At 45.8% G+C, this 60,948-nt stretch overlaps 3 protein-coding genes and 1 gene segment (V, D, J or C); all 4 read right to left on the bottom strand.

Moving 5' to 3' along the window:
• Positions 1-9,484: 9,484 nt before the first annotated feature.
• Positions 9,485-12,115, bottom strand: LOC137356892 (immunoglobulin lambda-1 light chain-like). The gene is made up of 4 exons (XM_068022731.1): positions 12,067-12,115; positions 11,572-11,903; positions 11,001-11,094; positions 9,485-9,813 (listed from the first exon to the last, which is right to left on the bottom strand). The coding sequence occupies exons 1-4, from the start codon at positions 12,113-12,115 to the stop codon at positions 9,485-9,487; spliced, it is 804 nt and encodes a 267-aa protein (XP_067878832.1).
• A 14,081-nt stretch (positions 12,116-26,196) lies between these two features.
• On the bottom strand, positions 26,197-42,585 carry LOC137356893 (immunoglobulin lambda-1 light chain-like). Its single transcript, XM_068022732.1, has 4 exons — positions 42,515-42,585; positions 29,512-29,627; positions 28,275-28,607; positions 26,197-26,525 (listed from the first exon to the last, which is right to left on the bottom strand). Exons 1-4 carry the CDS (start codon positions 42,583-42,585, stop codon positions 26,197-26,199), a joined length of 849 nt encoding a protein of 282 aa, XP_067878833.1.
• A 114-nt stretch (positions 42,586-42,699) lies between these two features.
• Positions 42,700-56,250, bottom strand: LOC137356894 (immunoglobulin lambda-1 light chain-like). Its single transcript, XM_068022733.1, has 4 exons — positions 56,194-56,250; positions 49,174-49,294; positions 44,780-45,112; positions 42,700-43,028 (listed from the first exon to the last, which is right to left on the bottom strand). The coding sequence occupies exons 1-4, from the start codon at positions 56,248-56,250 to the stop codon at positions 42,700-42,702; spliced, it is 840 nt and encodes a 279-aa protein (XP_067878834.1).
• A 3,695-nt stretch (positions 56,251-59,945) lies between these two features.
• On the bottom strand, positions 59,946-60,617 carry LOC137356895 (immunoglobulin lambda variable 5-39-like). The segment is given in 2 exon segments: positions 59,946-60,340; positions 60,503-60,617. Coding segments are annotated over 2 exon segments (444 nt in total).
• Positions 60,618-60,948: the final 331 nt, after the last annotated feature.

The raw sequence follows: 60,948 nt of genomic DNA on the forward strand, positions 1-60,948 counted from the left end.
CGGAATTAACCTCGGTGATTCTCGGACAGACTCGGAGGGCGGAGTTAACCTCGGGGATTCTCGGACAGACTCGGAGGGCGGAGTTAACCTCGGGGATTCTCGGACAGACTCGGAGGGCGGTGTTCTCCTCGATGGGTCGAAGGGCCTGTTTCAGTGCTGTATCTCTAAATAAAAAATAAAAATAAATAAAATAATATTTATAGTAGAAATCTAGCACTGGGGACCATATCGTTTATTATAACAATTTAGTAAGGATTTAATAAGTATTTATTTTATATTAATTAACTAATTAGTGATAGAAATGTCAGTTAAAGGGGTGAAGTGCTTCACCTGTGAGATGTGGGAAGTCCGTGACACTTCCAGCATTCCGGGCGACTCCGCCTGCAGGAAGTTTACCCAGTTGCAGCTCCTCACAGACCACATGGATCGGTTGGAGCGGCAACTGGAAGCACTTGGGAGCATGCAGGTGGCAGAGAGCGTCATAGACAGGAGTTTTAGAGAAGTGGTTGCACCCAATGTGCAGGCAGATAGATGGGTGACCGCTAGAAGGAGCAGGCAGTCAGTGCAGGAATCCCCTGTGGCTATCCCCTTCTCCAACAAGTATACAGTTTTGGATACTGTTGGGGGGGATGGCCGAGCAGGGGAAAACAACAGCAGCAGCCAGAGCAGTGGCACCACGGCTATCACTGTTGTTCAGCAGGGAGGGACAAAGCGCAAAGAACAATAGTTATAGGGGACTCTATAGTCAGGGGCACAGATAGGCGCATCTGTGGACGTGAAAGAGACTCCAGGATGGTATGTTGCCTCCCTGGTGCCAGGGTGAAGGATGTCTCTGAACGGACAGGGGGCATTCTGAAGGGCGAGGGTGAACAGCCAGAGGTTGTGGTACACATCGGTACCAATGACAAAGGCAGGAAGAGTGCTGAGGGCCTGCAGGGGGAGTTTAGGTAGTCAGGTAGAAAGTTGTAATCTCTGGATTAAACCCTGTGCCACGTGCCAGAGAGGATAGAAATAGGAAGATACTGCAGCTAAACACGTGGCTGAGCAGCTGGTGTCGAAGGGAGGGTTTCAGATATCTGGACCATTGGGCTCTCTTCAGGGACAGATGGGACCTGTACAAGAAGGACGGGTTGCATCTAAACTGGAGGGGCACTAATATCCTGGCTGCAAAGTTTGCCAGCGTCACTCGGGAGGGTTTAAACTAGTGTGGCAGGGGGGTGGGAACCAGAGCAGTGGGACAGCTAGAAAAATAAATGAGGAGGACATAGTAAATAAGGCCAGTAAGACTAAGTGGAAGAGCAGGCAGGAAGATGTTGCTGAGCACAGCGGGACTGGTGCTCTGAAGTACATTTCTTTCAATGCGAGAAGTATAGCAGGTAAGGCAGATGAAATTAGAGCTTGGATTAGTACTTGGAAATATGATGTTGTTGCTATTACAGAGACTTGGTTGAGGGAAGGGCAGGATTGGCAGCTAAATGTTCCAGGCTTTAGAAGCTTCAGGTGGGATAGAGGGGGATGTAAAAGGGGTGGGGGAGTTGCATTACTGGTTAAGGAGAATATCACAGCTGTACTGCGGGAGGACACCTCAGAGGGGTCATGCAGCGAGGCAATATGGGTGGAGCTCAGGAATAGGAAGGGTGCAGTCACGAAGTTGGGGGTTTACTACAGGCCTCCCAACAGCCAGCGGGAGGTAGAGGACAAGATATGTAGACAGATTTTGGAAAGATGTAAAGGTAACAGGATTGTGGTGGTGGGTGATTTTAACTTCCCCGATATTGACTGGGACTCACTTAGTGCTAGGGGCTTGGATGGGGCAGAATTTGTGAGGAGCATCCAGGAGGGCTTCTTGAAACAGAATGTAGATAGTCCAACTAGGGATGGGGCCATTCTGGACCTGGTATTGGGGAATGAGCCCGGCCAGGTGGTCGAAGTTTCAGTGGGGGAACATTTCGGGAGCAGTGACCATAATTCCATAAGTTTTAAGGTACTTGTGGATAAGGATAAGAGTAGTCCTCGGGTGAAGGTGCGAACTTGGGGGAAGGCTAATTATAACAATATTAGGCAGGAATTGAAGAATTTAGATTGGGGGCGGCTGTTTGAGGGTAAATCAACATCTGACATGTGGGAGTCTTTCAAACGTCAGCTGATTAGAATCCAGGACCAGCATGTTCCTGTGAGGAAGAAAGACAAGTTTGGCATGTTTCGGGAAATTTGGATAACACTGGATGTTGTGAGCCTAGTCAAAAAGGAAAAGGAAGCATTTGTAAGGGCTGGAAGGTTAGGAACAGACGAAGCACTTGAGGAATATAAAGACAGTGGGAAGGAACTTAAGCAAGGAGTTAGGAGGGCTAAAAGGGGTCATAAAAAGTCATTGGCAAACAGGATTAAGGAGAATCCGAAGTCTTTTTATACATGTATAAAGAGCAAGAGGGTACCAGGGAAAGGGTTGGCCCACTCAAGGATAGAGATGGGAATCTATGTGTGGAGCCAGAGGGAATGGGCGAGGTGCTAAATGAGTACTTTGCATCAGTATTCACCAAAGAGAAGGACTTGGTGGATGATGAGCCTAGGGAAGGGAGTGCAGATAGTCTCAGTCATGTCATTATTAAAAAGGAGGAGGTGTTGGGTGTCTTGCAAAGCATTAAGGTAGATACGTCCCCAGGGCCTGATGGGATCTACCCTAGAATACTGAGGGAGGCAATGGAAGAAATTGCTGGGGCCTTGACAGAAATCTTTGCATCATCATTGGCTACAGGTGAGGCCCCAGAGGACTGGAGAACAGCCAATGTTGTTCCTTTGTTTAAGAAGGGTGGCAAGGATAATCCAGGAAATTATAGGCCGGTGAGCCTTACGTCAGTGGTTGGGAAATTATTAGAGAGGATTCTTCGGGATAGAATTTACTCCCATTTGGAAACAAACGAACTTATTAGCGAGAGACTGCATGGTTTTGTGCTGGGGAGGTCATGTCTTACTAATTTGATTGAGTTTTTTGAGGAAGTGACGAAGATGATTGATGAAGGAAGGGCAGTGGATGTTATCTAAATGGAATTTATTAAAGCCTTTGACAAGGTCCCGCATGGCAGACTGGTACAAAAGATAAAGTCACACGGGATCAGAGGTGAGCTGGCAAGATGGATACAGAACTGGCTCGGTCATAGAAGACAGAGGGTATCAGTGGATGGGTGTTTTTCTGAATGGAGGGATGTGACTAGTGGTGTTCCGCAGGGATGAGTGCTGGGACCTTTGCTGTTTGTAGTATTATAAATGATTTGGAGGAAAATGTAGCTGGTCTGATTAGTAAGTTTGCGGACGACACAAAGGTTGGTGGAGTTCCGGATAATGATGAGGATTGTCAGAGGATACAGCAGGATATAGATCGGTTGGAGACTTGGGCGGAGAAATGGCACATGGAGTTTAATCCGGACAAATGTGAGGTAATGCATTTTGGAAGGACTAATGCAGGTGGGAGGTATACAGTAAATGGCAGAACCCTTAGGAGTATAGACAGACAGAGAGATCTGGGCGTACAGGTCCACAGGTCACTGAAAGTGGCAACGCAGGTGGATAAGGTAGTCAAGAAGGCATACGGCATGCTTGCCATCATTGGTCGGGGCATAGAGTATAAAAATTGGCAAGTCATGTTGCAGCTGTACAGAACCTTAGTTAGGCCACACTTAGAATATTGCTTGCAATTCTGGTCGCCACACTACCAGAAGGACGTGGAGGCTTTGGAGAGGGTACAGAGGAGGTATACCAGGATGTTGCCTGTTCTGGAGGGCATGAGCTATGAGGAGAGGTTGGAAAAACTCGGATTGTTTTCACTGGAACGATGGAAGTGGAGGGGCGACATGATAGAGGTTTACAAAGTTATGAGCGGCATGGACAGAGTGGATAGTCAGAAGCTTTTTCCCAGGGTGGAAGAGTCAGTTACTAGGGGACATAGGTTTAAGGTGAGAGGGGCAAAGTTTAGAGGGGATGTGTGAGGCAAGTTTTTTACACAGAGGGTGGTGAGTGCCTGGAACATGCTGCCAGGGGAGGTGGTGGAAGCAGATACGATAGCGACGTTTAAGAGACATCTTGACAAATACATGAATAGGAAGGGAATAGAGGGATATGGGCCCCGGAAGTGCAGAAGGTGTTAGTTTAGGCAGGCATCAAGATCGGTGCAGGCTTGGAGGGCCGAATGGCCTGTTCCTGTGTGGTACTGTTCTTTGTTCTTGTTCTTTGTTCTCTGTCTATCTGTCCATCTCTCTGTCTATCTATCTGTCTATCTGTCTATCTGACTATCTATCTATCGATTTATCTATCTGTCCATATCTATCTATCTATGTATCTATCTATCTGTCTATCTATCCACCTGTCCATCTCTCTCGCTCTATCTATTTGTCTGTCTGTTTATCTCTATCTATCTGTCTGTCCATCTCTATCTATCTGTCTGTCCATCTCTGTCTGTCTGTCTGTCTATCCCTCAGTACTGACCCTTTGTCAGTGCGGCACTCCCTCAGTACTGACCCTTTGGGAACTGAATATTCCAGGGTATTTGACAGTTTGGAATGACAGGAAGCAAGGAAAAGGAGGTGGTGTAGTTCAGTTAATAAAGGATGAGATCAGTACAGTAGTGAGAAATGATCTTGGCTCAGAAAATCAAGATGTGGAATCAGTTTGGGTGGAGATATGAAATAGCAAAAATTCATACAGGAGCTGCACTGTGGGACAGAGTATAAATCAAGAAATAAGGGGGGGCTTGTAAGGAAAATACTGCAGTAATCCTGGGTAATTTTAATCTTCATATAAATTGGAGTAATCAAACTGGTAAAGTTAGATAGAGGATGAGTTCATGGAGTGTACTCAGGACAGTTTCTTAGAACAATACATTCTGGAACCAATCCGGGAGCAGGCTATTTTAGACCTGGTAATGTGTAAGGAGACGGAATTAATTAATGACCTCTTAGTAAAGGAAGAATAGAAAAGTAGAATATTATTTACATGGAGAGAGACCGCAGAATGCTGCAGTACAGAGGGATCTGGGTGTCCTTGTACATGAATCACAAAATGTTAACATGCAGGTACAGCAAGTAATTAGGAAGGCAAATGGAATGTTGGTATTTATTGCAATGGGAATGGAGTATAAAAGTAGGGACATCTTGCTACAACTGTCCCGGGTATTGGTGAGACCGCACCTAGAATACTGCATACAGTTTTGGTCTCCTTATTTAAGGAGGGATATACTTGCATTGGAAGCAGTTCAGAGAAGGTTCACTTGGCTGATTCCTGGGATGAAGGGATTGTCTTATTAGGAAAGGTTGAGCAGGTTGGGCCTGTTTAGAGTTTAGAAGAATGAGAGGTGATCTTATTGAAAAATATAAAGTCCTGAAGGGGCTTAATTGGGTGGATGGTGAGAGGATGTTTCCCCTCGTGGGGGAATCTAGAACTAGGGGGAACAGTTACAGAATACGGGGTCTCCCATTAAAGACGGAGATGAGGAGGAATTTCTTCTCTGAGGGTCATTAATCTTTGGAATTCTCTTCCCCAGGGAGCAGTGGAGGCTGGGTCATTGAATATATTCAAGGCTGAGTTGGAGAGTTTTTTGATCTACAAGGGAGTTGAGGGTTATGGTGGGGGGCAGACAGGAAAGTGGAGATAAGGTCACAATCAGATCATCCATGATCTTATCGAATGGCGGAACAGGCTCGAGGGGCCGAATGGCCTTCTCCTGTTCTTATTTCTTATGCTTTTATGTTGAAGATATCGTACCTGCTGTATTCAATAGCTGTCCAGGTCTTTAAAGCCCAAAGTGGCCGTAACTGTTCCTATCTGTGCAGAGAGCCCTTGGCAGTAATATAATATAATGAAAATGGCCTGGCTGAAACTCCCCGGGTCTGGATATCTCAGTACAGATCGGGGAAGGGGTGGTCGGAGTGCTGGAATCTGGGCCTTCCCAGCAAGTGTCCTGTAAGGGAACTGAATGACCTCAACGAAGGAACGAGTTCACAGAGGGAGATGAGGCTGATGTGATTGCAGTGTGTGCGAACAAGAGGAGGCCATTCAGCCCTTCGAGACTGCTGTACCATTCCATTAGATCATAGCTGGTCTGTACCTTAACCCCATATACCCTGCCTTAGCTCCATAGTCCTTGCTGCCCTTACCCAATAAAAATCTATCAACCACAATCTTTATAACTCCAATTTTTAATGAAGTGCATTTCTATAGCGTCTTTCACAACCTCAGGATGTTCCCAAAGTGCTTCGCAGCCAATGAAATACCTTGAAAAGCAATATTGGGAAATGAAGAATGGGATGTAGAGCAGGAGGAGTTCAGTTCAGTTCTCCTGAGGGGCCCAGTCCAGATAATGGGTTGTTTTGTTGTAAATGTGTGACGTGTCCAAGAATGTAACCGTTTAACGGTGTTTCTCGGATTTCCGTCCTGTTTCTGTGTGTTTCAGAGCAGGGGAACTGGGCCCAGATGCTGCTGCTCTCTGCTGCTTATCAGACAGTGAACAGGGATGTTTCGGTTCCTCCCCGAGGCTCCTCTCCCACCCCCTGCAGCGAGTGACCACACCACCTGCACCACATCACAAACAAGACAAAAACAGCATCGATTTGGGTATCAGGATCTAAAATAAGGCTTTCAGAACACCGCCCAGGTCCCCTGTGGTTGATGACGAGGGCCTGATCTGAGCTGCATTCAGTGCCATTCTCAGACCCAGTCTGGAACCTGGCTGTTCGGCCATGTGAATCATCAACATTGTAGATTTAACTGGACTGATAAACGTTTGATGGCCTTTAAGATACTCCTTAAAACCTACCTCTTTGACCGAGCTTTTGGTCACCTGCTCTAATATCTCCGAATGTGGCTCAGCATTAAACTTTGTTTGCTGACGCCCCTTGCGACGTTTTATTACATTAAAGGCGCCATATAAATGCAGATTGGTGGTTGTTTGCAGATGACAATTCGTTGAAGACCTTAATAACTAACCGACTGCAGGCCATGAAGTACATCAACTAAAGCCACAATTAAAACTCAAGGCTTCTGATGTAAGTACAATACTGAAGGAATACCGCACTGCCGGAGGGGCTATCTGTCACTTGGAATCTGCCCTCTGTTAAAGATACTGCAACCCCCATTTATAAAAGAGTTGGGGAGTTCTCCCCCACCCCCGTGTCTTGGCTGATATTTATCCTTCAATCAATATCACAAAAAAAGATCACCTGGGTCATTATCTCATTGTTATGTGTGTGGGATCATGCTGTGCACAAATTGTCTGCTGTGTTTCCTACATTGCAACAGTTGACTAGACTTCAAAAAAAATACTTGGTTGGCTGTAAAGCGCTGTGGGACATTCTGAAGCTGTGAAAGGAGGCTCACTGTCACCTTCTCAGGGGGACAAATAGTGATGGACAATAAATGGCTGGTCTTACCAGAGATGCCCACATCTCGAGAATGAAGAAGTGCAGGTTCTGTCTCTCTGGACGCTGTGATGTCCCCTTGTAAAACATACTGAAACTAAATAGTTCTAAAAACATCTGCATAAATACAGCATCCTCAGACTCGAGATGAGGATTAAACCTACATTTAATACCTCTTTAAGTGCGTGGCCCCTTTAAGGTGTGCTGAGGGACTGGGCTTTTCCAGCACTCTCTGTCCATTTACTCTTTGAGGTGATGCAACCGATACTCTCTCCACAGCCGGGGGCTCAGTTAACAGCCCTTCCCTCTTATGGCCCCTAGTTCTGCTCTCACCCGCAAGTGGAAACGTCTCGACTTATCGAGTCCTTTCATAACCTTAAAGGGCTCCATCAGGTCCTACCCTCCCCCCCTCTCAGTCTTCTCTTTTCAACCTATCCTGGCAGCCTATCTCAGTACTGGTACCATCCCAGCACATCTTTTCTTGCACCTTCTCCAGTGTCATTTTATAATATGGAGACGGGAACAGTGCACAGTAATTCCAAGTGTGGTCTAACTGAGGTTCCCTACAAGTTTGACTTAATGTATCTGCTTCTCAATTCTATCCCTCGAGAAATTAACCCCGGTGTTTGGATTGCTTTTTATATGGCCTTATTCAGCAGCATTGCTGCAGTTACTCTATAACCCTCGATCCACAACCCTATTTAGACTCTTTCTTCCCCACCTCCCCCTCCCTCCAGGACTAGGTGACCTCATTCATCCTCCCAAAAAGTAGCACCTCACACTTATCCAGACTGACCTTCATTTGCCAATTACACACCCATTCTGCATGTCCTGTCATTTGTGATGGACCTAATATTAACTGCAGCCTCCCCCAATTTGGAGTCATCAGCAAACTGATCCCGTGCCATCCTATCTCTCGGACCGGGATAGTGAGCAGTTCTCCCTGGGAGGGACGGTATTTTATTCCAAACAGAGGCTTTTCCTGTAAATCACATACAATGATGGTCTAGTATGGGAGAAACTACACTTTAGGATGGGAGGGTTGTTGAGAGGGTGCAGAGGAGGTTTACTGGAATGGTTCCAGGGATGGGGGAATTCTAGTTATAAGGTCAGCCTGGAGAAGCTGGGATTGTTTTCCTTGGAGCGAAGGAGATTGCAGGGAGATTTAATAGAGGTGGACAAGATTATGACAGATCTGGATAGAGTAGACAAGGAAAAACAGTTCCCATTAACTGATGGTACAAGGGCTAGGGGACACATATTGAACGTTTTGGGCAAGGGATACAAGGGGGGGGGGGGGGGGATGTGAGGAAGAATTTATTTATTTTTAAATGCAGTGAGTGACAATGACCTGGAACTCAGTGCCTACCAGAGTGGTGGAAGCTGGAGACAATGATTTCAGTAACAAACTGGGGTGGGGGGGGGGGGGGGGGGGGACACTTGAAGGAAATAAATTCGCAGGGGGCCACGGGGGTGCGGAGAGTGGGACTGACTGGATTGCACTACGGGGAGCTGGCACGGACCCGAGGGGCCGAATAGCCTCCTTCTGTGCCAGAAATGAAATCGAATTCGTTTAAAATAGTTAACTCTGCTTGAATATTTTTTTTTAAATCTGCCCAAAAGAAAATTCCTCTAATCGCCATTATTCGTACAGTTAACCACTGACTTGCACCAATATCCACCTCAACTCACCCCCACCCCCTCCCCACAAAAAATAACAGAGCAATTTGAATTCATGTCATCTTTATTAAAACAGCCACACACAGAGAGATACATTTTTCAATTCTAACAAATGGTACTACTGAGAGAAAGGAGAGAGGGAGCAGAACCCATCCAGCTCCAAATGGGAATGTACTCCCGGGATAGGTGGTCCTGATATTCACTGTCACCCACCTGCGCCCCCCAGTTAAAATTGGATCCAAAATTGGATCGTTAAACTGCGATTGAAGTGACTGTTTCAACATCGTTGGCCACATTTGCTACAGTGATTACATTGTAAAACAACAACAACAACATTCCACATATTGAATAATATTTCATCAGCAATAAATCAAACTCTAAACCCCAGTTGCTCCCTCTCAGTCGGAACAAGCGGTGGAGCTGATGGTTTTGAGGAGAGGTGAGCTCAGAGAGCCGTGGTCCACACTGCAGGTATAGCTGGAGCCCTTATTCCAGGCAGTGGCGGGGACTCTCAGGTAACTGCTCAGGCTGTAGGTTTGATCACTGTCCGTGGACACAGTGCCTGTGGTCACCCCGCTGTCTGTCTCTTTATCATCCACTCTCCAGAGAACCCGCACGAAACCCGGCTTAAAGCGGCTCACCAGGCAGGACAGAGTAGCCCATCCCGAGTCTATTTCTTCCGAGGAAGGAGGGAGCAGGAGAACTGATGGTTTCCGATCCTCACTACCTGTGTGTGAGAGACAGGGTGGAAGAAAGGAATCTCACTGTTAGTATCAATCATTTTTTCTAAAAGGCACATCCAGAATTAGTAACACATACTATAATTTAAAACAAACATTTAACTTGACTTCAGACTTAGGTAGAGACAGTAAATAATACAATAGCCTGAGTGTTTCCAGCACTCGATTTCAGATTTCCAGCATCTGCAGGATTTTGCTTTGATTGGATTAAAATTAAATATTTAGTCCAATCTTAACTCCCTGTCAATTGAGAGCTGGACTTGTACATGGATTCGAGACATTCAATATAAATTAATTAACTGAATATTAAATACAACAGACAATATCGAATTGTTTAAAATTCAGGGGCAGATTAAAATCAAAAGTTTAAAAATTGAGGAAGTTTCACATTTCGGATAGGCTGTACTGGAGGTCTTATGGAGGTGCTCGGAGTATGTATTGGGAGTAACTCAACCTCCCAGATCCACACTCAGAGTTCGGTGATCACCTCACCAGGAAAAATTCTTTATTTATAAAAAAAGAGTTTTAAAAGTAATAAAGTTCGGGGCGGTTTCCATTTAGAAAGTAGGTTAGACACTTCACATGAACGAACGACAGTCGGAAGGAGGGGGCTGGGAAGGGAGACGGGGGGTCGTGGGTAGAGGGACCGGGTGCGTTAGGAACAGACAAGATGGGGGCGGGGGGGGGGGGGGGCGCAGAATGAGGCCATTCGGTCCATCGAGTCCGTGCCGCAGCCTAACCCACTTCCCAACTTTGGGAGTCTTTTTTTGAGGTGGGGGAGGGGGTGCTAGTGTCAAACTCGACCCCCTTTGAGTGTGAGTAAAATTCCTGTTTGTAAATCTTCCAGCAACACCCGGGGCAGGCTCGCTATTTATACAACAGTGCAGCGAATAGACGGAGAAGTCCACACCTGCACACTGCAGACCTGGCCGAACAGACTCGAGGGGCTGAATGGCCTTTCTCCCCTTTTCATTCTGCATTTTTATTTTGCCAATGGAGTTTTTCCTCGGTTCTGAGGAAAGGTCAGAGACCCGAAACTGTTCACCGTTTCTCCCTCTCTCTCCGCAGAGGCTGCCCACATCTGCTGAGTATTTCCAGCATCTTCTGTTTTTTTTATTTCAGATTTCCAGCATCCGCAATTGTTTTGCTGCTATTTTAGTGTTTATTTTTCTACCCTCCAGAATCCAAATTCCCAGCACTGAATCAGTGGACAGAAAAATAAAAATCTGACCCAATTTTTTTTCACCGTTATCAGGGCAGATCCGATTCTGCAACAATAAATGAATAAATAATTGAAACAATATGAATGATAGGATGAAGGAATTACTTACTCCGTAAACTCAGGGCGGTCCCAGGTCCGAAGGTAAACACAGTGCAGTGTTTTAATGGGACGGGTCACCTAAAACCCAGGCTGGGAAGAAAGAGGGGAAATATTAATAATCTGTCCTTTATCACATTCCCTTTCACATTCTGCCTTTCACAGGGGCCGGAATGCTGAGAGTCTGGAGAAAGATTTTCACATATCAGTGAGGAAACCTTGAGAATATCAGTGTTTACCTACCCAGCTAATAGTCCAAATATTGGGGAAAATCCAAATAAACCCATGGAAACCCAGTGAGATTTTCCACAAGTTACATAAGGAATATTTCTGAAACTCATCACACAGTCTCAGGCAGGAATATTTCAGTAGCTGTTGGAATTCTGAGTGGTTCTGTTGATACAGTTTTTGTATTGCCCTGTCTCACTGTGTATGTAGCTGCTGAGCCATCCCCGGCAGCACAGTAATAGACGGCGGAGTCTCCCGGTTCCAAGCTGCCGATGGTCAGAATGTGACTGTTACTGGAGGTGTCTCTGGAAGGTTTAAAACGGTCCGTGAAGCCGGTGCCTCGATAGATGCTACCACTTGGATAGTGCTCTAACACCCACACCGGAGCCTCCCCGGGTCTCTGTCGGTACCAGCTCATGTAGTAACTGCCCACATTGCCGTTCTGCATCGCACACTTTAACTCGGAGGTCTCACCGGTGGAGACTGGGTCTGAAATTGGGGTCTGATTGAGGACAGGAACCGCCAGGATACCTTCAACACAAAACACAAGAGAGAGGAAAACACATTCAGTTTATTGGAGCAAAAAAAGCACACTGAGAAATAAACAGGCCGGGCAACCAAATCCCTTTGCTTCCTAATCTAATGGTTTACAAATGAATAATTGAGTAACGTTCTGTTAACATAAGTCTCTCACCTGTTAAATGGAGTAGCAGGGTCCCCAGGAGATACATTACTGCAGCCATTCCCTCCGGGGGGGAAAAAAACCCGTGAAGAATTAGAGAGCAGGGTTTTACTGTAATTCCAGAAAGTGGATCCAGTTACAGTGCCGGACAAGGTGAGACCAGTATCTATTATATGAACCTGTATGCAAATACAGGGAGGGTTGAGAGGAGCAGGGGCGGCGGGGGGGCGGGGGGGTGGGGGGAGGGGGACTGGACCAGATTTTTTAATTTGAGCCTCTATTGGTCCCCAATTAAACATTTCCATGTATTTATTTCCACCGAGTTGAGGGTTAATTCACAATAATTTCTGATTTTAACCCCCCCTTCTCATGTCAAGAGTGTGAGATTTAAAAGAACAACTGTAGAAATTGCACATTTTATCCCAGATGGGCAAAGACAAAAGCCCTTCGGAATCCAGTGCCTTAAATTCATCCAGAACAAGTTTAACCCAGCGATCGTTAGGATTTGTTTTTTTTATATTTGGGTCTGCAATGTGTACTTAAACACATATCTTTATATCCAACACGCTGGTGTTTGCAACAAAGCAGTTCATTGGAAGGATTGGAATGGAAGAGATTGACTGGACTGCTTCTCTCAGCTGCTCTTTTTTCCTATCCGCCACTGTGCAAGTGCACTGCTTGTCCTGGCGTTTGAGCCGAGTGTAGGGTCAAAACACTCGTTTCTCACTCAGGCCGACGTTCAGAAACAGCCAGAATCAACTCCAATATCCGTTTTAATTGGTAATGCAACGAGGAGTGAGATTCTGACCGGGCAAGCTGACTGCTCGGCTAGTTTCTGTGTTGTGTCCGGATCCTGTGTTAAGTCCAGTTTCAATGAAATGTGTTTTCCTGCTGCAACAGTTCCTGCCCTGACTTTTTTGTTGTTGCAACTAAACCACATGTATCGGAACCTCAGTCCCAGGCTTACATTTGTTTTAACATTCCATTTCAGATGTTTTATGTCAATCACTCGATGCCAAGGGAAAACGTTCAACAAGTTGCCCGTGAGAGGAGTTAGTTTCTTTAAAATGAATATTTTCTATCTATTTGTTTAAGTTCACTTCATGGGATATGGGCATCACTTGGCCCTGCCCGCATTTATTGTCCATCCCTCATTGCCGTTGAGATGGTGGTGGTGGAGCCGCCTTCTTGAACTGCAACAGTGCAGTGGTTTTTGTACAACAGAACGTCCATTTCTGAGGGCAGTTAAGAGTCAACCACGTCCCGTGGGTCTGGAGTCACATGTAGGCCAGACCAGGTGAGGACGGCAGATTTCCTTCCCTAAAAGGACATTTGTGAACCAGATGATTTTTTGTTAATGAACATTTAATGGTAGTTTTATGGTCACCATTACTGAGACTAGGTTTCAATTCCAATGTTTTATTGTTAATTAGTTGAATTTAAATTCCATGGTGGGATTTGAACACGTGTCTCCAGAGCGTTATCCTGGGCCTCTGGATTAGTAATATCTAGTGACATTACTACTACGCCACCTTGTGATGGATCAATATTAATTCTAGAAATGTGATAGGATTTGAGACAGTGAAAGGGAGAGTGTGGGAAGAAGAACAGCAGGGAAGGTCTGTGACACGGGTGGAGGGGAGGAGAGATTAAATGACAAAAAGTGTTTCAAGGTGCAAAGCCAAAGGGAGTGGTAATAAAAGATGTGTCTGGACGAGGTGTGAATGGCAGGTACTGAACACAAGGTAAAGGAAATAAGAGGTAAACAAGAGAGATAAAATAACAAATCAGCAAAAAAAAAGGGAAATAAAAATGAGGGCAGGGGGGTTACAAACTAAAATTGTAGAATTCAGTGTTGAGTCCGGAAGGCTGTAGAGTGCCCAGTCGAAAGATGAGGTGCTGTTCCTGGAGTTAGTCTCCTATTACTGACATGTTCAGTCAAGTCAGTGTCGACTAGCTGCCCCCTAGACAGAGAATTTGACCCCTCCAACATTAAAAATCCGTTTCTGATTGGTCTCCACAGCAGAAACAGACCCACCTCCCTCCCCTCCCACCAGGCAGTTTCTCTGGGTCATTTTCAACTAAACCTAACCTGCATTACTATAGAGACCTCAGGGTGTCCTAAAGACAGACAAATAAACACCTGTTTTGAAGTCTGGTCATTGTAACATCGTAACCCAATGCACAATGGAAATAAATATTTGGAAATGTTTACTCAGGGACAAATATATTTTTAATAAAGTGTTTTCCCCTGCTCCCCTTGACCCCCTCCCTGTATTTGCATATTGACTAATATGTAGATACTAGTCTTCTCCGGGTTCCCGGAGTCACAGTAATCTTGTTGAAGTGAAAGCACAATTGCTAAATGTGTGAGAAGCTGAACTCAGCTTTGCCCATGTAGTTGAATAGAGGGTGCACATATGTAGTTGAATAGAGTCATCCACGTATGTAGTTAAATGGAGTCATCCACGTATGTAGTTAAATGGAGTGTGCCAGTGTGTAGTAAAATGGGGTTGTGCACATGTCTAATGGAAAGCAGTTCAGCACCTCTAGGTTCATAGAATCTCTCACTTTGCACAGCAGATGTCACATGGCTGCAGCTTTGCCCAGGGAGCCTACCCGGTTCACACAGGATAGGCCAGGTGTTAAAGCAAGAGCATTTGGTGTTGCCTATTGAAGCTTGCACAGCGGTTAAAGGAAAATACAATTAAAGCTCACAAGATGGGAATCTTGTAAAGTGCCAGCCATGGCCTCGTGGGTTCAAGTCAAAATCCAGAGACTTGAGCACAAAAAACAGTCTCACATTCCCCGTGTCGTACTGAGGGAGCGCTGCACTGTCGGAGGGTCAGTACTGAGGGAGTGCGGCACTGTCGGAGGGTCAGTACTGAGGGAGCGCTGCACTGTCGGAGGGTCAGTACTGAGGGAAAGCTGTATTGTCAGAGGGTCAGTACTGAGGGAGTGCTGCACTGTCAGAGGGTCAGTACTGAGAGAGTGCTGCACTGTCGGAGGGTCAGTACTGAGGGAGTGCGGCACTGTCGGAGGTTCAGTACTGAGGGAGTGCCGCACTGTCAGAGGGTCAGTACTGAGGGAGTGCGGCACTGTCGGAGGGTCAGTACTGAGGGAGCGCTGCACTGTCGGAGGGTCAGTACTGAGGGAAAGCTGTATTGTCAGAGGGTCAGTACTGAGGGAGTGCTGCACTGTCAGAGGGTCAGTACTGAGAGAGTGCTGCACTGTCGGAGGGTCAGTACTGAGGGAGTGCGGCACTGTCGGAGGTTCAGTACTGAGGGAGTGCCGCACTGTCAGAGGGTCAGTACTGAGGGAGTGCTGCACTGTCAGAGGGTCAGTACTGAGAGAGTGCTGCACTGTCAGAGGGTCAGTACTGAGGGAGTGCTGCACTGTCTGAGGTGCTATCTTCACAAGTCCCCCTCAGGTGGACATTATCGATCCCATGACTCTATTTGAAGGAGAGCAGGTGCCCTGGACAATATATATTCCAACATTAACACCGAAAACTGTAACTGGTCATTATCACATTGCTATTTCTGGGAGCTTGCTGTGTAAATGACTGTCAGATTTCCAGCATTTCAACAGTGACTACACTTCAAAACACACTTCAAAAGTACGTCATTGGATGTAAACCACTTTGGGGCTGCCTAGGGATCAGACCTCTCTGTCTCTCCATCTGTCTATCTGTCTATGTATCTGACCACCCATCTATTTATCTATCTGTCTGTCTATCTATCTGTCCATATCTATCTCTCTATCTATCTATCCGTCCATATCTATCTCTCTATCTGTCTATTTATCTATCTATCTGTCCATATCTATCTCTCTCTCTCTCTCTCTCTATCTATCTATCTATCTATCTATCTGTCCATATCTATCTCTCTATCTATCTATCTATCTATCTATCTATCTGTCCATATCTATTTCTATCTCTCTCTCTATCTATCTATCTATCTATCTATCTGTTCATATCTATCTATCTATCTCTCCATATCAATCTATCTGTTCATCTCTATCTATCTATCTATCTCTCTATCTATCTATCGATCTATCTATCTATCTATCTATATATCTATCTGTTTATCTACCTTTCTATCTGACTATCTATCTATCTATCTACCTACCTATCTATCTATCTATCTGACCATCTATATATCTATCTATCCATCTATCTATCTCTCCATCAATCTGTCCATCTCTTGCTATCTGTCTATCTCTCTGTCTATCTATCGATCTATCTATCTGACTGACTATCTATCTATCTATCTATCTATCTATCTATCTATCTATCTGTCTCGGAGGGCGGAGTTCCAGACCGAGAAGTCTAAAAAACTTACTTCGGGGATTCTCGGACAGACTCGGAGGGCGGAATTAACCTCGGGGATTCTCGGACAGATTCGGCGGGCGGAGTTCACCTCGGGGATTCTGGGACAGACTCGGAGGGCGGAGTTAACCTCGGGGATTCTGGGACAGACTCGGAGGGCGGAGAGAACCTCGGGTATTCTCGGACAGACTCGGAGGGCGGAGTTAACCTCGGGGATTCTCGGACTGACTCGAAGGGCGCAGTTAACCTCGGGGATTCTCGGACAGACTCGGAGGGCGGAGTTAACCTCGGGGATTCTCGGACAGACTCGGAGGGCGGAGTTAACCTCGGGGATTCTGGGACAGACTCGGAGGGCGGAGAGAACCTCGGGTATTCTCGGACAGACTCGGAGGGCGGAGTTAACCTCGGGGATTCTCGGACTGACTCGAAGGGCGCAGTTAACCTCGGGGATTCTCGGACAGACTCGGAGGGCGGAGTTAACCTCGGGGATTCTCGGACTGACTCGGAGGGCGGAGTTAATCTCGGGGATTCTCGGACAGACTCGGAGGGCGGAGTTAACCTCGGGGATTCTCGGACAGACTCGGAGGGCGGAGTTGACCTCGGGGATTCTCGGACAGACTCGGAGGGCGGAGTTAATCTCGGGGATTTTCGGACAGACTCGGAGGGCGGAGTTAACCTCGGGGATTCTCGGACAGACTCGGAGGGCGGTGTTCACCTCGATGGGTCGAAGGGCCTGTTTCAGTGCTGTATCTCTAAATAAAAAATAAAAATAAATAAAATAATGTTTATAGTAGAAATCTAGCACGAGGGACCATATCGTTAATTATAACAATTTAGTAAGGATTTAATAAGTATTTATTTTATATTAATTAACTAATTAGTGATAGAAATGTCAGTTAAAGGGGTGAAGTGCTTCACCTGTGAGATGTGGGAAGTCCGTGACACTTCCAGCATTCCGGGCGACTCCGCCTGCAGGAAGTTTACCCAGTTGCAGCTCCTCACAGACCGCATGGATCGGTTGGAGCGGCAACTGGATGCACTTAGGAGCATGCAGGTGGCAGAAAGCATCACAGACAGGAGTTTTAGAGAAGTGGTTACACCCAAGGTGCAGGCAGATAGATGGGTGACCGCTAGAAGGTGCAGGCAGTCAGTGCAGGAATCCCCTGTGGCTATCCCCCTCTCTAACAAGTATACCGTTTTGGATACTGTTGGGGGGGGATGGCCTATCAGGGGAAAACAACAGCAGCAGCCAGAGCAGTGGCACCACGGCTGGCTCTGTTGTTCAGCAGGGAGGGACAAAGCGCAGAAGAGCAATAGTTATAGGGGACTCTGTCGTCAATGGCACAGTTAGGCGCTTCTGTGGACGTGAAAGCGACTCCAGGATGGTATGTTGCCTACCTGGTGCCAGGGTCAATGATGTCTCTGAACGGACAGGGGGCATTCTGAAGGGCGAGGGTGAACAGCCAGAGGTTGTGGTACACATCGGTACCAATGACATAGGCAGGAAGAGTGATGAGGTCCTGCAGGGGGAGTTTAGGGAGTTAGGTAGAAAGTTAAAAAACAGGACCTCTAGGGTTGTAATCTCCAGATTAGTCCCTGTGCCACGTGCCAGAGAGGCTAGAAATAGGAAGATACTGCAGCTAAACACGTGGCTGAGCAGCTGGTGTCGAAGGGAGGGTTTCAGATATCTGGACCATTGGGCTCTCTTCAGGGACAGATGGGACCTGTACAAGAAGGACCGGTTGCATCTAAACTGGAGGGGCACTAATATCCTGGCTGCAAAGTTTGCTAGCGTCACTCGGGAGGGTTTCAACTAGTGTGGCAGGGGGATGGGAACCAGAGCAGTGGGACAGCTAGAAAAATAAATGAGGAGGACATAGTAAATAAGGCCAGAAAGACTAAGTGGAAGAGCAGGCAGGGAGATGTTGCTGAGCACAGCGGGACTGGTGCTCTGAAGTGCATTTTTTTCAATGCGAGAAGTATAACAGGTAAGGCAGATGAACTGAGAGCTTGGATTAGTACTTGGAAATATGATGTTGTTGCTATTACAGAGACTTGATTGAGGGAAGGGCAGGATTGGCAGCTAAATGTTCCAGGCTTTAGAAGCTTCAGGCGGGATAGAGGGGGGTGTAAAAGGGATGGGGGAGTTGCATAACTGGTTCAGGAGAATATCACAGCTGTACTGCGGGAGGACACCTCAGAGAGGTCATGCAGCGAGGCAATATGGGTGGAGCTCAGGAATAGGAAGGGTGCAGTCACGATGTTGGGGGTTTACTACAGGCCTCCCAACAGCCAGCGGGAGGTAGAGGAGCAGATATGTAGACAGATTTTGGAAAGATGTAAAGGTAACAGGGTTGTGGTGGTGGGTGATTTTAACTTCCCCTATATTGACTGGGACTCACTTAGTGCTAGGGGCTTGAATGGGGCAGAATTTGTGAGGAGCATCCAGGAGGGCTTCTTGAAACAGTATGTAGATAGTCCAACTAGGGATAGGGCCATTCTGGACCTGGTATTGGGGAATGAGCCCGGCCAGGCAGTCGAAGTTTCAGTGGGGGAACATTTCGGGAGCAGCGACCATAATTCCATAAGTTTTAAGATACTTGTGGATAAGGATAAGAGTAGTCCTCGGGTGAAGGTGCTAAATTGGGGGAAGGCTAATTATAACAATATTAGGCAGGAATTGAAGAATTTAGATTGGGGGCGGCTGTTTGAGGGTAAATCAACATCTGACATGTGGGAGTCTTTCAAACGTCAGCTGATTAGAATCCAGGACCAGCATGTTCCTGTGAGGAAGAAAGACAAGTTTGGCATGTTTCGGGAAATTTGGATAACACTGGATATTGTGAGCCTAGTCGAAAAGAAAAAGGAAGCATTTGTAAGGGCTGGAAGGCTAGGAACAGACGAAGCACTTGAGGAATATAAAGACAGTGGGAAGGAACTTAAGCAAGGAGTTAGGAGGGCTAAAAGGGGTCTTAAAAAGTCATTGGCAAACAGGATTAATAAGAATCCAAAGGCTTTTTATACATATATAAAGAGCAAGAGGGTAACCAGGGAAAGGGTTGGCCCACTCAAGGATAGAGAAGGGAATCTATGTGTGGAGCCAGAGGGAATGGGCGAGGTGCTAAATGAGTACTTTGCATCAGTATTCACCAAAGAGAAGGACTTGGTGGATGATGAGCCTAGGGAAGGGAGTGCAGATAGTCTCAGTCATCTCATTATCAAAAAGGAGGAGGTGTTGGGTGTCTTGCAAAGCATTAAGGTAGATAAGTCCCCAGGGCCTGATGGGATCTACCCTAGAATACTGAGGGAGGCAAGGGAAGAAATTGCTGGGGCTTGACAGAAATCTTTGCATCATCATTGGCTGCAGGTGAGGCCCAAGAGGACTGGAGAAAAGCTAATGTTGTTCCTTTGTTTAAGAAGGGTGGCAAGGATAATCCAGGAAATTATAGGCCGGTGAGCCTTACGTCAGTGGTAGGTAAATTATTAGGGAGGATTCTTCGGGACAGAATTTACTCCCATTTGGAAACAAACGAACTTATTAGCGAGAGACAGCATGGTTTTGTGCAGGGGATGTCATGTCTTACTAATTTGATTGAGTCTTTTGAGGAAGTGACGAAGATGATTGATGAAGGAAGGGCAGTGGATGTTATCTATATGGACTTTATTAAAGCCTTTGAGAAGGTTCCGCGTGGCAGACTGGTACAAAAGGTGAAGTCACACGGGATCAGAGGTGAGCTGGCAAGATGGATACAGAACTGGCTCGGTCATAGAAGACAGAGGGTATCAGTGGAAGGGTGCTTTTCTGAATGGAGGGATGTGACTAGTGGTGTTCCGCAGGGATGAGTGCTGAGGAGTATTGACAGACAGAGAAATCTGGGCGTATAGGTCCACAGGTCACTGAAAGTGGCAACGCAGGTGGATAAGGTAGTCAAGAAGGCATACGGCATGCTTGCCATCATTGGTCGGGGCATAGAGTATAAAAATTGTCAAGTCATGTTGCAGCTGTACAGAACCTTAGTTAGGCCACACTTAGAATATTGCGTGCAATTCTGGTCGCCACACTACCAGAAGGACGTGGAGGCTTTGGAGAGGGTACAAAGGAGGTTTACGGATGCTGCCTGGTCTGGAGGGCATTAACTATGAGGAGAGGTTGGAAAAAGTCGGTTTGTTTTCACTGGAACGACGGAGGTGGAGGGGCGACATGATAGAGGTTTACAAAGTTATGAGCGGCATGGACAGAGTGGATAGTCAGAAGCTTTTTCCCAGGGTGGAAGAGTCAGTTACTAGGGGACATCGGTTTAAGGTGCGAGGGGCAAAGTTTAGAGGGGATGTGCGAGGCAAGTTTTTGACACAGAGGGTGGTGAGTGCCTGGAACTTGCTGCCAGGGGAGGTGGTGGAAGCAGATACGATAGCGACGTTTAAGAGACATCTTGACAAATACTTGAATAGGATGGGAATAGAGGGATACGGTCCCCAGAAGTGCAGAAGTTGTTAGTTTAGACAGGCATCAAGATCGGTGCAGGCTTGGAGGGTCGAATGGTCTGTTCCTGTGTGGTACTGTTCTTTGTTCTTGTTCTTTGTTCTCTCTGTCTATCTGTCCATCTCTCTGTCTATCTATCTGTCTATCTATCTATCTGACTATCTATCTATCGATTTATCTATCTGTCCATATCTATCTATCTATGTATCTATCTATCTGTCTATCTATCCACCTGTCCATCTCTCTCGCTCTATCTATTTGTCTGTCTGTTCATCTCTATCTATCTGTCTGTCCATCTCTGTCTGTCTGTCTGTCTATCCCTCAGTACTGACCCTTTGACAGTGCGGCACTCCCTCAGTACTGACCCTTTGGGAACTGAATATTCCAGGGTATTTGACAGTTTGGAATGACAGGAAGCAAGGAAAAGGAGGTGGTGTAGTTCAGTTAATAAAGGATGAGATCAGTACAGTGGTGAGAAATGATCTTGTATCAGAAAATCAAGATGTGGAATCAGTTTCGGTGGAGATATGAAATAGCAAAAATTCATACTGGAGCTGCACTCTGGAACAGAGTATAAATCAAGAAATAAGGGGGGCTTGTAAGGAAAATACTGCAGTAATCCTGGGTGATTTTAATCTTCATATAGATTGGAGTAATCAAACTGGTAAAGTTAGATAGAGGATGAGTTCATGGAGTGTACTCAGGACAGTTTCTTAGAACAATACACTCTGGAACCAATCCGGGAGCAGGATATTTTAGACCTGGTAATGAGTAAGGAGACGGAATTAATTAATGACCTCTTAGTAAAGGAAGAATAGAAAAGTAGAATATTATTTACATGGAGAGAGACTGCAGAATGCTGCAGTACAGAGGGATCTGGGTGTCCTTGTACATGGATCACAAAATGTTAACATGCAGGTTCAGCAAGTAATTAGGAAGAGAAATTGAATGTTGGTATTTATTGCAATGGGGATGGAGTATAAAAGTAGGGACATCTTGCTACAACTGTACCGGGTATTGGTGAGACCGCACATAGAGTACTGCATACAGTTTTGGTCTCCTTATTTAAGGAGGGATATACTTGCATTGGAAGCAAGGTTCACTTGGCTGATTCCTGGGATGAAGGGATTGTCTTGTGAGGAAAGGTTGAGAAGGTTGGGCCTGGACTCATTGGAGTTTAGAAGAATGAGAGGTGATCTTATTGAAAAGTGTAACGTTCTGAAGGGGTTTGACGGGGTAGATACTGAGAGGATGTTTCCCCTCGTGGGGGAATCTAGAACTAGGGGGAATAGTTACAGAATACGGGGTCTCCCATTTAAGACGGAGATGAGGAGGAATTTCTTCTCTGAGGGTCATTAATCTTTGGAATTCTCTTCCCCAGGGAGCAGTGGAGGCTGGGTCATTGAATATATTCAAGGCTGAGTTGGAGAGTTTTTTGATCTACAAGGGAGTTGAGGGTTATGGTGGGGGGCAGACAGGAAAGTGGAGATAAGGTCACAATCAGATCATCCATGATCTTATCGAATGGCGGAACAGGCTCGAGGGGCCGAATGGCCTTCTCCTGTTCTTATTTCTTATGCTTTTATGTTGAAGATATCGTACCTGCTGTATTCAATAGCTGTCCAGGTCTTTAAAGCCCAAAGTGGCCGTAACTGTTCCTATCTGTGCAGAGAGCCCTTGGCAGTAATATAATATAATGAAAATGGCCTGGCTGAAACTCCCCGGGTCTGGATATCTCAGTACAGATCGGGGAAGGGGTGGTCGGAGTGCTGGAATCTGGGCCTTCCCAGCAAGTGTCCTGTAAGGGAACTGAATGACCTCAACGAAGGAACGAGTTCACAGAGGGAGATGAGGCTGATGTGATTGCAGTGTGTGCGAACAAGAGGAGGCCATTCAGCCCTTCGAGACTGCTGTACCATTCCATTAGATCATAGCTGGTCTGTACCTTAACCCCATATACCCTGCCTTAGCTCCATAGTCCTTGCTGCCCTTACCCAATAAAAATCTATCAACCACAATCTTTATAACTCCAATTTTTAATGAAGTGCATTTCTATAGCGTCTTTCACAACCTCAGGATGTTCCCAAAGTGCTTCGCAGCCAATGAAATACCTTGAAAAGCAATATTGGGAAATGAAGAATGGGATGTAGAGCAGGAGGAGTTCAGTTCAGTTCTCCTGAGGGGCCCAGTCCAGATAATGGGTTGTTTTGTTGTAAATGTGTGACGTGTCCAAGAATGTAACCGTTTAACGGTGTTTCTCGGATTTCCGTCCTGTTTCTGTGTGTTTCAGAGCAGGGGAACTGGGCCCAGATGCTGCTGCTCTCTGCTGCTTATCAGACAGTGAACAGGGATGTTTCGGTTCCTCCCCGAGGCTCCTCTCCCACCCCCTGCAGCGAGTGACCACACCACCTGCACCACATCACAAACAAGACAAAAACAGCATCGATTTGGGTATCAGGATCTAAAATAAGGCTTTCAGAACACCGCCCAGGTCCCCTGTGGTTGATGACGAGGGCCTGATCTGAGCTGCATTCAGTGCCATTCTCAGACCCAGTCTGGAACCTGGCTGTTCGGCCATGTGAATCATCAACATTGTAGATTTAACTGGACTGATAAACGTTTGATGGCCTTTAAGATACTCCTTAAAACCTACCTCTTTGACCGAGCTTTTGGTCACCTGCTCTAATATCTCCGAATGTGGCTCAGCATTAAACTTTGTTTGCTGACGCCCCTTGCGACGTTTTATTACATTAAAGGCGCCATATAAATGCAGATTGGTGGTTGTTTGCAGATGACAATTCGTTGAAGACCTTAATAACTAACCGACTGCAGGCCATGAAGTACATCAACTAAAGCCACAATTAAAACTCAAGGCTTCTGATGTAAGTACAATACTGAAGGAATACCGCACTGCCGGAGGGGCTATCTGTCACTTGGAATCTGCCCTCTGTTAAAGATACTGCAACCCCCATTTATAAAAGAGTTGGGGAGTTCTCCCCCACCCCCGTGTCTTGGCTGATATTTATCCTTCAATCAATATCACAAAAAAAGATCACCTGGGTCATTATCTCATTGTTATGTGTGTGGGATCATGCTGTGCACAAATTGTCTGCTGTGTTTCCTACATTGCAACAGTTGACTAGACTTCAAAAAAAATACTTGGTTGGCTGTAAAGCGCTGTGGGACATTCTGAAGCTGTGAAAGGAGGCTCACTGTCACCTTCTCAGGGGGACAAATAGTGATGGACAATAAATGGCTGGTCTTACCAGAGATGCCCACATCTCGAGAATGAAGAAGTGCAGGTTCTGTCTCTCTGGACGCTGTGATGTCCCCTTGTAAAACATACTGAAACTAAATAGTTCTAAAAACATCTGCATAAATACAGCATCCTCAGACTCGAGATGAGGATTAAACCTACATTTAATACCTCTTTAAGTGCGTGGCCCCTTTAAGGTGTGCTGAGGGACTGGGCTTTTCCAGCACTCTCTGTCCATTTACTCTTTGAGGTGATGCAACCGATACTCTCTCCACAGCCGGGGGCTCAGTTAACAGCCCTTCCCTCTTATGGCCCCTAGTTCTGCTCTCACCCGCAAGTGGAAACGTCTCGCCTTATCGAGTCCTTTCATAACCTTAAAGGGCTCCATCAGGTCCTACCCTCCCCCCCTCTCAGTCTTCTCTTTTCAACCTATCCTGGTAGCCTATCTCAGTACTGGTACCATCCCAGCACATCTTTTCTTGCACCTTCTCCAGTGTCATTTTATAATATGGAGACGGGAACAGTGCACAGTAATTCCAAGTGTGGTCTAACTGAGGTTCCCTACAAGTTTGACTTAATGTATCTGCTTCTCAATTCTATCCCTCGAGAAATTAACCCCGGTGTTTGGATTGCTTTTTATATGGCCTTATTCAGCAGCATTGCTGCAGTTACTCTATAACCCTCGATCCACAACCCTATTTAGACTCTTTCTTCCCCACCTCCCCCTCCCTCCAGGACTAGGTGACCTCATTCATCCTCCCAAAAAGTAGCACCTCACACTTATCCAGACTGACCTTCATTTGCCAATTACACACCCATTCTGCATGTCCTGTCATTTGTGATGGACCTAATATTAACTGCAGCCTCCCCCAATTTGGAGTCATCAGCAAACTGATCCCGTGCCATCCTATCTCTCGGACCGGGATAGTGAGCAGTTCTCCCTGGGAGGGACGGTATTTTATTCCAAACAGAGGCTTTTCCTGTAAATCACATACAATGATGGTCTAGTATGGGAGAAACTACACTTTAGGATGGGAGGGTTGTTGAGAGGGTGCAGAGGAGGTTTACTGGAATGGTTCCAGGGATGGGGGAATTCTAGTTATAAGGTCAGCCTGGAGAAGCTGGGATTGTTTTCCTTGGAGCGAAGGAGATTGCAGGGAGATTTAATAGAGGTGGACAAGATTATGACAGATCTGGATAGAGTAGACAAGGAAAAACAGTTCCCATTAACTGATGGTACAAGGGCTAGGGGACACATATTGAACGTTTTGGGCAAGGGATACAAGGGGGGGGGGGGGGGGGATGTGAGGAAGAATTTATTTATTTTTAAATGCAGTGAGTGACAATGACCTGGAACTCAGTGCCTACCAGAGTGGTGGAAGCTGGAGACAATGATTTCAGTAACAAACTGGGGTGGGGGGGGGGGGGGGGGGGACACTTGAAGGAAATAAATTCGCAGGGGGCCACGGGGGTGCGGAGAGTGGGACTGACTGGATTGCACTACGGGGAGCTGGCACGGACCCGAGGGGCCGAATAGCCTCCTTCTGTGCCAGAAATGAAATCGAATTCGTTTAAAATAGTTAACTCTGCTTGAATATTTTTTTTTAAATCTGCCCAAAAGAAAATTCCTCTAATCGCCATTATTCGTACAGTTAACCACTGACTTGCACCAATATCCACCTCAACTCACCCCCACCCCCTCCCCACAAAAAATAACAGAGCAATTTGAATTCATGTCATCTTTATTAAAACAGCCACACACAGAGAGATACATTTTTCAATTCTAACAAATGGTACTACTGAGAGAAAGGAGAGAGGGAGCAGAACCCATCCAGCTCCAAATGGGAATGTACTCCCGGGATAGGTGGTCCTGATATTCACTGTCACCCACCTGCGCCCCCCAGTTAAAATTGGATCCAAAATTGGATCGTTAAACTGCGATTGAAGTGACTGTTTCAACATCGTTGGCCACATTTGCTACAGTGATTACATTGTAAAACAACAACAACAACATTCCACATATTGAATAATATTTCATCAGCAATAAATCAAACTCTAAACCCCAGTTGCTCCCTCTCAGTCGGAACAAGCGGTGGAGCTGATGGTTTTGAGGAGAGGTGAGCTCAGAGAGCCGTGGTCCACACTGCAGGTATAGCTGGAGCCCTTATTCCAGGCAGTGGCGGGGACTCTCAGGTAACTGCTCAGGCTGTAGGTTTGATCACTGTCCGTGGACACAGTGCCTGTGGTCACCCCGCTGTCTGTCTCTTTATCATCCACTCTCCAGAGAACCCGCACGAAACCCGGCTTAAAGCGGCTCACCAGGCAGGACAGAGTAGCCCATCCCGAGTCTATTTCTTCCGAGGAAGGAGGGAGCAGGAGAACTGATGGTTTCCGATCCTCACTACCTGTGTGTGAGAGACAGGGTGGAAGAAAGGAATCTCACTGTTAGTATCAATCATTTTTTCTAAAAGGCACATCCAGAATTAGTAACACATACTATAATTTAAAACAAACATTTAACTTGACTTCAGACTTAGGTAGAGACAGTAAATAATACAATAGCCTGAGTGTTTCCAGCACTCGATTTCAGATTTCCAGCATCTGCAGGATTTTGCTTTGATTGGATTAAAATTAAATATTTAGTCCAATCTTAACTCCCTGTCAATTGAGAGCTGGACTTGTACATGGATTCGAGACATTCAATATAAATTAATTAACTGAATATTAAATACAACAGACAATATCGAATTGTTTAAAATTCAGGGGCAGATTAAAATCAAAAGTTTAAAAATTGAGGAAGTTTCACATTTCGGATAGGCTGTACTGGAGGTCTTATGGAGGTGCTCGGAGTATGTATTGGGAGTAACTCAACCTCCCAGATCCACACTCAGAGTTCGGTGATCACCTCACCAGGAAAAATTCTTTATTTATAAAAAAAAGTTTTAAAAGTAATAAAGTTCGGGGCGGTTTCCATTTAGAAAGTAGGTTAGACACTTCACATGAACGAACGACAGCCGGAAGGAGGGGGCTGGGAAGGGAGACGGGGACTGGGGGGTCGAGAGACCGGGTGCGTTAGGAACAGACAAGATGGGGTGGGGGGGCGCAGAATGAGGCCATTCGGTCCATCGAGTCCCTGCCGCTGCCTAACCCCACTTCCCAACTTTGGGAGTCTTTTTTTGAGGTGGGGGAGGGGGTGCTAGTGTCAAACTCGACCCCATTTGACTCTGAGTAAAATTCCTGTTTGTAAATCTTCCAGCAACACCCGGGGCAGGCTCGCTATTTATACAACAGTGCAGCGAATAGACGGAGAAGTCCACACCTGCACACTGCAGACCTGGCCGAACAGACTCGAGGGGCTGAATGGCCTTTCTCCCCTGTTCATTCTGCATTTTCTTTTGCCAATGTAGTTTTTCCTCGGTTCTGAGGAAAGGTCAGAGACCCGAAACTGTTCACCGTTTCTCCCTCTCTCTCCGCAGAGGCTGCCCAGACCTGCTGAGTATTTCCAGCATCTTCTGTTTTTTTTATTTCAGATTTCCAGCATCCGCAATTGTTTTGCTGCTATTTTAGTGTTTATTTTTCTACCCTCCAGAATCCAAATTCCCAGCACTGAATCAGTGGACAGAAAAATAAAAATCTGACCCAATTTGTTTTCACCGTTATCAGGGCAGATCCGATTCTGCAACAATAAATGAATAAATAATTGAAACAATATGAATGATAGGATGAGGGAATTACTTACTCCGTAAACTCAGGGCGGTCCCAGGTCCGAAGGTAAACACAGTGCAGTGTTTTAATGGGACGGGTCACCTAAAACCCAGGCTGGGAAGAAAGAGGGGAAAATATTAATAATCTGTCCTTTATCACATTCCCTTTCACATTCTGCCTTTCACAGGGGCCGGAATGCTGAGAGGCTGGAGAAAGATTTTCACATATCAGTGAGGAAACCTTGAGAATATCAGTGTTTACCTACCCAGCTAATAGTCCAAATATTGGGGAAAATCCAAATAAACCCATGGAAACCCAGTGAGATTTTCCACAAGTTACATAAGGAATATTTCTGAAGCTCATTACACAGTCTCAGGCAGGAATATTTCAGTAGCTGTTGGAATTCTGAGTGGTTCTGTTGATACAGTTTTTGTATTGCCCTTTCTCACTGTGTATGTAGCCTGCTGAGTATTCCGCGGCAGCACAGTAATAGACGGCGGAGTCTCCCGGTTCCAAGCTGCCGATGGTCAGAATGTGACTGTTACTGGAGGTGTCTCTGGAAGGTTTAAAACGGTCCGTGAAGCCGGTGCCTCGATAGATGCTACCACTTGGATAGTGGGCTAACACCCACACCGGAGCCTCCCCGGGTCTCTGTCGGTACCAGCTCATGTAGTAACTGCCCACGTTGCCGTTCTGCATTGCACACTTTAACTCGGAGGTCTCACCGGCGGAGACTGGGTCTGAAATTGGGGTCTGATTGAGGACAGGAACCGCCAGGACACCTTCAACACAAAACACAAGAGAGAGAAAAAAAACACATTCAGTTTATTGGAGCAAAAAAACACACTGATAAATAAACAGGCCGGGCTACCAAATCCCTTTGCTTCCTAATCTAATGGTTTACAAATGAATAATTGAGTAACGTTCTGTTAACATAAGTGTCTCACCTGTTAAATGGAGTAGCAGGGTCCCCAGGAGATACATTACTGCAGCCATTCCCTCCGGGGGGGAAAAAACCCCGTGAAGAATTGGTGAGCAGGGTTTTACTGTAACTCCAGAAAGTGGATCCAGTTACAGTGCCGGACAAGGTGAGACCAGTATCTATTATATGAACCTGTATGCAAATACAGGGAGGGTTGAGAGGAGCAGGGGCGGCGGGGGGGGGGGGGGGGGGTGGGGGGGGGGGGTGGGAGTGGACCAGACCAGATTTTTTTTATTGAGCCTCTATTGGTCCCCAATTAAACATTTCCATGTATTTATTTCCACCGAGTTGAGGGTTAATTCACAATAATTTCTGATTTTAACCCCCCCTTCTCATGTCAAGAGTGTGAGATTTAAAAGAACAACTGTAGAAATTGCACATTTTATCCCAGATGGACAAAAACAAAAGCCCTTCAGAATCCAGTGCCTTAAATTCATCCAGAACAAGTTTAACCCTGCGATCGTTAAGGATTTGTTTTTTTTTATATTTGGGTCTGCAATGTGTACTTAAACACATATCTTTATATCCAACACGCTGGTGTTTGCAACAAAGCAGTTCATTGGAAGGATTGGAATGGAAGAGATTGACTGGACTGCTTCTCTGAGCTGCTCTTTTTTCCGATCCGCCACTGTACAAGTGCACTGCTTGTCCTGGCGTTTGAGCCGAGTGTAGGGTCAAAACACTCGTTTCTCACTCAGGCCGACGTTCAGAAACAGCCAGAATCAACTCCAATATCCGTTTTAATTGGTAATGCAACGAGGAGTGAGATTCTGACCGGGCAAGCTGACTGCTCGGATAGTTTCTGTGTTGTGTCCGGATCCTGTGTTAAGTCCAGTTTCAATGAAATGTGTTTTCCTGCTGCAACAGTTCCTGCCCTGACTTTTTTTTTGTTGCAACTAAACCACATGTATCGGAACCTCAGTCCCAGGAATACATTTGTTTTAACATTCCATTTCAGATGTTTTATGTCAATCACTCGATGCCAAGGGAAAACTTGCAACAAGTAGCTGGTGAGAGGAGTTAGTTTCTTTAAAATGAATATTTTCTATCTTTATTTAAAATTCACTTAATTGGATATGGACATCACTTGGCCCTGCCCGCATTTATTGCCCATCCCTTATTCCCGTTGAGGGCGGCACAGTGGCGCAGTGGTTAGCACTCCAGCCTCACAGCTCCAGGGACCCGGGTTCGATTCCGGGTACTGCCTGTGAGGAGTTTGCAAGTTCTCCCTGTGTCTGCGTGGATTTTCTCCGGGTGCTCCGGTTTCCTCCCACAAGCCAAAAGACTTGCAGGTTGATAGGTAAATTGGCCATTATAAATTGTCACTAATATAGGTAGGTGGTAGGGTAATATAGGGACAGGTGGGGATGTTTGGTGGGAATATGGGATTAGTGTAGGATTAGTATAAATGGGTGGTTGAGGTTCGGCACAGACTCGGTGGGCCGAAGGGACTGTTTCATTGCTGTATCTCTAATCTAATCGAAAGGTGGTGGTGGAGCCGCCTTCTTGAACTGCGACAGTGCAGTGGTTTTTGTACAACAGAACTGAGGGCAGTTAAGTGTCAACCACATTGCCGTGTGTCTGGAGTCACTAGTCGGCCAGACCAGGTGAGGAAGGCAGATTTCCTTCCCTAAAAGGACATTTGTCAACCAGATGGTTTTTTGTTAATGAACATTCAATTTATGGTCACCATTACTGAGACTAGGTTTCAATTCCAATTTTTCTTTTAATTAATTAGTTGAATTTAAATTCCATGGTGGGATTTGAACTCGTGTCTCCAGAGCATTATCCTGGGCCTCTGGATTAGTAATATCTAGTGACATTACTACTACTCCACCTTGTGATGGATCAATATTAATTCTAGAAATGTGATAGGATTTGAGCCAGTGAAAGGGGGAAGGTGGGAAGAAGAACAGCAGGGAAGGTCTGTGACACGGGTGGAGGGCAGGAGAGATTAAATGACAGAAAGGGTGTCAAGGTGCAAAGCCAAAGGGAGTGGTAATGAGAGATGTGTCTGGAGGAGGTGTGAATGGCAGGATCAGAACACAAGGTAAAGGAAATAAGAGGTCAACAAGAGAGATAAACTAACAAATCAGCAAAGAAAAGGGCAACAAAAATGAGGGCGGGTGGGGGGGGGGGGTTACAAACTAAAATTGTTGAATTCAGTGTTGAGTCTGGAAGGTTGTAGAGTGCCCAGTCGAAAGATGAGGTGCTGTTCCTGCAGTTAGCCTCCGATTACTGACGTGTTCAGTCAAGTCAGTGTCGACTAGCTGCCCCCTAGACAGAGAATTTGACCCCTCCACCACTAAAAATCCATTTCTGATTGGTCTCCACAGCAGAAACAGACCCATCTCCCTCCCCTCCCACCAGCAGATTCTCTGGGTCATTTTCAACTAACCCTAACCTGCATTACTATAGAGACCTCAGGATGTCCTAAAGACAGAAAAATAAACACCTGTTTTGAAGTCTGGTCATTGTAACATCGTAACCCAATGCACAATGGAAATAAATATTTGGAAATGATTAATTAGGGACAAATATATTTTTAATAAAGTGTTTTCCCCTGCTCCCCTTGACCCCCTCCCTGTATTTGCATATTGACTAATATATAGATACTAGTCTTCTCCGGGTTCCCGGAGTTACAGTAATCTTGTTGAAGTGAAAGCACAATTGCTAAATGTGTGAGAAGCTGAACTCAGCTTTGCCCATGTAGTTGAATGGAGAGTGCACACATGTAGTTAAATGGAGTCATCCACGTATGTAGTTAAATGGAGTCATCCACGTATGTAGTTAAATGGAGTGGACCAGTGTGCAGTAAAATGGGGTTGTGCACATGTCTAATGGAAAGCAGTTCAGCACCTCTAGGTTCATAGAATCTCTCACTTTGCACAGCAGATGTCACATGGCTGCAGCTTTGCCCAGGGAGCCTACCCGGTTCACACAGGATAGGCCAGGTGTTAAAGCAAGAGCATTTGGTGTTGCCTATTGAAGCTTGCACAATGGTTAAAGGAAAATACAATTAAAGTTCACAAGATGGGAATCTTGTAAAGTGTCAGCCATGGCCTCGTGGGTTCAAGTCCCAATCCAGAGACTTGAGCACAAAAAACAGTCTCACATTCGCCGTGTAGTACTGAGGGTGTGCTGCACTCTCGGAGGGTCAATACTGAGGGAGTGCGGCACCGTCGGAGGGTCAGTATTGAGGGAGTGCTGCACTGTTGGAGGTTCAGTACTGAGGGAGTGCTGCACTGTCAGAGGGTCAGTACTGAGGGAGCGCTGCACTGTCGGTGGATCAGTACTGAGTGAGTGCCGCACTCAGAGGGTCAGTACTGAGGGAGTGCTGCATTGTCAGAGGGTCAGTACTGAGGGAGTGCTGAACTGTCGGAGGGTCAGTCCTGAGGGAGTGCTGCACTGTCGGAGGGTCAGTACTGAGGGAGTGCTGCACTGTTGGAGGTTCAGTACTGAGGGAGTGCTGCAGTGTCAGAGGGTCAGCACTGAGGGAGTGCTGCACTGTCTGAGGTGCCATATTCACAAGTCCCCCTCAGGTGGACATTATCGATCCCATGACTCTATTTGAAGGAGAGCAGGTGTCCTGGACAATATATATTCCAACATTAACACCTAAAGCTGTAACTGGTCATTATCACATTGCTATTTGTGGGAGCTTGCTGTGTAAATGACTGACAGATTTCCTGCATTTCAACAGTGACTACACTTCAAAACACACTTCAAAAGTACGTCATAAGATGTAAACCACTTTGGGGCAGCCTAGTGATCAGACCTCTCTGTCTCTCCATCTGTCTATCTGTCCATGTATCTGACCACCCATCTATTTATCTATCTGTCTATCTATCTATCTGTCCATATCTATCTGTCTATCTATCTATCTATCTATCTATCTATCTATCTATCTAGCTAACTATCTATCTATCTATCTATCTATCTGTCTGTTTATCTATCGATCTGTCCATATATATCGATCTATCTATCTATCTATCTATCGATCTATCTGTCTATCTATCTTTCTATCTGACTATCTATCTATCTATCTATCTATCTATCTATCTATCTATCTATCTATATATCTATCTATCTATCTGACCATCTTTCTATCTATCCATCTATCTATCTATCCATCTAACTGTCCATCTCTTGCGATCTGTCTATCTATCTGTCCATCTATCGATCTATCTATCTGACTGACTATCTATCTTTCTATCTATCTATCTATCTATCTGTCTATCGATCGATCTATCTCGGAGGGCGGAGTTCCAGACCGGGAAGTCTAAAAAACTGACTTCGGGGATTCTCGGACAGCCTCGGAGGGCGGAATTAACCTCGGGGATTCTCGGACAGACTCGGAGGGCGGAGTGAACCTCGGGGATTCTCGGACAGACTCGGAGGGCGGAGTGAACCTCGGGGATTCTCGGACAGACTCGGAGGGCGGAGTTAACCTCGGGGATTCTCGGACAGACTCGGAGGGCGGTGTTCACTTCGGGGATTCTCGGACAGACTCGGAGGGCGGTGTTCACCTCGATGGGTCGAAGGGCCTGTTTCAGTGCTGTATCTCTAAATAAAAAATAAAAATAAATAAAATAATATTTATAGTCGAAATCTAGCACTGGGGACCATATCGTTAAATATAACAATTTAGTAAGGATTTAATAAGTATTTATTTTATATTAATTAACTAATTAGTGATAGAAATGTCAGTTAAAGGGGTGAAGTGCTTCACCTGTGAGATGTGGGAAGTCCGTGACACTTCCAGCATTCCGGGCGACTCCGCCTGCAGGAAGTTTACCCAGTTGCAGCTCCTCACAGACCGCATGGATCGGTTGGAGCGGCAACTGGATGCACTTAGGAGCATGCAGGTGGCAGAAAGCGTCATCGACAGGAGTTTTAGAGAAGTGGTTACACCCAAGGTGCAGGCAGATAGATGGGTGACCGCTAGAAGGGGCAGGCAGTCAGTGCAGGAATCCCCTGTGGCTATCCCCCTCTCTAACAAGTATACAGTTTTGGATACTGTTGGGGGGGGATGGCCTATCAGGGGAAAACAACAGCAGCAGCCAGAGCAGTGGCACCACGGCTGGCACTGTTGTTCAGCAGGGAGGGACAAAGCGCAGAAGAGCAATAGTTATAGGGGACTCTGTAGTCAGGGGCACAGATAGGCGCTTCTGAGGACGTGAAAGAGACTCCAGGATGGTATGTTGCCTACCTGGTGCCAGGGTCAATGATGTCTCTGAACGGACAGGGGGCATTCTGAAGGGCGAGGGTGAACAGCCAGAGGTTGTGGTACACATCGGTACCAATGACATAGGCAGGAAGAGTGATGAGGTCCTGCAGGGGGAGTTTAGGGAGTTAGGTAGAAAGTTAAAAAAACAGGATTCTGGGGTTGTAATCTCTGGATTATTCCCTGTGCCACGTGCCAGAGAGGCTAGAAATAGGAAGATAGTGCAGCTAAACACGTGGCTGAGCAGCTGGTGTAGAAGGGAGGGTTTCAGATATCTGGACCATTGGGCTCTCTTCAGGGACAGATGGGACCTGTACAAGAAGGACGCGTTGCATCTAAACTGGAGGGGCACTAATATCCTGGCTGCAAAGTTTGCTAGCGTCACTCGGGAGGGTTTAAACTAGTGTGGCAGGGGGATGGGAACCAGAACAGTGGGACAGCTAGAAAAATAAATGAGGAGGACAGAGTAAATAAGGCCAGTAAGACTAAGTGGAAGAGCAGGCAGGGAGATGTTGCTGAGCACAGCGGGACTGGTGCTCTGAAGTGCATTTCTTTCAATGCGAGTAGTATAACAGGTAAGGCAGATGAACTTAGAGCTTGGATTAGTACTTGGAAATATGATGTTGTTGCTATTACAGAGACTTGGTTGAGGGAAGGGCAGGATTGGCAGCTAAATGTTCCAGGCTTTAGAAGCTTCAGGCGGGATAGAGGGGCATGTAAAAGGGATGGGGGAGTTGCATAACTGGTTAAGGAGATTATCACAGCTGTCCTGCGGGAGGACACCTCAGAGGGGTCATGCAGCGAGGCAATATGGGTGGAGCTCAGGAATAGGAAGGGTGCAGTCACGATGTTGGGGGTTTACTACAGGCCTCCCAACAGCCAGCGGGAGGTAGAGGAGCAGATCAGTGGACAGATTTTGGAAAGATGTAAAGGTAACAGGGTTGTGGTGGTGGGTGATTTTAACTTCCCCTATATTGACTGGGACTCACTTAGTGCTAGGGGCTTGGATGGGGCAGAATTTGTGAGGAACATCCAGGAGGGCTTCTTGAAACAGTATGTAGATAGTCCAACTAGGGATAGGGCCATTCTGGACCTGGTATTGGAGAATCAGCCCGGCCAGGTGGTCGAAGTTTCAGTGGGGGAACATTTCGGGAGCAGTGACCATAATTCCATATGTTTTAAGGTACTTGTGGATAAGGATAAGAGTAGTCCTCGGGTGAAGGTGCTAAATTGGGGGAAGGCTAATTATAACAATATTAGGCAGGAATTGAAGAATTTAGATTGGGGGGGCGGCTGTTTGAGGGTAAATCAACATCTGACATGTGGGAGTCTTTCAAACGTCAGCTGATTAGAATCCAGGACCAGCATGTTCCTGTGAGCAAGAAAGACAAGTTTGGCATGTTTCGGGAAATTTGGATAACACTGGATATTGTGAGCACAGTCAAAAAGAAAAAGGAAGCATTTGTAAGGGCTGGAAGGTTAGGAACAGACGAAGCACTTGAGGAATATAAAGACAGTGGGAAGGAACTTAAGCAAGGAGTTAGGAGGGCTAAAAGGGGTCATAAAAGGTCATTGGCAAACAGGATGAAGGAGAATCCCAAGGCTTTTTATACATATACAAAGAGCAAGAGGGTAACCAGGGAAAGGGTTGGCCCACTCAAGGATAGAGATGGGAATCTATGTGTGGAGCCAGAGGAAATGGGCGAGGTGCTAAATGAGTACTTTGCATCAGTATTCACCAAAGAGAAGGACTTGGTGGATGATGAGCCTAGGGAAGGGAGTGCAGATAGTCTCAGTCATCTCATTATTAAAAAGGAGGTGGTGTTGGGTGTCTTGCAAAGCATTAAGGTAGATAAGTCCCCAGGGCCTGATGGGATCTACCCTAGAATACTGAGAGAGGCAAGGGAAGAAATTGATGGGTTCTTGTCAGAAATCTTTGCATCATTTTTGGCTACAGGTGAGGCCCCAGAGGACTGGAGAATAGCCAATGCTGTTCCTTTGTTTAAGAAGGGTGGCAAGGATAATCCAGGAAATTATAGGCCGGTGAGCCTTCCGTCAGTGGTAGGGAAACTATTAAAGAGGATTATACGGGACAGGATTTACTCCCATTTGGAAACAAACGAACTTATTAGTGAGAGACAGCATGGCTTTGTGAAGTGGAGGTTGTGTCTTACTAATTTGATTGAGTTTTTTGAGGAAGTGACGAAGATGATTGATGAGGGAAGGGCAGTGGATGTTATCTATATGGACTTTATTAAAGCCTTTGAGAAGGTCCCGCATGGCAGACTGGTACAAAAGGTAATGTCACATGGGATCAGATGTGAGCTGGCAAGATGGATACAGAACTGGCTCGGTCATAGAAGACAGAGGGTATCAGTGGATGGGTGTTTTTCTGAATGGAGGGATGTGACTAGTGGTGTTCCGCAGGGATCAGTGCTGGGACCTTTGCTGTTTGTAGTATATATAAACGATTTGGAGGAAAATGTAGCTGGTCTGATTAGTAAGTTGGCGGACGACACAAAGGTTGGTGGAGTTGCAGATAATGATGAGGATTGTCAGAGGATACAGCTGGATATAGATCGGTTGGAGACTTGGGTGGAGAAATGGCAGATGGAGTTTAATCTGGACAAATGTGAGGTAATGCATTTTGGAAGGACTAATGCAGGTGGGAGGTATACAGTAAATGGCAGAACCCTTAGGAGTATTGACAGACAGAGAAATCTGGGCGTTTCGGTCCACAGGTCACTGAAAGTGGCAACGCAGGTGGATAAGGTAGTCAAGAAGGCATACGGCATGCTTGCCATCATTGGTCGGGGCATAGAGTATAAAAATTGGCAAGTCAAGTTGCAGCTGTACAGAACCTTAGTTAGGCCACACTTAGAATATTGCGTGCAATTCTGGTCGCCACACTACCAGAAGGACGTGGAGGCTTTGGAGAGGGTACAAAGGAGGTTTACGGATGCTGCCTGGTCTGGAGGGCATTAACTATGAGGAGAGGTTGGAAAAAGTCGGATCGATTTCACTGGGACGACGGAGGTGGAGGGGCGACATGATCGAGGTTTACAAAGTTATGAGCGGCATGGACAGAGTGGATAGTCAGAAGCTTTTTCCCAGGGTGGAAGAGTCAGTTACTAGGGGACATAGGTTTAAGGTGCGAGGGGCAAAGTTTAGAGGGGATGTGCGAGGCAAGTTTTAGACACAGAGGGTGGTGAGTGCCTGGAACTTGCTGCCAGGGGAGGTGGTGGAAGCAGATACGATAGCGATGTTTAAGAGACATCTTGACAAATACTTGAATAGGAAGGGAATAGAGGGATATGGGCCCCGGAAGTGCAGAAGGTTTTAGTTTAGGCAGGCATCAAGATCGGTGCAGGCTTGGAGGGCCGAATGGCCTGTTCCTGTGTGGTACTGTTCTTTGTTCTTGTTCTTTGTTCTCTCTGTCTATCTCTCCATCTCTCTGTCTATCTATCTGTCTATCTATCTATCTGAGTATCTCTCTATCGATTTATCTATCTGTCCATATCTATCTATCCATGTCTCTATCTATCTGTCTATCTATCCACCTGTCCATCTCTCTTGCTCTATCTATTTGTCTGTCTGTCCATCTCTATCTATCCGTCTGTCCATCTCTGTCTGTCTGTCTGTCTATCCCTCAGTACTGACCCTTTGACAGTGCGGCACTCCCTCAGTACTGACCCTTTGGGAACTGAATATTCCAGGGTATTTGACAGTTTGGAATGACAGGAAGCAAGGAAAAGGAGGTGGTGAAGCTCAGTTAATAAAGGATGAGATCAGTACAGTCGTGAGAAATGATCTTGGCTCAGAAAATCAAGATGTGGAATCAGTTTGGGTGGAGATATGAAATAGCAAAAATTCATACAGGAGCTGCACTGTCGGACAGAGTATAAATCAAGAAATCAAGGGGGGGTTTGTAGGAAAATACTGCAGTAATCCTGGGTAATTTTAATCTTCATATAAATTGGAGTAATCAAACTGGTAAAGTTAGATAGAGGATGAGTTCATGGAGTGTACTCAGGACAGTTTCTTAGAACAATACATTCTGGAACCAACACGGGAGCAGGATATTTTAGACCTGGTAATGTGTAAGGAGACGGAATTAAATAATGACCTCTTAGTAAAGGAAGAATAGAAAAGCAGAATATTATTTACATGGAGAGAGACTGCAGAATGCTGCAGTACAGAGGGATCTGGGTGTCCTTGTACATGAATCACAAAATGTTAACATGCATGTTCAGCAAGTAATTAGGAAGAGAAATGGAATGTTGATATTTATTGCAATGGGGATGGAGTATAAAAGTAGGGACATCTTGCTACAACTGTACCGGGTATTGGTGAGACTGCACCTAGAATACTGCATACAGTTTTGGTCTCCTTATTTAAGGAGGGATATACTTGCATTGGACGCAGTTCAGAGAAGGTTCACTTGGCTGATTCCTGGGATGAAGGGATTGTCTTATGAGGAAAGGTTGAGCAGGTTGGGCCTGTACTCATTAGAGTTTAGAAGAATGAGAGGTGATCTTATTGAAATGTGTAAGGTTCTGAAGGGGCTTGACGGGGTAGATACTGAGAGGATGTTTCCCCTCGTGGGGCAACCTAGAACTAGGGGGAACAGTTACAGAATACGGGGTCTCCCATTTAAGACGGAGATGAGGAGGAATTTCTTCTCTGAGGGTCATTAATCTTTGGAATTCTCTTCCCCAGGGAGCAGTGGAGGCTGGGTCATTGAATATATTCAAGGCTGAGTTGGAGAGTTTTTTGATCTACAAGGGAGTTGAGGGTTATGGTGGGGGGCAGACAGGAAAGTGGAGATAAGGTCACAATCAGATCATCCGTGATCTTATCGAATGGCGGAACAGGCTCGATGGGCCGAATGGCCTTCTCCTGTTCTTATTTCTTATGCTTTTATGTTGAAGATATCGTACCTGCTGTATTCAATAGCTGTCCAGGTCTTTAAAGCCCAAAGTGGCCGTAACTGTTCCTATCTGTGCAGAGACACCTTGGCAGTAATATAATATAATGAAAATGGCCTGGCTGAAACTCCCCGGGTCTGGATATCTCAGTACAGATCGGGGAAGGGGTGGTGGGAGTGCTGGAATCTGGGCCTTCCCAGCAAGTGTCCTGTAAGGGAACTGAATGACCTCAACGAAGGAACGAGTTCACAGAGGGAGATGAGGCTGATGTGATTGTAGTGTGTGCGAACAAGAGGAGGCCATTCAGCCCTTCGAGACTGCTGTGCCATTCCATTAGATCATAGCTGGTCTGTACCTTAACCCCATATACCCTGCTTTAGCTCCATAGTCCTTGCTGCCCTTACCCAATAAAAATCTATCAACCACAATCTTTATAACTCCAATTTTTAATGAAGTGCATTTCTATAGCGTCTTTCACAACCTCAGGATGTTCCCAAAGTGCTTCGCAGCCAATGAAATACCTTGAAAAGCAATGTTGGGAAATGAAGACTGGGATGTAGAGCAGGAGGAGTTCAGTTCAGTTCTCCTGAGGGGCCCAGTCCAGATAATGGGTTGTTTTGTTATAAATGTGTGACGTGTCCAAGAATGTAACCGTTTAACGGTGTTTCTCGGATTTCCGTCCTGTTTCTGTGTGTTTCAGAGCAGGGGAACTGGGCCCAGATGCTGCTACTCTCTGCTGCTTATCAGACAGTGAACAGGGATGTTTCGGTTCCTCCCCGAGGCTCCTCTCCCACCCCCTGCAGCGAGTGACCACACCACCTGCACCACATCACAAACAAGACAAAAACAGCATCGATTTGGGTATCAGGATCTAAAATAAGGCTTTCAGAACACCGCCCAGGTCCCCTGTGGTTGATGACGAGGGCCTGATCTGAGCTGCATTCAGTGCCATTCTCAGACCCAGTCTGGAACCTGGCTGTTCGGCCATGTGAATCATCAACATTGTGGATTTAACTGGACGGATAAACGTTTGATTGCCTTTAAGATACTCCTTAAAACCTACCTCTTTGACCGAGCTTTTGGTCACCTGCTCTAATATCTCCGAATGTGGCTCAGCATTAAACTTTGTTTGCTGACACTCCTTGCGACGTTTTATGACATTAAAGGCGCCATATAAATGCAGATTGGTTGTTGTTTGCAAATGACAATTCGTTGAAGACCTTAATAACTAACCGACTGCAGGCCATGAAGTACATCAACTAAAGCCACAATTAAAACTCAAGGCTTCTGATGTAAGTACAGTACTGAAGGAATACCGCACTGCCGGAGGGGCTATCTGTCACTTGGAATCTGCCCTCTGTTAAAGATACTGCAACCCCTATTTAGAAAAAGAGTTGGGAATTCTCCCCCATCCCCGTGTCTTGGCTGATATTTATCCTTCAATCAATATCACAAAAAAAAATCACCTGGGTCATTATCTCATTGTTATGTGTGTGGGATCATGCTGTGCACAAATTGGCTGCTGTGTTTCCTACATTACAACAGTTGACTAGACTTCAAAAAAAAATACTTGGTTGGCTGTAAAGCGCTGTGGGACATTCTGAAGCTGTGAAAGGAGGCTCACTGTCACCTTCTCAGGGGGACAACTAGTGATGGACAATAAATGGCTGGTCTTACCAGAGATGCCCACATCTCGAGAATGAAGAAGTGCAGGTTCTGTCTCTCTGGACGCTGTGATGTCCCCTTGTAAAACATATTGAAACTAAATAGCATCCTCAGACTCGAGATGGGGATTAAACCTGCATTTAATACCTCTTTCAGTGCGTGGCCCCTTTAAGGTGTGCTGAGGGACTGGGCTTTTCCAGCACTCTCTGTCCATTTACTCTTTGAGGTGATGCAACCGATACCCACTCCACAGCCGGAGGCTCAGTTAACAGCCCTTCCCTCTTATGGCCCCTAGTTCTGCTCTCACCCGCAAGTGGAAACGTCTCGCCTTATCGAGTCCTTTCATAACCTTAAAGGGCTCCATCAGGTCCTACCCTCCCCCCCTCTCAGTCTTCTCTTTTCAACCTATCCTGGTAGCCTATCTCAGTACTGGTACCATCCCAGCACATCTTTTCTTGCACCTTCTCCAGTGTCATTTTATAACATGGAGACAGGAACAGTGCACAGTAATTCCAAGTGTGGTTTAACTGAGGTTCCCTACAAGTTTGACTTAATGTATCTGCTTCTCAATTCTATCCCTCGAGAAATTAACCCCGGTGTTTGGATTGCTTTTTATAAGGCCTTATTCAGCAGCATTGCTGCAGTTACTCTATAACCCTCGATCCACAACCCAATTTAGACTCTTTCTTCCCCACCTCCCCCTCCCTCCAGGACTAGGTGACCTCATTCATCCTCCCAAAAAGTAGCACCTCACACTTATCCATACTGACCTTCATTTGCCAATTACACACCCATTCTGCATGTCACTTCATGTCCTGTCATTTGTGATGGACCTAATATTAACTGCAGCCTCCCCCAATTTGGAGTCATCAGCAAACTCTCAAATTGTACCTGGGGCTAGTCTGTCCCGTGCCATCCCATCTCTCGGACCGGGATAGTGAGCAGTTCTCCCTGGGAGGGACGGTATTTTATTCCAAACAGAGGGTTTTCCTGTAAATCACATACAATGATGGTCTAGTATGGGAGAAACTACACTTTAGGATGGGAGGGTTGTTGAGAGGGTGCAGAGGAGGTTGACCGGAATGGTTCCAGGGATGGGGGAATTCTAGTGATAAGGTCAGCCTGGAGAAGCTGGGATTGTTTTCCTTGGAGCGAAGGAGATTGCAGGGAGATTTAATAGAGGTGGACAAGATTATGACAGATCTGGATAGAGTAGACAAGGAAAAAGAGTTCCCATTAACTGATGGTACTAGGGCTAGGGGACACAGATTGAACGTTTTGGGCAAGGGATACAAGGGGGGGGGGAGGATGTGAGGAAGAATTTATTTATTTTTAAATGCAGTGAGTGACAATGACCTGGAACTCACTGCCTACCATGGTGGTGGAAGCTGGAGACAATGATTTCAGTAACAAACTGGGGTGGGGGGGGGGGACACTTGAAGGAAATAAATTCGCAGGGGGCCACGGGGGTGCGGAGAGTGGGACTGACTGGATTGCACTACGGGGAGCTGGCACGGACCCGAGGGGCCGAATAGCCTCCTTCTGTGCCAGAAATGAAATCGAATTCGTTTAAAATAGTTAACTCTGCTTGAATATTTTTTTTTAAATCTGCCCAAAAGAAAATTCCTCTAATCGCCATTATTCGTACAGTTAACCACTGACTTGCACCAATATCCACCTCAACTCACCCCCAAACCCCCACAAAAAAATAACAGAGCAATTTGAATTCATGTCATCTTTATTAAAACAGTCACACACAGAGAGATACACTTTTCAATTCTAACAAATGGTACTACTGAGAGTAAGGAGAGAGGGAGCAGAACCCATCCAGCTCCAAATGGGAATGTACTCCCGGGATAGGTGGTCCTGATATTCACTGTCACCCACCTGCGCCCCCCAGTTAAAATTGGATCCAAAATTGGATCGTTAAACTGCGATTGAAGTGACTGTTTCAACATCGTTGGCCACATTTGCTACAGTGATTACATTGTAAAACAACAACAACAACATTCCACATATTGAATAATATTTCATCAGCAATAAATCAAACTCTAAGCCCCAGCTGCCCCCTCTCAGTCGGAACAAGCGGTGGAGCTGATGGTTTTGAGGAGAGGTGAGCTCAGAGAGCCGTGATCCACACTGCAGGTATAGCTGGAGCCCTTATTCCAGGCAGTGGCGGGGACTCTCAGGTAACTGCTCAGGCTGTAGGTTTGATCACTGTCCGTGGACACAGTGCCTGTGGTCACCCCGCTGTCTGTCTCTTTATCATCCACTCTCCAGAGAACCCGCACGAAACCCGGCTTAAAGCGGCTCACCAGGCAGGACAGAGTAGCCCATCCCGAGTCTATTTCTTCTGAGGAAGGAGGGAGCAGGAGAACTGATGGTTTCCGATCCTCACTACCTGTGTGTGAGAGACAGGGTGGAAGAAAGGAATCTCACTGTTAGTATCAATCATTTTTTCTAAAAGGCACATCCAGAATTAGTAACACATACTATAATTTAAAACAAACATTTAACTTGACTTCAGACTTAGGTAGAGACAGTAAATAATATAATAGCCTGAGTGTTTCCAGCACTCGATTTCAGATTTCCAGCATCTGCAGGATTTTGCTTTGATTGGATTAAAATTAAATATTTAGTCCAATCTTAACTCCCTGTCAATTGAGAGCTGGACTTGTACATGGATTCGAGACATTCAATATAAATTAATTAACTGAATATTAAATACAACAGACAATATCGAATTGTTTAAAATTCAGGGGCAGATTAAAATCAAAAGTTTAAAATTTGAGGAAGTTTCACATTTCGGATAGGCTGTACTGGAGGTCTTATGGAGGTGCTCGGAGTATGTATTGGGAGTAACTCAACCTCCCAGATCCACACTCAGAGTTCGGTGATCACCTCACCAGGAAAAATTCTTTATTTGTTAAAAAAAAAGTTTTAAAAGTAATAAAGTTCGGGGCGGTTTCCATTTAGAAAGTAGGTTAGACACTTCACATGAACGAACGACAGTCGGAAGGAGGGGGCTGGGAAGGGAGACGGGGGCTGGGGGGTAGAGAGACCGGGTGCGTTAGGAACAGACAAGATGGGGGGAGAAGGCGCAGAATGAGGCCATTCGGTCCATCGAGTCCCTGCCGCAGCCTAACCCCACTTCCCAACTTTGGGAGTCTTTTTTTGAGGTGGGGGAGGGGGTGCTAGTGTCAAACTCGACCCCCTTTGAGTGTGAGTAAAATTCCTGTTTGTAAATCTTCCAGCAACACCCGGGGCAGGCTCGCTATTTATACAACAGTGCAGCGAATAGACGGAGAAGTCCACATCTGCACACTGCAGACCTGGCCGAACAGACTCCAGGGGCTGAATGGCCTTTCTCCCCTGTTCGTTCTGCATTTTTTTTTTGCCAATGGAGTTTTTCCTCGGTTCTGAGGAAAGGTCAGTGACCCGAAACTGTTCACCGTTTCTCCCTCTCTCTCCGCAGAGGCTGCCCAGACCTGCTGAGTATTTCCAGCATCTTCTGTTTTTTTATTTCAGATTTCCAGCATCCGCAATTGTTTTGCTGCTATTTTAGTGTTTATTTTTCTACCCTCCAGAATCCAAATTCCCAGCACTGAATCAGTGGACAGAAAAATAAAAATCTGACCCAATTTCTTTTCACCGTTATCAGGGCAGATCCGATTCTGCAACAATAAATGAATAAATAATTGAAACAATATGAATGATAGGATGAGGGAATTACTTACTCCGTAAACTCAGGGCGGTCCCAGGTCCGAAGGTAAACACAGTGCAGTGTTTTAATGGGACGGATCAACTAAAACCCAGGCTGGGAAGAAAGAGGGGAAAATATTAATAATCTGTCCTTTATCACATTCCCTTTCACATTCTGCCTTTCACTGGGGCCGGAATGCTGAGAGTCTGGAGAAAGATTTTCACATATCAGTGAGGAAACCCTGAGAATATCAGTGTTTACCTACCCAGCTAATAGTCCAAATATTGGGGAAAATCCAAATAAACCCATGGAATTCCAGTGAGATTTTCCACAAGTTACATAAGGAATATTTCTGAAGCTCATTACACAGTCTCAGGCAGGAATATTTCAGTAGCTGTTGGAATTCTGAGTGGTTCTGTTGGTGCAGTTTTTGTATTGCCCTGTCTCACTGTGTATATAGCCTGCTGAGGTATCCGCGGCAGCACAGTAATAGACGGCGGAGTCTCCCGGTTCCAAGCTGCCGATGGTCAGAATGTGACTGTTACTGGAGGTGTCTCTGGAAGGTTTAAAACGGTCCGTGAAGCCGGTGCCTCGATAGATGCTACCACTTGTAGAGTGGGCTAACACCCACACCGGAGCCTCCCCGGGTCTCTGTCGGTACCAGTACATGTAGTAACTGCCCACGTTGCCGTTCTGCATCGCACACTTTAACTCGGAGGTCTCACCGGCGGAGACTGGGTCTGAAATTGGGGTCTGATTGAGGACAGGAACCGCCAGGACACCTTCAACACAAAACACAAGAGAGAGAAAAAAAACACATTCAGTTTATTGGAGCAAAAAAACACACTGATAAATAAACAGGCCGGGCTACCAAATCCCTTTGCTTCCTAATCTAATGGTTTAAAAATGAATAATTGAGTAACGTTCTGTTAACATAAGTCTCTCACCTGTTAAATGGAGTAGCAGGGTCCCCAGGAGATACATTACTGCAGCCATTCCCTCCGGGGGGGAAAAAAACCCGTGAAGAATTAGAGAGCAGGGTTTTACTGTAATTCCAGAAAGTGGATCCAGTTACAGTGCCGGACAAGGTGAGACCAGTATCTATTATATGAACCTGTATGCAAATACAGGGAGGGTTGAGAGGAGCAGGGGCGGCGGGGGGGTGGGGGGGGTGGTGGGGTGGTGGACCAGACCAGATTTTTTTTATTGAGCCTCTATTGGTCCCCAATTAAACATTTCCATGTATTTATTTCCACCGAGTTGAGGGTTAATTCACAATAATTTCTGATTTTAACCCCCCCCCCTTCTCATGTCAAGAGTGTGAGATTTAAAAGAACAACTGTAGAAATTGCACATTTTATCCCAGATGGGCAAAGACAAAAGCCCTTCAGAATCCAGTGCCTTGAATTCATCCAGAACAAGTTTAACCCAGCGATCGTTAAGGATTTGTTTTTTTTTTATATTTGGGTCTGCAATGTGTACTTAAACACATATCTTTATATCCAACACGCTGGTGTTTGCAACAAAGCAGTTCATTGGAAGGATTGGAATGGAAGAGATTGACTGGACTGCTTCTCTCAGCTGCTCTTTTTTCCTATCCGCCACTGTACAAGTGCACTGCTTGTCCTGGCGTTTGAGCCGAGTGTAGGGTCAAAACACTCGTTTCTCACTCAGGCCGACGTTCAGAAACAGCCAGAATCAACTCCAATATCCGTTTTAATTGGTAATGCAACGAGGAGTGAGATTCTGACCGGGCAAGCTGACTGCTCGGCTAGTTTCTGTGTTGTGTCCGGATCCTGTGTTAAGTCCAGTTTCAATGAAATGTGTTTTCCTGCTGCAACAGTTCCTGCCCTGACTTTTTTTTGTTGCAACTAAACCACATGTATCGGAACCTCAGTCCCAGGAATACATTTGTTTTAACATTCCATTTCAGATGTTTTATGTCAATCACTCGATGCCAAGGGAAAACTTGCAACAAGTAGCTGGTGAGAGGAGTTAGTTTCTTTAAAATGAATATTTTCTATCTTTATTTTAAATTCACTTCATGGGATATGGGCATCACTTGGCCCTGCCCGCATTTATTGCCCATCCCTCATTGCCGTTGAGAAGGTGGTGGTGGAGCCGCCTTCTTGAACTGCTGCAGTGCAGTGGTTTTTTACAACAGAACGTCCATTTCTGAGGGCAGTTAAGAGTCAACCACATTGCCGTGGGTCTGGAGTCACATGTAGGCCAGACGAAGTGAGGACGGCAGATTTCCTTCCCTAAAAGGACATTTGTGAACCAGATGGTTTTTTGTTAATGAACATTCAATGGTAGTTTTATGGTCACCATTACTGAGACTAGGTTTCAATTCCAATTTTTAAAAATTAATTAGTTGAATTTAAATTCCATGGTGGGATTTGAACACGTGTCTCCAGAGCATTATCCTGGGCCTCTGGATTAGTAATATCTAGTGACATTACTACTACGCCACCTTGTGATGGATCAATATTAATTCTAGAAATGTGATAGGATTTGAGCCAGTGAAAGGGGGAAGGTGGGAAGAAGAACAGCAGGGAAGGTCTGTGACAGGGGTGGAGGGCAGGAGAGATTAAATGACAAAAAGGGTTTCAAGGTGCAAAGCCAAAGGGAGTGGTAATGAAAGATGTGTCTGGACGAGGTGTGAATGACAGGTACTGAACACAAGGTAAAGGAAATAAGAGGTAAACAAGAGAGATAAAATAACAAATCAGCAAACAAAAAGGGAAACAAAAATGAGGGCAGGGGGGTTACAAACTAAAATTGTAGAATTCAGTGTTGAGTCCGGAAGACTGTAGACTGCCCAGTCGAAAGATGAGGTGCTGTTCCTGGAGTTAGTCTCCTAATACTGACATGTTCAGTCAAGTCAGTGTCGACTAGCTGCCTCCTAGACAGAGAATTTGACTCCTCCCCAATTAAAAATCCGTTTCTGATTGGTCTCCACAGCAGAAACAGACCCACCTCCCTCCCCTCCCACCAGGCAGATTCTCTGGGTCATTTTCAACTAAACCTAACCTGCATTACTATAGAGACCTCAGGATGTCCTAAAGACAGACAAATAAACACCTGTTTTGAAGTCTGGTCATTGTAACATCATAACCCAATGCAGAATGGAAATAAATATTTGGAAATGATCAATCAGGGACAATTATATTTTTAATAAAGTGTTTTCCCCTGCTCCCCTTGAACCCCTCCCTGTATTTGCATATTGACTAATACATAGATACTTGTATTCTCCGGGTTCCCGGAGTTACAGTAATCTTGTTGAAGTGAAAGCACAATTGCTAAATGTGTGAGAAGCTGAACTCAGCTTTGCTCGTGTAGTTGAATAGAGGGTGCACATATGTAGTTAAATGGAGTCATCCACGTATGTAGTTAAATGGAGTCATCCACGTATGTAGTTAAATGGAGTCATCCACGTATGTAGTTAAATGGAGAGTGCCAGTGTGCAGTAAAATGGGGTTGTGCACATGTCTAATGGAAAGCAGTTCAGCACCTCTAGGTTCATAGAATCTCTCACTTTGCACAGCAGATGTCACATGGCTGCAGCTTTGCCCAGGGAGCCTACCCGGTTCACACAGGATAGGCCAGGTGTTAAAGCAAGAGCATTTGGTGCTGCCTATTGAAGCTTGCACAGCGGTTAAAGGAAAATACAATTAAAGCTCACAAGATGGGAATCTTGTAAAGTGTCAGCCATGGCCTCGTGGGTTCAAGTCCCAATCCAGAGACTTGAGCACAAAAAACAGTCTCACATTCCCCGTGTAGTACTGAGGGAGCGCTGCACTGTCGGAGGGTCAGTACTAAGAGAGTGCGGCACTGTCGGAGGGTCAGTACTGAGGGAGTGCTGCACTGTCGGAGGATCAGTACTGAGGGAGTGCTGCACTGTCAGAGGGTCAATACTGAGAGAGTGCTGCACTGTCAGAGGGTCAGTACTGAGGGAGTGCTGCACTGTCTGAGGTGCTATCTTCACAAGTCCCCCTCAGGTGGACATTATCGATCCCATGACTCTATTTGAAGGAGAGCAGGTGCCCTGGACAATATATATTCCAACATTAACACCTAAAACTGTAACTGGTCATTATCACATTGCTATTTGTGGGAGCTTGCTGTGTAAATGACTGTCAGATTTCCTGCATTTCAACAGTGACTACATTTCAAAACACACTTCAAAAGTACGTCATTAGATGTAAACCACTTTGGGGCAGCCTAGTGATCAGACCACTCTGTCTCTCCATCTGTCTATCTGTCTATGTATCTGACCACTCATCTATTTATCTATCTGTCCATATCTATCTATCTATCTATCTATCTATCTATCCATCTATCTATCTATCTATCTATCTATCTATCTATCTATCTGTCTGTCTATCTATCTATCTATCTATCTTTCTATCCATCTCGGAGGGTGTAGTTCCAGACCGGTAAGTTTAAAAAACTTACTTCGGGGATTCTCGCACCAGGCTCGGAGGGCGGAGTTAACCTCGGGAATTTTCGGAGCAAACTCGGAGATTCTCGGTCAGACTCGGAGGCCGGAATTAATCTCGGGGATTCTCGGACAGAGTCGGAGGGCGTGGTTAACCTCGGCGATTCTCGGACAGACTCGGCGGGCGGAGTTCATGTCGATGGGCCGAAGGGCCTGTTTCAGTGCTGTATCTCTAAATAAAAATAAAAAAATAAAAAATAAAATAATATTTATAGTAGAAATCTAGCACTAGGGACCATGTAGTTAATTATAACAATTTAGTAAGGATTTAATAAGTATTTATTTTATATTAATTAACTAATTAGTGATAGAAATGTCAGTTAAAGGGGTGAAGTGCTTCACCTGTGAGATGTGGGAAGTCCGTGACACTTCCAGTATTCCGGGCGACTCCGCCTGCAGGAAGTTTACCCAGTTGCAGCTCCTCACAGACCACATGGATCGGTTGGTGCGGCAACTGGATGCACTTCGGAGCATGCAGGTGGCAGAGAGCATCATAGACAGGAGTTTTAGAGAAGTGGTTACACCCAATGTGCAGGCAGATAGATGGGAGACCGCTAGAAGTGGCAGGCAGTCAGTGCAGGAATCCCCTGTGGCTATCCCCCCTCGCTACACCATTTTGGATACGGTTGGGGGGGATGGCCTATCAGGGGAAAACAACAGCAGCAGCCAGAGCAGTGGCACCACAGCTATCACTGTTGTTCAGCAGGGAGGGACAAAGCGCAAAGAACAATAGTTATCGGGGACTCTATAGTCAGGGGCACAGATAGGCGCGAATGTGGACGTGAAAGAGACTCCAGGATGGTATGTTGCCTCCCTGGTGCCAGGGACAAGGATGTCTCTGAATGGACAGGGGGCATTCTGAAGGGCGAGGATGCACAGCCAGAGGTTGTGGTACACATCGGTACCAATGACAGAGGCAGGAAGAGTGATGAGGTCCTGCAGGGGGAGTTTAGGGAGTTAGGTAGAAAGTTAAAAAAACAGGACCTCTAGGGTTGTAATCTCTGGATTAGTCCCTGTGCCACGTGCCAGTGAGGCTAGAAATAGGAAGATACTGCAGCTAAACACGTGGCTGAGCAGCTGGTGTAGAAGGGAGGGTTTCAGATATCTGGACCATTGGGCTCTCTTCAGGGACAGATGGGACCTGTACAAGAAGGACGGGTTGCATCTAAACTGGAGGGGCGCTAATATCCTGGCTGCAAAGTTTGCTAAGGAGAATATCACAGCTGTACTGCGGGAGGACACCTCAGAGAGGTCATGCAGCGAGGCAATATGGGTGGAGCTCAGGAATAGGAAGGGTGCAGTCACGATGTTGGGGGTTTACTACAGGCCTCCCAACAGCCAGCGGGAGGTAGAGGACAAGATATGTAGACAGATTTTGGAAAGATGTAAAGGTAACAGGGTTGTGGTGGTGGGTGATTTTAACTTCCCCTATATTGACTGGGACTCACTTAGTGCTAGGGGCTTGGATGGGGCATAATTTGTGAGGAGCATCCAGGAGGGCTTCTTGAAGCTGTATGCAGACAGTCCAACTAGGGATAGGGCCATTCTGGACCTGGTATTGGGGAATGAGCCCGGCCAGGTGGTCGAAGTTTCAGTGGGGGAACATTTCGGGAGCAGTGACCATAATTCTATAAGTTTTAAGGTAGTTGTGGATAAGGATAAGAGTAGTCCTCGGGTGAAGGTGCTAAATTGGGGGAAGGCTAATTATAACAATATTAGGCAGGAATTGAAGAATTTAGATTGGGGGCGGCAGTTTGAGGGTAAATCAACATCTGACATGTGGGAGTCTTTCAAACGTCAGCTGATTAGAATCCAGGACCAGCATGTTCCTGTGAGGAAGAAAGACAAGTTTGGCATGTTTCGGGAAATTTGGATAACACTGGATATTGTGAGCCTAGTCAAAAAGAAAAAGGAAGCATTTGTGAGGGCTGGAAGGCTAGGAACAGACGAAGCACTTGAGGAACATAAAGACAGTGGGAAGGAACTTAAGCAAGGAGATAGGAGGGCTAAAAGGGGTCATAAAAGGTCATTGGCAAACAGGATTAAGGAGAATCCCAAGGCTTTGTATACATATATAAAGAGCAAGAGGGTAACCAGGGAAAGGGTTGGCCCACTCAAGGATAGAGATGGGAATCTATGTGTGGAGCCAGAGGAAGTGGGCGAGGTGCTAAATGAGTACTTTGCATCAGTATTCACCAAAGAGAAGGACTTGGTGGATGATGAGCCTAGGGAAGGGAGTGCAGATAGTCTCAGTCATCTCATTGTTAAAAAGGAGGAGGTGTTGGGTGTTTTGCAAAGCATTAAGGTAGATAAGTCCCCAGGGCCTGATGGGATCTACCCTAGAATACTGAGGGAGGCAAGGGAAGAAATTGATGGTTTCTTGTCAGAAATCTTTGCATCATTTTTGGCTACAGGTGAGGCCCCAGAGGACTGGAGAATAGCCAATGCTGTTCCTTTGTTTAAGAAGGGTGGCAAGGATAATCCAGGAAATTATAGGCCGGTGAGCCTTCCGTCAGTGGTAGGGAAACTATTAGAGAGGATTATTCGGGACAGGATTTACTCCCATTTGGAAACAAACGAACTTATTAGTGAGAGACAGCATGGCTTTGTAAAGTGGAGGTTGTGTCTTACTAATTTGAATGAGTTTTTTGAGGAAGTGACGAAGATGATTGATGAAGGAAGAGCAGTGGATGTTATCTATATGGACTTTATTAAAGCCTTTGAGAAGGTCCCGCATGGCAGACTGGTACAAAAGGTAATGTCACATGGGATCAGATGTGAGCTGGCAAGATGGATACAGAACTGGCTCGGTCATAGAAGACAGAGGGTATCAGTGGATGGGTGTTTTTCTGAATGGAGGGATGTGACTAGTGGTGTTCCGCAGGGATCAGTGCTGGGACCTTTGCTGTTTGTAGTATATATAAATGATTTGGAGGAAAATGTAGCTGGTCTGATTAGTAAGTTGGCGGACGACACAAAGGTTGGTGGAGTTGCGGATAATGATGAGGATTGTCAGAGGATACAGCTGGATATAGATCAGTTGGAGACTTGGGTGGAGAAATGGCAGATGGAGTTTAATCTGGACAAATGTGAGGTAATGCATTTTGAAAGGACTAATGCAGGTGGGAGGTATACAGTAAATGGCAGAACCCTTAGGAGTATTGACAGACAGAGAAATCTGGGCGTACAGGTCCACAGGTCACTGAGAGTGGCAACGCAGGTGGATAAGGTAGTCAGGAAGGCATACGGCATGCTTGCCATCATTGGTCGGGGCATAGAGTATAAAAATTGGCAAGTCATGTTGCAGCTGTACAGAACCTTAGTTAGGCCACACTTAGAATACTGCGTGCGATTCTGGTCGCCACACTACCAGAAGGACGTGGAGGCTTTGGAGAGGGTACAAAGGAGGTTTATCAGGATGTTGCCTGGTCTGGAGGGCATTAACTATGAGGAGAGGTTGGAAAAAGTCGGATTGTTTTCACTGGGACGACGGAGGTGGAGGGGCGACATGATAGAGGTTTACAAAGTTATGAGCGGCATGGACAGAGTGGATAGTCAGAAGCTTTTTCCCAGGGTGGAAGAGTCAGTTACTAGGGGACATAGGTTTAAGGTGCGAGGGGCAAAGTTTAGAGGGGATGTGCGAGGCAAGTTTTTGACACAGAGGGTGGTGAGTGCCTGGAACTTGCTGCCAGGGGAGGTGGTGGAAGCAGATACGATAGCGACGTTTAAGAGACATCTTGACAAATACATGAATAGGAAGGAAATAGAGGGATTTGGGCCCCGGAAGTGCAGAAGTTGTTAGTTTAGGCAGGCATCAAGATCGGTGCAGGCTTGGAGGGCCGAATGGCCTGTTCCTGTGTGGTACTGTTCTTTGTTCTTGTTCTTTGTTCTCTCTGTCTATCTGTCTATCTGTCTATCTATCTATCTGACTATCTATCTATCGATTAATCTAACTGTCCATATCTATCTATCTATGTATCTATCTATCTGTCTATCTATCCACCTGTCCATCTCTCTTGCTCTATCTATTTGTCTGTCTGTCCATCTCTATCTATCTGTCTGTCCATCTCTGTCTGTCTGTCTGTCTATCCCTCAGTACTGACCCTTTGACAGTGCGGCACTCCCTCAGTACTGACCCTTTGGGAACTGAATATTCCAGGGTATTTGACAGTTTGGAATGACAGGAAGCAAGGAAAAGGAGGTGGTGTAGTTCAGTTAATAAAGGATGAGATCAGTACAGTGGTGAGAAATGATCTTGTATCAGAAAATCAAGATGTGGAATCAGTTTGGGTGGAGATATGAAATAGCATAAATTCATACAGTAGCTGCACTGTAAGACAGAGTATAAATCAAGAAATAAGGGGGGCTTGTAAGGAAAATACTGCAGTAATCCTGGGTGATTTTAATCTTCATATAAATTGGAGTAATCAAACTGGTAAAGTTAGATAGAGGATGAGTTCATGGAGTGTACTCAGGACAGTTTCTTAGAACAATACATTCTGGAACCAATCCGGGAGCAGGATATTTTAGACCTGGTAATGTGCAAGGAGACGGAATTAATTAATGACCTCTTAGTAAAGGAAGAATAGAAAAGCAGAATATTATTTACATGGAGAGAGACTGCAGAATGCTGCAGTACAGAGGGATCTGGGTGTCCTTGTACATGGATCACAAAATGTTAACGTGCAGGTACAGCAAGTAATTAGGAAGAGAAATGGAATGTTTGTATTTATTGCAATAGGAATGGAGTATAAAAGTAGGGACATCTTGCTACAGCTGTACCGGGTATTGGTGAGACCGCACCTAGAATACTGCATGCAGTTTTGGTCTCCTTATTTAAGGAGGGATATACTTGCATTGGAAGCAGTTCAGAGAAGGTTCACTTGGCTGATTCCTGGGATGAAGGGATTGTCTGATAAGGAAAGGTTGAGCAGGTTGGGCCTGTTTGGAGTTTAGAAGAATGAGAGGTGATCTTATTGAAAAGTGTAACGTTCTGAAGGGGTTTGACGGGGTAGATACTGAGAGGATGTTTCCCCTCATGGGGGAATCTAGAACTAGGGGGAACAGTTACAGAATACGGGGTCTCCCATTTAAGACGGAGATGAGGAGGAATTTCTTCTCTGAGGGTCATTAATCTTTGGAATTCTCTTCCCCAGGGAGCAGTGGAGGCTGGGTCATTGAATATATTCAAGGCTGAGTTGGAGAGTTTTTTGATCTACAGGGGAGTTGAGGGTTATGGTGGGGGGCAGACAGGAAAGTGGAGATAAGGTCACAATCAGATCATCCATGATCTTATCGAATGGCAGAACAGTCTCGAGGGGCCGAATGGCCTTCTCCTGTTCTTATTTCTTATGCTTTTATGTTGAAGATATCGTACCTGCTGTATTCAATAGCTGTCCAGGTCTTTAAAGCCCAAAGTGGCCGTAACTGTTCCTATCTGTGCAGAGACCCCTTGGCAGTAATATAATATAATGAAAATGGCCTGGCTGAAACTCCCCGGGTCTGGATATCTCAGTACAGATCGGGGAAGGGGTGGTGGGAGTGCTGGAATCTGGGCCTTCCCAGCAAGTGTCCTGTAAGGGAACTGAATGACCTCAACGAAGGAACGAGTTCACAGAGGGAGATGAGGCTGATGTGATTGCAGTGTGTGCGAACAAGAGGAGGCCATTCAGCCCTTCGAGACTGCTGTACCATTCCATTAGATCATAGCTGGTCTGTACCTTAACCCCATATACCCTGCCTTAGCTCCATAGTCCTTGCTGCCCTTACCCAATAAAAATCTATCAACCACAATCTTTATAACTCCAATTTTTAATGAAGTGCATTTCTATAGCGTCTTTCACAACCTCAGGATGTTCCCAATGTGCTTCGCAGCCAATGAAATACCTTGAAAAGCAATATTGGGAAATGAAGAATGGGATGTAGAGCAGGAGGAGTTCAGTTCAGTTCTCCTGAGGGGCCCAGTCCAGATAATGGGTTGTTTTGTTGTAAATGTGTGACGTGTCCAAGAATGTAACCGTTTAACAGTGTTTCTCGGATTTCCGTCCTGTTTCTGTGTGTTTCAGAGCAGGGGAACTGGGCCCAGATGCTACTACTCTCTGCTGCTTATCAGACAGTGAACAGGGAGGTTTCGGTTCCTCCCCGGGGCTCCTCTCCCACCCCCTGCAGCGAGTGACCACACCACCTGCACCACATCACAAACAAGACAAAAACAGCATCGATTTGGGTATCAGGATCTAAAATAAGGCTTTCAGAACACCGCCCAGGTCCCCTGTGGTTGATGACGAGGGCCTGATCTGAGCTGCATTCAGTGCCATTCTCAGACCCAGTCTGGAACCTGGCTGTTCGGCCATGTGAATCATCAACATTGTAGATTTAACTGGACTGATAAACGTTTGATGGCCTTTAAGATACTCCTTAAAACCTACCTCTTTGACCGAGCTTTTGGTCACCTGCTCTAATATCTCCGAATGTGGCTCAGCATTAAACTTTGTTTGCTGACGCCCCTTGCGACGTTTTATTACATTAAAGGCGCCATATAAATGCAGATTGGTGGTTGTTTGCAGATGACAATTCGTTGAAGACCTTAATAACTAACCGACTGCAGGCCATGAAGTACATCAACTAAAGCCACAATTAAAACTCAAGGCTTCTGATGTAAGTACAATACTGAAGGAATACCGCACTGCCGGAGGGGCTATCTGTCACTTGGAATCTGCCCTCTGTTAAAGATACTGCAACCCCCATTTATAAAAGAGTTGGGGAGTTCTCCCCCACCCCCGTGTCTTGGCTGATATTTATCCTTCAATCAATATCACAAAAAAAGATCACCTGGGTCATTATCTCATTGTTATGTGTGTGGGATCATGCTGTGCACAAATTGTCTGCTGTGTTTCCTACATTGCAACATTTGACTAGACTTCAAAAAAAATACTTGGTTGGCTGTAAAGCGCTGTGGGACATTCTGAAGCTGTGAAAGGAGGCTCACTGTCACCTTCTCAGGGGGACAAATAGTGATGGACAATAAATGGCTGGTCTTACCAGAGATGCCCACATCTCGAGAATGAAGAAGTGCAGGTTCTGTCTCTCTGGACGCTGTGATGTCCCCTTGTAAAACATACTGAAACTAAATAGTTCTAAAAACATCTGCATAAATACAGCATCCTCAGACTCGAGATGAGGATTAAACCTACATTTAATACCTCTTTAAGTGCGTGGCCCCTTTAAGGTGTGCTGAGGGACTGGGCTTTTCCAGCACTCTCCGTCCATTTACTCTTTGAGGTGATGCAACCGATACTCTCTCCACAGCCGGGGGCTCAGTTAACAGCCCTTCCCTCTTATGGCCCCTAGTTCTGCTCTCACCCGCAAGTGGAAACGTCTCGCCTTATCGAGTCCTTTCATAACCTTAAAGGGCTCCATCAGGTCCTACCCTCCCTCCCTCTCAGTCTTCTCTTTTCAACCTATCCTGGTAGCCTATCTCAGTACTGGTACCATCCCAGCACATCTTTTCTTGCACCTTCTCCAGTGTCATTTTATAATATGGAGACGGGAACAGTGCACAGTAATTCCAAGTGTGGTCTAACTGAGGTTCCCTACAAGTTTGACTTAATGTATCTGCTTCTCAATTCTATCCCTCGAGAAATTAACCCCGGTGTTTGGATTGCTTTTTATATGGCCTTATTCAGCAGCATTGCTGCAGTTACTCTGTAACCCTCGATCCACAACCCTATTTAGACTCTTTCTTCCCCACCTCCCCCTCCCTCCAGGACTAGGTGACCTCATTCATCCTCCCAAAAAGTAGCACCTCACACTTATCCATACTGACCTTCATTTGCCAATTACACACCCATTCTGCATGTCACTTCATGTCCTGTCATTTGTGATGGACCTAATATTAACTGCAGCCTCCCCCAATTTGGAGTCATCAGCAAGCTCTCAAATTGTACCTGGGGCTAGTCTGTCCCGTGCCATCCCATCTCTCGGACCGGGATAGTGAGCAGTTCTCCCTGGGAGGGACGGTATTTTATTCCAAACAGAGGCTTTTCCTGTAAATCACATACAATGATGGTCTAGTATGGGAGAAACTACACTTTAGGATGGGAGGGTTGTTGAGAGTGTGCAGAGGAGGTTTACCGGAATGGTTCCAGGGATGGGGGAATTCTAGTTATAAGGTCAGCCTGGAGAAGCTGGGATTGTTTTCCTTGGAGCGAAGGAGATTGCAGGGAGATTTGATAGAGGTGGACAAGATTATGACAGATCTGGATAGAGTAGACAAGGAAAAACAGTTCCCATTAACTGATGGTACAAGGGCTAGGAGACACAGATTGAACGTTTTGGGCAAGAGATACAGGGCAGAGGGGGGTGGGGGGGATGTGAGGAAGAAATTATTTATTTTTAAATGCAGTGAGTGACAATGACCTGGAACTCACTGCCTACCAGAGTGGTGGAAGCGGGAGACAATGATTTCAGTAACACTTGAAGGAAATAAATTCGCAGGGGGCCACGGGGGAGTGGGACTGACTGGATTGCACTACGGGGAGCTGTCATGGATCCGAGGGGCCGAATAACCTCCTTCTGCGCCAGAAATAAAATCGAAGACGTTTAAAATAGTTAACTCTGCTTGAATATTTTTTATTAAATCTGCCCAAAAGAAAAATCCTCAAATCGCCAATATTCGTACAGTTAACCACTGACTTGCACCAATATCCACCTCAACTCACCCCCCCACCCCCACAAAAAATAACAGAGCAATTTGAATTCATGTCATCTTTATTAAAACAGCCACACACACAGAGATACACTTTTCAATTCTAACAAATGGTACTGCTGAGAGAAAGGAGAGAGGGAGCAGAACCCATCCAGCTCCCAATGGGAATGTACTCCCGGGATAGGTGTTCCTGATATTCACTGTCACTCACCTGCGCCCCCCAGTTAAAATTGGATCCAAAATTGGATCGTTAAACTGCGATTGAAGTGACTGTTTCAACATCGTTGGCCACATTTGCTACAGTGATTACATTGTAAAACAACAACAACAACATTCCACATATTGAATAATATTTCATCAGCAATAAATCAAACTCTAAACCCCAGTTGCCCCCTCTCAGTCGGAACAAGCGGTGGAGCTGATGGTTTTGAGGAGAGGTGAGCTCAGAGAGCCGTGGTCCACACTGCAGGTATAGCTGGAGCCCTTATTCCAGGCAGTGGCGGGGACTCTCAGGTAACTGCTCAGGCTGTAGGTTTGATCACTGTCCGTGGACACGGTGCCTGTGGTCACCCCGCTGTCTGTCTCTTTATCATCCACTCTCCAGAGAACCCGCACGAAACCCGGCTTAAAGCGGCTCACCAGGCAGGACAGAGTAGCCCATCCGGAGTCTATTTCTTCCGAGGAAGGAGGGAGCAGGAGAACTGATGGTTTCCGATCCTCACTACCTGTGTGTGTGAGAGACAGGGTGGAAGAAAGGAATCTCACTGTTAGTATCAATCATTTTTTCTAAAAGGCACATCCAGAATTAGTAACACATACTATAATTTAAAACAAACATTTAACTTGACTTCAGACTTAGGTAGAGACAGTAAATAATATAACAGCCTGAGTGTTTCCAGCACTCGATTTCAGATTTCCAGCATCTGCAGGATTTTGCTTTGATTGGATTAAAATTAAATATTTAGTCCAATCTTAACTCCCTGTCAATTGAGAGCTGGACTTGTACATGGATTCGAGACATTCAGATAAATTAATTAACTGAATATTAAATACAACAGACAATATCGAATTGTTTAAAATTCAGGGGCAGATTAAAATCAAAAGTTTAAAAATTGAGGAAGTTTCACATTTCGGATAGGCTGTACTGGAGGTCTTATGGAGGTGCTCGGAGTATGTATTGGGAGTAACTCAACCTCCCAGATCCACACTCAGAGTTCGGTGATCACCTCACCAGGAAAAATTCTTTATTTAAATAAAAAAGGTTTTAAAAGTAATAAAGTTCGGGGCGGTTTCCATTTAGAAAGTAGGTTAGACACTTCACATGAAGGAATGACAGCCGGAAGGAGGGGGCTGGGAAGGGAGACAGGGGGTCGGGGCTAATGGGACCGGGTGCATTAGGAACAGACAAGATGGGGGGGCGCAGAATGAGGCCATTCGGTCCATCGAGTCCGTGCCGCAGCCTAATCCACCTCCCAACTTTGGGAGTCTTTTTTTGAGGTGGGGGAGGGGGTGCTAGTGTCAAACTCGACCCCCTTTGAGTGTGAGTAAAATTCCTGTTTGTAAATCTTCCAGCAACACCCGGGGCAGGCTCGCTATTTATACAACAGTGCAGCGAATAGACGGAGAAGTCCACACCTGCACACTGCAGACCTGGCCGAACAGACTCGAGGGGCTGAATGGCCTTTCTCCCCTGTTCATTCTGCATTTTTTTTTGCCAATGGAGTTTTTCTTCGGTTCTGAGGAAAGGTCAGAGACCCGAAACTGTTCACCGTTTCTCCCTCTCTCTCCGCAGAGGCTGCCCAGACCTGCTGAGTATTTCCAGCATCTTCTGTTTTTTTATTTCAGATTTCCAGCATCCGCAATTGTTTTGCTGCTATTTTAGTGTTTATTTTTCTACCCTCCAGAATCCAAATTCCCAGCACTGAATCAGTGGACAGAAAAATAAAAATCTGACCCAATTTGTTTTCACCGTTATCAGGGCAGATCCGATTCTGCAACAATAAATGAATAAATAATTGAAACAATATGAATGATAGGATGAGGGAATTACTTACTCCGTAAACTCAGGGCGGTCCCAGGTCCGAAGGTAAACACAGTGCAGTGTTTTAATGGGACGGGTCACCTAAAACCCAGGCTGGGAAGAAAGAGGGGAAAATATTAATAATCTGTCCTTTATTACATTCCCTTTCACATTCTGCCTTTCACAGGGGCCGGAATGCTGAGAGTCTGGAGAAAGATTTTCACATATCAGTGAGGAAACCTTGAGAATATCAGTGTTTACCTACCCAGCTAATAGTCCAAATATTGGGGAAAATCCAAATAAACCCATGGAAACCCAGTGAGATTTTCCACAAGTTACATAAGGAATATTTCTGAAACTCATTTCACAGTCTCAGGCAGGAATATTTCAGTAGCTGTTGGAATTCTGAGTGGTTCTGTTGGTGCAGTTTTTGTATTGCCCTGTCTCACTGTGTATGTAGCCTGCTGAGGTATCCGCGGCAGCACAGTAATAGACGGCGGAGTCTCCCGGTTCCAAGCTGCCGATGGTCAGAATGTGACTGTTACTGGAGGTGTCTCTGGAAGGTTGAAAACGGTCCGTGAAGCCGGTGCCTCGATAGATGCTACCACTTGTAGAGTGGGCTAACATCCACACGGGAGCCTCCCCGGGTCTCTGTTGGAACCAGTACATGTGGTAACTGCCCACGTTGCCGTTCTGCATCGCACACTTTAACTCGGAAGTCTCACCGGCGGAGACTGGGTCTGAAATTGGGGTCTGATTGAGGACAAGAACCGCCAGGACACCTTCAACACAAAACACAAGAGAGAGAAAAACACATTCAGTTTATTGGAGCAAAAAAACACACTGATAAATAAACAGGCCGGGCTACCAAATCCCTTTGCTTCCTAATCTAATGGTTTACAAATGAATAATTGAGTAACGTTCTGTTAACATAAGTCTCTCACCTGTTAAATGGAGTAGCAGGGTCCCCAGGAGATACATTACTGCAGCCATTCCCTCCGGGGGGGAAAAAAACCCGTGAAGAATTAGAGAGCAGTGTTTTACTGTAATTCCAGAAAGTGGATCCAGTTACAGTGCCGGACAAGGTGAGACCAGTATCTATTATATGAACCTGTATGCAAATACAGGGAGGGTTGAGAGGAGCAGGGGCGGCGGGGGGGTGGGGGGGGGGGGGGTGGTGGACCAGACCAGATTTTTTTTATTGAGCCTCTATTGGTCCCCAATTAAACATTTCCATGTATTTATTTCCACCGAGTTGAGGGTTAATTCACAATAATTTCTGATTTTAACCCCCCCTTCTCATGTCATGAGTGTGAGATTTAAAAGAACAACTGTAGAAATTGCACATTTTATCCCAGATGGTCAAAGACAAAAGCCCTTCAGAATCCAG

The sequence above is a fragment of the Heterodontus francisci genome, chromosome 46 (assembly GCF_036365525.1).
Source record: "Heterodontus francisci isolate sHetFra1 chromosome 46, sHetFra1.hap1, whole genome shotgun sequence".
Classification (NCBI taxonomy): domain Eukaryota; kingdom Metazoa; phylum Chordata; class Chondrichthyes; order Heterodontiformes; family Heterodontidae; genus Heterodontus; species Heterodontus francisci.

Coding starts and splice junctions, on each gene's coding strand:
- LOC137356893 (XM_068022732.1), bottom strand. CDS start 42,585: ATGTTGAAACAGTCACTTCAATCGCAGTTTAACGATCCAATTTTGGAT. Junction 29,628..42,514: donor ATTTTAACTGGGGGGCGCAG/GTGGGTGACAGT, acceptor GACTTAACACAG/GATCCGGACACAACACAGAA. Junction 28,608..29,511: donor GATTCTGGCTGTTTCTGAAC/GTCGGCCTGAGT, acceptor TTTGTGTTGAAG/GTGTCCTGGCGGTTCCTGTC.
- LOC137356894 (XM_068022733.1), bottom strand. CDS start 56,250: ATGGAGCCCTTTAAGGTTATGAAAGGACTCGATAAGGCGAGACGTTTC. Junction 49,295..56,193: donor CGAGACGTTTCCACTTGCGG/GTGAGAGCAGAA, acceptor CATGCTCCGAAG/TGCATCCAGTTGCCGCACCA. Junction 43,029..44,779: donor CTCAGCAGGCTATATACACA/GTGAGACAGGGC, acceptor TCTCACACACAG/GTAGTGAGGATCGGAAACCA.
- LOC137356892 (XM_068022731.1), bottom strand. CDS start 12,115: ATGGCTGCAGTAATGTATCTCCTGGGGACCCTGCTACTCCATTTAACA. Junction 11,904..12,066: donor CCTGCTACTCCATTTAACAG/GTGAGAGACTTA, acceptor TTTGTGTTGAAG/GTATCCTGGCGGTTCCTGTC. Junction 11,095..11,571: donor GCTCAGCAGCTACATACACA/GTGAGACAGGGC, acceptor TTATTGTTGCAG/AATCGGATCTGCCCTGATAA.